This window comes from Alexandromys fortis, unplaced genomic scaffold, assembly GCF_014885135.2.
Source record: "Alexandromys fortis isolate MF-2015 unplaced genomic scaffold, M_Fortis_MF-2015_v1.1 scaffold_144, whole genome shotgun sequence".
NCBI classification, from domain to species: Eukaryota; Metazoa; Chordata; class Mammalia; order Rodentia; family Cricetidae; genus Alexandromys; species Alexandromys fortis.
Window position 1 is genome coordinate 3,236,288 of NW_026068021.1, and position 70,172 is coordinate 3,306,459.

The window sequence follows — 70,172 nt, forward strand, 5'->3', positions numbered from 1 at the left end:
ATGACTTTCATAGTTCCTGGAGGACAAGAAGCCCAGCGTGTCCCCAGTTCAGTGTAGCCTAGCTGAGACGGAAGGCAGACATCATGGGCAGGTCTGTGGTGGGATGTCTGCAGAGCCTCTGCCAGTGGGGGGCTGTCTGGTGGGATTAGGGTCCGTACAGTATCAGGCCAACCAAAAACAGATACACACAGGACCCTGGTGTAGCCCGTGTGCTGGCTCCAGGCTTTGCTTCCCATCAAAACCCCAGAGGTCTGCCACTGGGCGCTTCATGGAGTACAGGACAGCCACGTTCTGGGGTGGAGAGTCTGGGGTCAGCCTCCTGCAGTGGGGCAGCAGGAACTCCCCCCCAGGTAACCCCAACTAAGCCCAGGGTCTTGCCAGTCCTCAGCCTTTCATTCTGAGGAAGAAGAAGAGATGGATATAGGACAGTGTCCCAAACCTACCCACTTCCCTGTGGCTGCTAGTGGGTGCCCGGACTTAGGGTGTGGTGTTGTCATGGTGATGAGTAATACCTGCTTCTGCCTTGCCATAAAAAAAGCCTTTGGGTTTCACTTTCAATTCTGGGCAACTGTGACCTTCACATGAGGTGAGAGTTCTGGGAACCCCACACCTGGGAGTTCCAGGTACTCAATCAATCATCTCTTCTGCCAGGTAGACAGAGCAGGGAGGCCCATGGTGACTCAAGGTTGTGCTTAAGGGTGGGAACCTGAGACCTGGGAGGTTCTGGGGACTCATGCCCCTCTCCTTCTTCCTGAGGGCAGCCAGGAACTCTGACCCAGTTAGCCTGGCCAGGTAGGCTAGGGTCGTGCCAAGTATCTACAAGCGAGGCTATGCCTGGAAGCCTCGTGGGACTGTGGCTCTTTCCTTCCTGGGAGGTGACCTGCTAGGATGACAGGGAGGCTCAGCTAGTCCTGGATGTCCCTCCTCAGCCTGCATAGCTGTAGATTTGAAAGGACAACTTTCCAGCTCTAGGTCCCCTTGGGCTCGCTGGTCCAGTGGCTTACTAGAAGCATGAGAAAGTAGCATATCAAAGGGATGAAGAGGAGCCAGGCATGGTGGTGCACGCCTTTAATCTCAGGAGGCAGAGGCAGGTGGATCTCTGAGTTCGAGGCCAGCCCAGTCTACAAAGAGAGTTCCAGGACAGCCAGGACTCTTACACAGAGAAACCCTGTCTCAAAAAACAAACAACAACAAAAAAGGGGGTAGGGGAGAGAAGAGGAATTTTCCTGGGAAGTTCTTCAACACATTGAGTTCTGCTGAGAACTCAGGAGTCTCACTGACCCTGTGGGCATTTGCACAGGAAGCAGTCTGGTTCCTGTGACTCCAGGGAGGGAGATAAAGACCCAGAGGAGAGAGAGGCCCTCCTGGAGATAGGAAGATGTCACTCAGCAAGGCTTGGCCTCACTCACCCAAAGTCAGGGCTACCCAGAGAGTGGGACGGGCTCAGGGCAGGAACCTCCGCAATGCCCAGGACCCCACCAAACCCTAAGTTGAGGGGCCTTGTGCTGCCCATCAGTGGCTCTGCACTGGGCTCCTGCTGGGGCTACAGGTTCTGGGAGCAGAAATGCTGGGGACTGCGCTGGGTCCCTGGTCCCCTCATCCGTGGTAGCAGTACAGCAGGGGACCACAAGGCTCTTGTAGAGACCTCTGGGTGTGCTGGGTAAGGTGTGTCACTTAGAGGTTGTTAGCCAGGACTGGATCCTGCTCTCCCTTCCCAGGCTGGACCCTCAAGCACATTTCTCAGCCGCGGGGAGGCTGTGGGGAAGAGTGGGATTCCGCGGTGTGCAGAACCACTTCTGGCGCTGTGTGAACAGAGAGGGAATGTGACTTGACAGGCCGCACAGCCAACAGCACAGGTTGGCTCCCTGCATCCATGGGTCCTGCTGCCCTCAGTGCCGAGTACTGTTTGCTGTTCGTGTAGCAGGTCGGGCCCTATTACAAGGGGTTCCTATCAATGGTATGAAGAGGATTAATAATGTATTTATAGCACATCGTTGTGGTAGCCGAGAATGATCTATAAATGTGCGGTAAATGTTTTATAATGTTTTTGTAACCCGTTATAAATGATAAATGGCCGACTCTAGATGCGGGATCAAATATTTATAATGCATTGTGCACAACGCTGGCCTGCAACAGTCCAGGAAAGCCATTAATAATAAAGTGGATGGAAATGTAAAAGTTACGGGCATGCCCGGCAAAGCCATTTATAATGAAATGTAAAATTTGGCTGTTGGAAGCAGCCCATGGCCGAAGCTCCAGCCGTGTCCAGTGTCTCCCATCTCCTGGAGGCCAAAGAGAGGTGAGAGGGAATGTCCAGAAGACCATTCAAGGCTATTAACGTACCCACAGTGGCCAGTACTCTTTGGTGAGGCCTAATCAATTAGCTAGAGGGCCTATAACCGGGATTCACAGCCTTCTCTCACTCCGCTCCCTTGCCTGGAGCTGTAGGGATACCTCCCTCCCCAGCCATGCACACATGATCGGAGAGCAAAGTCATGTTGGGAATCTCTGGGCAGCATCAGGATGTAAAGGCCCTGATAGGTCCTGCAGGGAACAGTCTGCTCTGGGTCTTGCTACGATGTCTCTTTTACACGTGCCCATTTCCTACCATCCCGTTGTCTCCCCTTATCAGCCCTGAGCCAACCGCCACTTTAGGGGCACACCCACCAGGTGAAGGTCTACAGGTACTCTGTGAGGTACCCCACCCAGAGTGAACCCCTATAGGCTACAGGACAGAAGTGGACCATAGGACTGAGCTAGTTTTTAAATTTGTGTGTGTGTGTGTGTGTGTGTGTGTGTGTGTGTGTGTGTACCCTCTGAGACCAGAAGAAGGCACCAGATTCCCTGGAGTTGGAGTTACAGGTGATTGTAAGCCACCACACATGGGTTACATACCTGGGTCCTCTTGAGCCATCTCTCCAGCCCCCATGCTAGCTTTTGAATTGATGTGAATGATAGATACTTCTCTATTCCTTCCTGGTCCCCAGCTCTGCCTCTGCTGCCTTAAGACGATGCAACACAGATGGAAGCAGGAAAACTGAAGCTGACCTGGAAGTTCTGCCCCAGACCAGGGAGGCCACACAGAGAAAGAAATCACTGCACTGGCTGGATCTCCAAACCCCTCCCTGCGCTGGGATGGGGCAGAGCTGGCCTTGGAACCTTGTTTTCTTCAGCCGGAGTGAAATGGAATGTGAGGATGGCTGAAGAGGCCAGGCCAGGGCCACTGCCCTCCCCAGCTCTCTCCCAAATCACCCTCTGGTCCCCACCAGCTGCAATTCTGCCTATTCCTGCCCCAGGGCCTTTGAATGCCTGGCCCTCTGGCCCTTCCTCCTCCTGGCTGCTGCACACCTCCTTCGGGGCTCAGTTCTGACATCCCTTCCCTGGAGAAGTCTTCCAGCCTTCTGGACCCTGGACCTATCGGCATGTCTGCAAGATCCAGCTACAGTCCCAACCGCTTTGCTCCCAAAGGTCTTTGCTCTCTGGCCCTATGGAATCTCCACACCACACACACATACACACACACCTGCTAGGTGCCGCTGGCTAGTAGTAAGGGCTTAACTTGACCTAAGGGAGCCAAGCAACAGTGTGGTTTCACTAAAACCCATGCCCACCTGCTCTCAGTATGGATGCAGTCACCAGACAGCACAGACGGAAAAGCCCCAGCATGCCTGGTGCTGGGGGATACAGCAGGGAACCCACAGACAGCTTTCCTGGTCACAAGGGTCTGCATCACAACAGGTTGGATGGACAACCATGAGAGGAACTTGGGGTTTGGAGTTAAGCAGGGGTGGTGGAGATATTTGAGTAAACAGCCAATAGGAGGTGAGGGGGGAACCTAGCAGACATGGGGGCAAAGGTCCTAAGGCAGGAATGTCGGACTGCATCCCAGGCACAGCTGCGGAGTGGGTGTGGGGATGCTGAAGGGACTGGGACAGAGCCCCGTGCTCTGATGTAAATGAGGTGTGCAGGGCTTAGGAAAAGGGATGGGACCAAAAACAGTTTGTCCAAAGAGACAGGCAGCCTGCCCCACGTAGCAGGCCCCATAGAATCCCAGGTGAGAACTAGGGGAGCTATTGGGATGATATACAACAGGTAGATTAGGGGCCAGTGCTGAAGGTTAGACTCAAAGTGTCCAAGAGCCAGCCTGTCTGTCATCCAAGCAGCTGACCTGAGTCGTGGCCTCAGCTATGTAGGACTGGGATGCGTGGATGGGGCCAGAGAGCCAGGCCTTCAGTTTGAGCAACAATGAACATGAGGCTGCCTGGAGTCATCTAGGATGCTTGGGCCCAGGCCAGAGGCAGATGCCTGGGATTCATCAGCAAGAATGAGAGTTTAGGAGCTGAAGCAATCACTTGGTAGCTAAGAGCACTTGCTGCTCTCACAGAGGACTGAAGTTTAGTCCCCAACACCAAGACAGGTGGCTCACAGTCACCGTCCTTGACCCCGCTCCAGTGGCTCCAATGCCCCTGACATCTATGGGTCCTGTACCACATGCATGAACTTGCACTCGGACAAACATACAATTTAAAAATAAACAGTCAGGGGATGGTGGCACAGATCTTCAATCCCAGCAGCACTCAGGAGCAGAGGTTAGCCTGGTCTACAGAGGAGTTTTAGGACAGCAAGGGGTACACAGAAGCCCTGTCTCAAAAAACTCAAGGAAATAAGTAAATCTAAATAAAAAATACATTTTGTTTGGTTTTTCAAGACAGGATCTAACTATGTAGCTCTGGTGTTCTAGAACTCCCTCTGTAGACCAGGCTGGCCTTGAACTCACAGAGATCTGCCTGACTCTGCCTCCTAAGTGCTGGGAATGAAGTTGTGTGCCACTATGCCTAGATTTAAAAATAAATCTTAAAAAACAACAACAAAGCTGAACGGTGTTGCAGGCAAATTTCTGTGAGTTCAAGGTCAGCCTGGTCTACAGTGCTAGATCCAGGACAGCTAGGGCTGTTACACAGAGAAACCCTGTCTCAAAAAATTGAGAAAACAAAGCAAGCCAAACAAAAGACAAAGTCAGAATATTCAACTAAAGCTGGTGGTGGCTATGTGCCTGTCATCCCAGTACTCAGGAGACTAAGCCAGGAAGGAATTCAAGGCGAACATGGACTAGCATGGGCTACACAGCAAGACCTTGGCTCAAACAGCAAAAAAACAACTAAAGAACCTGTCATGAATTCACCAAGGACAAGAGAGGGAAGGCAATCAATGGTGAGATAGGAGAGACTCAAGAGTGGGACCAGTGTCCTCGGGATCTGGCTGTAGGCTGCAGTGTGAAGTAGGATGTCCTTACCTGAGTGACTGTGGAAGTGGTGGGATGGGGACCTCGGGCAGCAGATTCCTGGGCACATGGAGGTGGGACAGGGACAGTGTGGTTCATTGCTCTTTGTCTTGCTATGGAGGGAGAAGGAGGGGAGGGATAGGAGAAGCCACGGATCTATCTGGGAGGCTGGAGGGAGGAAGCTACTTAGAAGGGCCTGGTTACAGGAGAGTCATCACAGCCCAGGGTGGTCACAGGAGATAGGCAGAGCCCATGGCCTCATGCTGGGACAAGGGGGACAAGGTAGGAGTCCCTGGAGGATTCCTCCAGAGAAGCCCAATTTGAGTGCAATGACATCTACAGTATAATGGGATGAGAACCTGTGTTCAACCTCCCTACACACACACACATCACACATACACACACACACCACACACACACATACACCACATACAAACACACACACCACACATACAACACACACACCACACACACATGATACAGACACACATATTACACACACATACACACACATGATACACACCACACACACACATCACACTCACGATACACACATACCACACACACATACACACACATGATACACACCACACACACACACATCACACTCACGATACACACATACCACACACACACACACGATACACACGATTCTTCTCTGGACAGCTGTAGCACAGTGGACAGTGGCGCAAGCTGTACACTGCGCATCTCCAGGGGCAGCCATGTGACTGGTCCCATGTGCTCCTCTGCACATGGCCCTGTGACTCATCTCTGACGGCCTCCCCAAGGCTTTCCAGGCTCAGCCTACCTCACTCACAGGTGTGTCCTCCTGCTCTCCCAACCCTTAGAAATAGGCCACCCAAGACATAAATCCTGTAAAAACGATATGGGGAGAACAGGGACCAGGAATCCCTGAACATATGAGGGGAGGGCTCACCTCTGACATTGCTGCAGCTGCAGTGGCGACACTTCTGACTCCTTTTTAAGTGTGTCTGTGTGTTTTCCCGACATGTATGTATGTGCACCGTGTGCATTCAGTGTTGTTATGTAGGGATTCCGCCAAGACGGAAGCACCCCATCCTGCAGGGAAGTACAGAGATCCACCTGCCTCGGCTCCCTGAGTCCTAGGATTAAAGGCTGCTCCACCACTGCCCAACTGAGCTATTATTTTTCATACTTTTAAAAAGCCAAATCTCCTGGAACTGGAGTCACGGATGGTTGTGAATCCCCGTGCGCGTGCTGCGGACATAACCTGGGTCCTCTGCAGAAACAGCGAATGCTTTCAGCTTCAGCTGCAGAGTCTCAGAAGCCCTGTTAGCCTTTTCCCTGGAACTGGCCAGTCTTCTGCACTCTGCCTCTCTAGTCTGTATCTCTCTCTGTCCTGAGTCTCTGTCAGCATCTCTCTCTCAGTCTCTCAGCATCTTCTTCTCTTTGTCTCTCTCTGTGCTTCTGTCTTGCTCTGTCTCTAGGTGTTTCTCTCTGTCTCTGTTACTCTCATATTGAAATTAGCAAAATGCCCTATAGGGTCCAGACACCCCCACACACCCAGGGGACCAATCTGAGCAAGAAAAACTCGACTGTGAGCACATGACCCTGCGTTCATTGAGTACCAACTGCGTATATGCTCCCTTATGAGGGAAGAGCTGTGCTTTCCTTTGCGGCGGGAGAAACTGAGGCTGAAGGAGGTTGGGAAAGCAGTGCGTTTGATACTCATCTTCCTGACCTCCCTGGGCAGGTCAATCCCCTAGACAATGGCCATCACACCTTCCTGACCTCCCTGGGCAGGTCAATCCCCTAGACAATGGCCATCACCGATAAAAGTTGTCTTGGTGAGAGCTGGGGCTGGGTGCCGCCAGGGTGGAGGTGACGGGGTGGGGAAAGTTTTCTCAGACGGCCACCGGGGTCAGAATTTGCACTGATGGTGGAGGCTTCCATAGGCAAGCACCAGCTAGAGCGGGAGAATGAGGGCTGAAGGGGAGGCAGGAAGGAGCAGAGAGGGGCACTCAGGTGGTACGACAGTGGCCCTCTGGAGCTGGACAGTGGGCTCCTGGAGAATGCTCTGTGTGGTCAGCTGGGGAACCGAGGCCCAAAGGGAACATGGCAGGGTGTGGCCTGCAGAAGCACAATAAGCAAGACTGGCAGGTTCTGGGAGCTGATAAGGTCCCTGGACTTTATTCAGAGGAGAGCTGGCAGGAGGGGCGTCTGGAGCAATCAGGGGGTCCGCAAGGTGGATGAAGGCACTGACGTCATCTTTGGGGCGAGATGTGGGAAGGTGGCAGTGGTTGGCAGATTGGGGTAGTCTGGCTTCGGGGACTCTGGAAAGGCAGGTTCTGTGAGGTGACATCACTGGTGGCCCCAAGGGACTGTCACAAATGCTGTTCGCAAGCTACTACGGGAACAGGAGCTGGGGGTGGGGAGCATGCTGAGGTTGGCCACATGGTGAACCTCGAGATGAATTGAGCGCTCAGACTCTGGCATGGCCCTCTCTGCTTTTGCTCACCCTTTCTTCCCCCTTCTAGACAGTTGCCTTTATACCAGCTTTTCCGGTTCTTGTAACTGCTGCCCTGAAGGTCGGGAAAACCCTGGTTCCGGGACCAGGCTCCGGCTGAATAGGCGTGATGCTGCACTTTGTCCCCTTGATGAGAACCCTCAGGCAGATCAGCTGCTTTGACTGGGCAAGGGTTGGGGCTGTAATCCCAGGCTTGTGCACTGTGTGGGATGAGGACCTCGCTGCCCTCTCATGGGCCTCATACCTGCTGCCTGTACCCAGGTGCCTCCTCGATGCCAGACCATGGTTTGGGCATGGAAACCCTGTCTTCAGCCCTTGTCAAGGGTGTAAAAAAAAAAAAAAGCCACCTGGTTCCAAATCAGATGCCTCTTTTTGGAAAATCCCTACCTTCCTAAAGGTCCTGCCTAGACAAGCCTTGGGGCCCAGCTTGGAGGTGTCACCTCATTCTTGGTTAGTCTGGTTCATCTGACTACATGCAGATTCCTGAGGGGGGAAAAACAGGTTGTAGTGTAGGTCTTTAATCCCAGCACGCTGGATGCAGAGGCAGGGGGATATTTGTAAGTTTAGAGCCAACCTGGTCTACAGAGCAATTCTAGGACAGCCAGGGCTACAAATAGAAACTTTGTTTTAAAAAAACCAACCAAACAACCAACCAAACAAAAAACCATAGAGGGCGCTCACCTGGCCAACTGAGGCTCTGAGAGAGGTGTTTTCCTTATCATCCCTGTCAGCTATGGAGGCTCAAGGTAGAAAACAGAACCAACAAGAAAACAGGAGGCAAAACTCTCCTGTCTCCACAGAGACCTCTGGAGAGTCCCCCACAGCCTCAACTTCCTCCTCCGTGAATGTGAGGAGTTACCTTTGGCTGGCTGGCACCCCTGAGGGTGAAGGGAAATGAGGAAGCATTTTAATGTTTGCGACAGGGTCTCAGGTAGACCAACTCACCCTGGAACTCCATATATATCAGAGGATGAGCTTGCATTTTTGATCTTCTGGCCTCGACCCGCTGAGTGTGGGATTCCAAGTGTGAGCCACACACACAGTTTCTGCAGGGCTGAGAATGGAACAAGGACAGTGTGTAACAGGCAAACATTCTACCCACCAAGCTACACCCCAGCCTCCAAACCGGACAGCTTTGTCGACCCTGAAACAGGGAACTCCCTTCTCCACCAAGTTTGCATTAATCCCATCCTCTGTTTTCCCATTTGTCAACAGGCTGTTTCCTCCACTTCTGCACCGGGATGCTAGGAGGCACCTGGTAGTACAGGCCTGCCATCCCAGCCAGCTCCAGAGGCTGAGTCAGGAGGACGACAAGTCCAACAGTTAGTTCAAGACCAGCCTGGGAAAGTTGGACTCTATCAATCTTTTTTTTTTTTTTTAATCTTTTTCTTAAAACTGTGGTGGGTTTGGGCTGGAGAGATCAGTCAGTGGTTAAGAGCATTTGTTGCTCTTCCAGAGAACCTGGGGCTTAATTTCCAGCACCCACGGCAGCACAACTAGCTCTAACTCCAGTTCCAGAGGAGCCGGGGCCTCTTCCAGCCTCCTGGGGACCCAGACACACAAGTGGTACAGATGCATGTGCATGCCAAAGTCCATACATGTAAAATAGTATTAAAAGTTAAAAAGGAAAAGAAAGAAAATCCTGGCTGTGGATGCAGCCCAGATGCTGGCATGCTTGCCTGGCATGCAGGAAGCCCCCACACTGCAGAAACCAGGAATGGTGTAAGTCAGACAGGCTTGTGACCCCAGCACTAAAGGTGGTGGAAGCAGGGCAATCTCAAACTCAACTCAAGGTCAGCCTTGATTATACAATAAGCTAGAGACCAGCCTGAGCTACAGAGGTCCCCGTCTCAAGGAAAAAAAAAAAGAAAGAAAGAAAGAAAAGAAAAGAAAAGAAAACTCCGATGCCTTTGCTGAGAGTCCTGGCTGGAGGCCAAGGTTCGAGCACCCGGCCTTTATTCTCCCAGTCCCAGGAAGGAGGGGGCGTGGTTTTCTATGGGCGTGGCTTTCCCGGGGCATGGGTGTGGCCTGAGCAAACTGGGGCGGGGAGGCCAGAACAGAGGCGCCTGTGTGGAGCTCGGGGTTTGAGAGACGGGCCTCTAGGGGGCGTGGCCATTTGGGGGCGGCCCCTAATAGGCGGGGCCTTCAAGGGGGCGGGGCTGGCGGCCTCGCAGGCGGCTTCAGTGTGGGGCGCCGGTCGCGTTCTCTTCTTCCAACCGGGCTGGTTGGTGGTCAGCGGGTCCGGTCCTCGTCCGCGCCTCGGGCCCGAACGGGGCCTGTGGCCAGCTCCTCGAGCCGCCATCCCGGCCCGCCGCCCACATGGCGGCCATCAAGGCCCTACAGGAGTGGTGCCGGCAACAGTGCGAGGGCTACCGGGACGTGAGCATCACCAACATGACCACCTCGTTCCGCGATGGCCTGGCCTTCTGTGCTATCCTGCATCGACACCGGCCTGACCTTATGTGAGTGCTCTTTGACCCCTCAGTCGGGCTCTGAGGTGCCGCTGCAAACGGGAAACTGAGGCCACGCCTGCCCTGGGATCTGGGTCAGAGTTTGCAGACACACCCCTCTCCGATGGGTCACCCGGGGCAGGATAGAGTACTGCAGGCACAGGCCACTCGGTGGTCCCCAATGCTGCTGCAGTCAAGTGGCCTCTGTGCAGGCCACCAAGTGCAGCTGGGCCAGGGGCCAGGACGTGGGCTGTCCAGCCGGCTTAGTCAGTGGTGACTCAGGGCAGCGTCCTCCTTCCCCGGCTCCCTGAGAAAGGGCAATGGGGCAGCTCCTGGGAACCTTCTGAGACCCTGTACTGTCCTGAGGTTTGACCCCAAGATCAGGGTCATTTAAGGCATCTAGTGGAAATACTACCTCTTGCCCTGCTTGTCCAGGCATCTTTAGGCAAACATTCAAAGAGGGAAGTCCAAGTCTTTTAGCATCCTAGGGTTATGGAGGGGGGGGGGGCCGGCCACGAAACGACAATGGAGGAGACTGCATCACTCTCCCTGGAAGTTGCAGGAGCTGGCAGGGGATGGAGTCTAAAGCCCTTACCGAAAAAGAGGCTTTGGCGTAGGACTTTGGGAAGTAAGCTGGCTCGGTTTTGCTGAGAGACCTTGGCCCACGGCTGAATCTGTTCTGTCGGTAATTCACTTAGCAAACGCTTTGGCAGACTGTTAGAGATCTAACTTAGGCCGGTGGCCAGAGTCCTGGAATGGGACAAGATCACCTGTAGCCCATGCTCTTCTGAGAAAAACTTTGTACTGAGATATGGTAGCTGGAGTCGGGGCGGCTGGCCTGGGAGTGTTTCTCAGGGAGGGCTTGAGGCTACGTGAGGCTCTAGGCAGCTTCTGTGGAGCCAGCCTTATTCAGGTTTCTTGCTGTGCAGACAGGGAAATTGAGGCTCAGAAAAAAAAAAAACCAACAAATGAACAAACAAACAAAAACTCTTCTTCAGGTTACACAGCATGGCAAACAGAGCCAGGTCTGGTACCATCCGGCTTCCTTGTGCCAAGTCTTGCTCTGCTCGGGAAGTGGGAATCTTGAGCAAGAAGTAGTATTCTGCCCCATGGTTGTGAAATATGCTGTTCCCCCCACCCCCGCCCTAAGCTGCTTGGGGAGGCCCCGTGGCCTCAATCACCCTCAGGGAGGTGGGTGGTATGAGTTCAGTAGGTCATCAGTGATATGGCAAGCGAAGAAAGCCTTGATGGATATTGGGCCAGGGATGTGGACCTTGGAAGATGGCCTTAGCGCACGGGGATGTGGGTAGCTGGGTCTCTCTGGGTAGTGCAGGGGGAGGCTGGGTGATGATCTGGAGCAGGGAGCCTAGATGAGAACCATGGGACAGAATTTCAGATGGAGGAGATGATGGCGTTGGTTTCGGCTGGCCTAGCAGCCTCAGTTGGTAACTAGACGGGGACAGGACCTTTGCAGATACAGAGTTTCTATCTGCTCTGAGGCAGGGGGTTTATGAGCTCCGGCCTGACACATAGTACCCACCGACCAGGAGGGGTGTATACACAGCGGTGTACTTTGTGCTTGCCTGTGTACTTGTGTGTACACATATGCCAGCACCAGCAAGTGCCAAATATTTGCTCATTTGACTGACAGTTACTAAGTGCCTGCTGTATACTGTGTAAGATTGCCTCAGCCCCCAATGTGCAGGGAACAACTTCCTGGTCTCAGAGACAGAAGCTCAAGGTGATGACAGGGAACCAAGAGACTGACAGGAAGGAGGCTGGAGGAAGAGGCGCCTGCTGAGTTCCACTCTGGGTGGCTTATCTCACACCCTGCTGACTTCCTTGATGCCTGTTCCAGTTGAACTGAGAACTCGAGGTGATGGGGGGGGGGTGTCTCTTAGTTAACGCTGTGTGGAAGCTGGAAGCGGCTTGTCTCCACGTCGCTGGAGTCCCACAGTGCCGCTGGAGCTCGGTAGATGCAGTAGGAGCTTGGGAGGGATCTCTGTGGATTTGGAAGGAGTTTGGAGGTGACAGAACTCTTCAGAGATGGAGACATGAGCTAAGGGACACCCTGGAGTTCCCAGAAGCTGGGAGAGATAAGAAAGACCCTCCTGTGGAATGAGTGTGACCATGAGGCACCTTGACCCTGGATACCTGGCCTTTGGGGATTGGAGGACACATATTCCTTGGTGTGGACATCTGTAATAGCAGCGGTGGGAAAGGAATGCGGCTTTCAGCAGAATTGCAGTGGTTGGCCCAATTCTAAAGCAGTGGTTCTCAACCTGTGGGTCTCGAACCCCCTGCGGGTGGAACACTGCTTTCCCAGGTCATACATATCAGACATCCTTCATATCAGATTACAATTTATAACAGTAGCAACATTACAGTTATGAAGTAACAACGAAAACAGTTGTATGGTTGGGGGTCATGACAACATGAGGAGCTGTATTAAAGGGTGGCAGCATCAGGAAAGTTGAGAACCGTTCTTCTAAAGCATGGCTCAGTGCAGGAGGAAGGACTGCCACCTGCATCTAAGCCTTAAACCCCCCCAGTGTTGTGTCTGGCCCAGAGTTGGGCTTGCCACCAAGTCTGAGGACATGCCTTGGATCTGTGGGACTCACCCACGTGATGGAAGGAGAGAGGTGACTCTCAGAAACTGTCGATTCACCTGCACGTGTGCAGGGCTTCATGCGTGTTCTCCTCCAAATAAATAAATGCTGTTTTTAAAAAAAGCCCCGGCCTGTGTCCTGCCATGCTCTGGTGCAGGTGGTGGGTGGGGTGGGGGTGGGGGTGTCTCACTGCAAAGTTGGGTGACTACCAGGAGGGGAAGAAAAGTGTGATGGACCACAGGTACAGAGGGGCTGTCCTCTCTGAGGAGCCCTGAGGTCAGATCTTGGCAGGGATGGGGGGACACAGGTCCCAGCACCCCAGTACTCTAGTTCACTTTTCCTTCCCCCCAAGACCCTCTGGCAGCAGGAAGGTGGACATCCTGTCTCCTTGTCCCTAGCTTTGCCACCAGGAAGTCCTTCCCTTTGTCTGTTCCTCCTGCCTGCTGAGTGTGCTTCCTGTGGCCCTTGGTGGAGCACAGCTGTGAGGGAGCCAGCCTGGGCATGGAGCCAGCCAGGTGGGGCCAGGCTGCAGGCAGTGAGTTCACGTGTGCTGTGTCCCTGACGTCCCTGACCCTCCCACATTGCGAGGCCCACAGGACTGAGGAAACAGGCTTTCCAGTGAATCCACCTGGGCCAGCTCCCTGCCTCAGACCACGTGTTCCTCCCTGCTCCGCCTCAGAGCTTGGGTTTTCCACAGAATTTAAGAGTGCCTGTTCGCAAGGACATTTCCGCTATGAAACCACAACACAGCGGCCAGGTGAGAGCTGGGAAACCACCTAGCACAGCAGCCCAGCCCACTCTAGTCAGCAGCCCTGCCCCAAGTAGGGAGCCGTGGTGGGGCCTGCTTCCCTTTGGACCTTTCCAGGAGCCGCCAAACGGTTCTAGCTAGGCCATGGGGGCAGAGGCATAGTATTCTGTTGGTCTGAGCCAAAAGGTAAGGGAGGTTGCTTCGGGGAAGCTCCCCTCTGGCAGGAGAGCCCTGTGGGACCCCGAGATTGAACTCAGGTTGTCAGACATGTATAATGGAAGAGCTTTTACCCGATTAACTGTCTTGCTAACCTGTCTCTCTCTCTTTTTGTCTTTTTCTTTTTTTTGAGACGGAGTCTCATTATATAGCCCTGCAGGCTGGGAACTCACTATGTAGATCAGGCTTGCCTTAAACTTACAGAGATCTTTCTGCTTTTGTCTCCCAAGAGCTGGGATTAAGGTGTGTGTTACCAAGTCTGGTGCCTTTTTCTTTTGTTGAAATGGGGGGGGGGTGTTCCTTATTTTGTCCAGGTTGGCCTTGAACTCACTATGTTGCCAAGGATGACCTTGAGCCCCCCCCCCATCCTCCTGCCTCCGTGGGATTACAGATTGTGCCATGATGCACAATTTTTGCAGTGCTGGGGATGATCAGAACCCAGAGCTTCATGCGCACTCTAAGCAAGCCACATCCCCAGCCCCAATGGCGCTGTTCTGTTGTTTATTTGGAGACAAGGTTTTGAACTTGAATTTGGAGACAGGCTGGTCTAGAACTCACTGCATAGCCCAGATTGGCTCAGATTTGGTCCAGTTCTCCTGCTTTTGCCAGTGAGCTCTGGGATTATAGGTATGCACCACCATGGATGCTATAAAGACAGAGTTCTGTGGAAACTTCCTGCTCTTGATCATTGGTGGAATGACCTGAAGGTCCTCAAGGTCCTTGCAGCTCTGGAAGCTAAAGTCAAGGCCACCGCTAGAAGCAGCAGGTGGCCGAGGCAGCCTTTGTATGGGTCCCTTGTGGGAGGGGTGCCTCTGACTCTTGTCTAGACTGCAGACTGTCCTGCTGAAGGTCAGGGGTTTCCCAGGGTGTGCTCTATCCCAAAGCACCCCTGGCCAGAGCTGAGAGTGGACCGGGAGGCAAAGCCAGCTTCCTTCCCTCCCACACAGGCTCGGCCAGCGGGAAGCTGCTTGGGTATAGAGGCCTTCTGTTCTCCAGCCTGAGGCTGGCTGCCCAGACCCTGCCACTGCCTCTGGCTGAAACTGTCCAGGACTATGGGAGGGGGCTGCTGTCCTCCCAGGGGACAACCCAGCCTCATGCTGGCCTTCCAGAGGCCTGTTCCCTGTGCCCGATTCCCAGACTCCTAGGGGGCTGGTCTCCCGCTTGGTCCCCTTGGTTCTACTCTCACCCTCAATCCCTCTCTCTACTTTGGAGCTGCACCCCCCTCTCTTGCTGTCTCTTCTCTCTGCCTTCTTGTCAGTGAGATTAACTCCAGATGTGCTGGATTTGTCTAGCGATAACACTGAGCTGGGAATTCCCCTCCTAGCCTGGTACCTACCCCTGCATAGCTGAGTTTTTTTTTTCAGGAAATACAAGAATGCGAAGTCAGCCACGTGGGAATTTAGAAGGGGGGGGGACTATTCCCAAGAGCCCCCCAGAGGTGTTGGGGGGGCTGGAGGCTGGCTTCCTCCACAGCTAAAGCACACATGGCTGGGAGAGAGGGCCATTGTGTTCCGTGGACGGGTGGTGGCCTGGTTGTTCAGGCCCCAGACTATTCGGCCATCCACACACTGGCGAGTGACTCTTTACCCCTTGATTTGTTCAGTTCCTGATGAAACAAAATACAGCAGGGAGTGGGGAGGTGAGGGCCCAGTTTGCTCCCCAGTGCCCCTGTGATCATGGTGTGATAACCAGGGATAGTGGTGTGCCCTTGTAATCCCAGTGTGGGGAGGCGGAGACAGGAGACTGCCAGAACTTGCTGCTTTGCCAGCCTGTTCTAACGGGCAAGCTCCAGGCCCCAGTGAGAGACCCTGACTCAGAAAATGGGATGGATGGCTTCCTAGGTCGATGTCTGGCCTCCATATGTGTTCACACATTCGTGCACCCGCATGACCCACCCCCTGCACACACAAACACACACGAAATAAAGGAAAGAAGGAAAACAGAAGAAAGGGGAAGAGAATGCCAGGATCTTCCTTAAGATGTCTCAGACAGAGGAATCTAATATACATGGGCCGCACACCTCTGGTCCCAGCTCCAAGAGGCTAAAGAAGGAGGATCCAGGTTGGTTTGGGTGGTGGAGTAAGTTCCAAGCCAGTCTGGACTGTGGGCTCAGGGAGACACTGTCTCAGTGAGTGTGGTAGAGACCAGCAATGTGTGTGTGAGGCCCTAGGGTTGATCCCCGCCCCCCCCCCCCCCCCCCGTACTGGAGAGATAAGTGAAGTTGGAGGGCAGGGCCGTTCTTCAGAGGCTGTGGAGAGAAGCCTTACTTATCTCTGCTGGCGTGTGTACAGCCTGCTGTGGTCCGTCACCGTCCTCACGCCTTCCCTTCTCTGTGTGCGTCTCTGTTTAAGTTTTCCCTCAGCATAGGGACACAGGTATCTCTGGTCAGGCTATCCCAATGACACCATGTTTATTTGATCACATCTGTGATGACCCTGTCTCTAAGTCCGGTTATACTGGGAAATTCTGGGGTACTGTGAGTGCGTGTGCCCCTCCACGTGTGCCCCTGCACAGGCATGCATGCATGTGTGTGTGTGTTATATGTGTGTGCTTCAGTGCATGTATGGGATATTATTATTTCTTGGATGTTTACCACATTATTTTTATTTTTTAAAAAAAGATTTTTAAATGTTATTTTATGTATATGAATATTTTGAATACATATATGTCTGTGTACCACGTGCCTGCCTGGTGCCCGTGGAGGTCAGAAGAATATTTCGGGTCCCCTGGAACTGGAGTTGCAGAACACTGTAAGCCATTATGTAGGTGCTGAGAACTGAATTGGCCCTTTGGAAGAGCAGCAAGTACTTTCAACCACTGAGCCATCGCTGCAGCTCCACCTTGTTATTTGTTTGTTTGTTTATTTATTTATTTATTTATTTATTTATTTATTTATTTAATGTATTTGCGTGACCTGTCTTCAAGGACACCAGAAGATGGGATCAGATCCCGTATAGATGGTTGTGAGCATGTGGTTACTGGGAATTGAACTCAGTACCTCCTGAACAGCCAGTACCCTTAACCGCTGAGCCATTTCTTCAGTACCCCACCACCACCACCACCTTGTTTTTTGAGACAGACTTGCTCACTGGCCTGGAGCTCACCAGATAAGCTAGACTGGCTGACCAGAAGGCCTAGAAAGCTTCCTGTCTCTCTACCTGCCCAGCACCGGAGCTACAAGTTTGCACCACCACGCCTGGCTTTCTGCGTGGGTTCTGGGGATTGAACTCAGGTCCTCTTGGCGGCACACAGGCAGACGTGGCACTAGATGAACTGAGAGTTCTACATTCAGATCCACAGGCAACCGGAAGAGAGACAATGGACCTGGCTTGAGCGTTTGAAACCCCAAAGCCTCCCCTCGGTGACACACTTCCTCCAACACGGCCACACCTACTCCAACAAGGTCATAATTCCTAATCCCTGCCAAGCAGCACCACCCCCTAAGGACCAAGCATCCAAATATATGAGCCTATGGGTTCCATTCCTATTCAAACCACCAGCCTATGGGTTCCATTCCTATTCAAACCACCAACGATTTATTTGGTTTCTTACACTTTCAGTTCACACTGTGTGGTTGAGGGAGGTCAATGCAGGAACCTGGAGGCGGGAACTGGAGCAGAAACCACGGAGGAATGCAGCCAACTGGCTTGCTCCCATGGCTTACTTGGCCTACTTTTTTATAGCACCCAGGATCACCTGCTCAAGGTGTGTGTGGACGTGCACAGCCCACAATGGGATTTGCCCTACCACGTCAGTCATTAATCAAGAAAACATCCCACCGGGGGCTGGAGAGATGGCTCAGAGGTTAAGAATACTGACTGCTTTTCCAAAGGTCCTGAGTTCAATTCCCAGCAACCACATGGTGGTTCACAACCATCTATAATGAGATATGGTGCCCTCTTCTGGCATGCGAGCATACATGGAAGGGATGTTGTATACATAATAAATAAATCTTTAAAAAAAAAAAAAAGAAAAGAAAACGTCTCACCGACTTGCCTCCAGGTAATCTGATGGAAGCTTTGTCTCAGTTGAGTTCCCTCTTCCCAAATGACCCTTGCCTGTGTCAAGTTGACATCCTAACTAACTAGTGCAGCCACCTAGGGAGCTCAGCCTAGGCTATCCGAGACACGGCCTCAGACACTGGCTCTGACTGTAAGCACTCAGTTTGGAATGTGATGCTGGATCCATGCTGCGTCCTGGATGCTTTCTGGATGGTCAGCCCTTACTTGGTGATCTCTGTCAGGACTCCAGGGCATGACTCACACCTGTAATCCTAGCACTTGGGAGGAAGAGGCAGCAGGATCGGGAGTTCAGGGTTATCCTTGGCCACAGAGTGAATCTGAGCCCATCCTGGGCTATGTGAGGGCCTCTCAAGAATGAGTAAAAGAAGGTGGAGAGATGGTTCATCAGTTAAAAAAAACATTGGCTGCTCAGCCAGAGGTTCGGTTCCCAGTACCCACGTGGCAGCTAACAACTGTTTAATTACTCCAGTTCCAGAGGATCCAAGGCCTTCTTCTGGTCTCTGTGGACGCAGCACATACACGGTCCACAGACATATGTGCAGGCAAAACACCCATCCACGTAAGATAAAGATATGGCCGGGCAGTGATGGCTCACGCCTTTAATCCCAGCACCTAGGATCTTTGTGAGTTGGAGGCCAACCTGGTCTACACAGTGAATTCCAGGACAGCCAGGGCTGCTACCCAGAGAAACCGTGTCAGGGAAAGCAAAACAAAAACCAAAACCAATAGATAAATAAATCTTTAAAGCAAACATAAATGAAGCTACAACGAAACTCCAGGGCCAGAGAGATGGCTTAGTGGGTAAAGATGCTTTCTACACAGACCTGGTGGCCTGAGTTTGATCCCCAGCAACCACAGACAAATGAAGGAGCGAACCAATTCCATAAAGCTTCCTTCTGATGTCTAGACATATGAAGCAGACATATCACCCTCCGCGTCATGTGTACACACAATCATAATGACAAAGAATTCGAAGGTAGTTCTGATGGACCGCCTTGTTGGCTAGCTCAGGTGACAGCAACTGAGGGACAGAACTGCTACCTGCTGTACCCCATGCCAGCCGGGGACATGAGCTCAGGGAAGGGAAAAGCAAAGGCATATACATGTCCACCTGGGACCTCAGTGTCCTCAGGCAACCCCTGTCAGTGTGTCGGGCAGAGGAAGGGAACAGCTTGGGTTGAGGTGCAGAAGCTGGGCCTGGTGTCAGCAGGATGTGGTGACTTAGGGACTAGTCAGGGTGCTTCCATTCAGTCATGGAAACCTTTGGGCCCAGGGAAGCAGTTTGTACTTGGTCCTGAGCGTCAGCTAGAAATGAATGTTTAGTCTCAGTCTCTGTCCCATGCCCCTTCTCAGAGTGTGGCTCCACTGTTGGGGCATGGAAGGCTTTGGAGTACCTGGAACTGTGGGCTAGATGACAAAATAGAGCTGCAGGGAGGCGCTGGGCCCCCTGGGTGTTCAGAGGCGAAAGTAGGAGGCTGGCAGCTCGCCTCTTCCGGCTCTGTTTGGAAACAAAACACAGCTTGTTGTCCGGCCTCTGAGCAGTAGCCATTTAGGTCAGTGACCCTGGGCGCTGGAGGAGAACTTGTGCTTTTAAAGGGGTGGGGGATGGGAGGGACCAGTGTGGCTGGAGGACTCTGGCTTGTCGGGTGCTGGACACTCCACATGCCCAGCCTTGGGCAGTCTAGAAACACCTGGCATCTGGCGATAGGCTCAGGTGGATGGTGCTCACATAGGTGCATGGAGGCCACCCAGACTTTGGGGGCCTGGAACCCGCCCTTCCCCGCTCCTGTCATCTGTTGGCTCACCTCTCACTGTGCGGGTGGTCTTGGCATCTGGGATGCGTTATCGGAGCTGCCGAGAGTTTCCTGAAGGGGCTGGGTAGCTGGCAGCTGGCTGGCTGGACTGAAAACTGAAGGGGGAAGTTTTTTAAGGAGGGAAGGGACACACTGCAGCCCCCCTCCCTCCCACACACCGTATGGCAAGACTGACTGGTCTCATTTCACTTGGTCTATAAAATGGGCTTGCAGCCCAGGCTTCTCCTGATGTAGACTGGGCAAGGCTTGACTTCTGCAGACAGACTGGCTTCAGAGCTAGGCTATCCCAGTTGAGGTGGCTATAGGCACCCAGAACCTTCCCGCTTTGTTGTTGAGACAGCCTGTGTACTGGGGACATGGCTGTCACATCTGATCAAGTGGTGTCCTGAACAAGACTCAAATTTGGGACTGGGATGGAGCCCAGTGGTAAGAGGTGTTTTAGCATGGGTAAAGGCCTACTCTGTCCCCAAGATATCAGGGAAGGAAGGAAGGGAGGGAGAGGAGAGGGAGGAAGGAGAAAGGAGAGAAGTGGGGGGAAGGGACTGAGGAGATAGTTCAGTTGGTAAAGCATTTGCTGTGCGTGCGTGAGGCCCTGAGTTCGAGGCCCGGAACCCATGGGAAAAGGCAGGTGTTGTGGCACGCATCTGTAATCTCAGGGCTGGGGCAGTGGTGGTTGGAGACAGGAGGATCTCCGGAGTCCCCAGCCCTCCTAACTGAATCCGTGAGCTCCAGGTTCCCTGAGAGACCCTCAAAAAGTAAGGTGGAGAGTGATTGAGGAAGACACGTGACATCGACCTCTGGCCTCCACATACGCCTGCACACACACATACATACTATACTATACATACACATACATACTATAGCACAGTATACTGACACACTTTCCTAGCGTGTGTGAGGCCCTAACTTCAATTTCCAGCACCTGGAAAAGAAAAAAAAAAGAAAAAGAAAAAAAGTTTTAGGCTTGGGATGGCAAAATGAGTTAATGGGTAAAGGAGTTTGCTGCCAAGTCTGATGACTTGAGGTCAGTTAGGATCCTCATGGTGGAAGAAGGGAACTGACTCTGTCCTACACACACACACACACACACACACACACACACACACACACACACACGGCACACCCATGCCCACGCACAAGCACACTGGCTAAATAAACAAAATGTAATAAATATTTTAAATAGAAAAATAAGACTAGGGAAAAGAAAGAGAATTCTGTCTCTTTCAGAAACTTTGCTGTCCTCACAGGCTGGGAAACTGGGGTCCCAAGGGAAGTGGCCTGCCCGAGGCAGACGCTAAGAAACAGGACACAGTGTTTGGTCAGAGACCCTTCCTCTGTGCCAGGAAGCTTCTGGAACAATTTAGGTCACTCAAGTGGCTGCAGCTGCCTCCTGGGACCCACAGACAGCAAGTGGGTAGATGGGCAGTTGTCGGTCTTTAACCAGTTTGCCCAGGGTGCCAGCAGGCTCTGGCTGACCTCTCTTGGCAACATGGGGCTGGGCAAGGCAACTTGCAGGTGATCCGGGGTGTGTCATGTGGGGTGTGTCAAGGACATGTTGTGGCATGCAGATGGAGTCTGGGGCCCACTGGGTACCTGGGCGGGTGGGTGGCTCCCTTGGCTTCTCCAAGAAAGCTCTACTGTCCAGGCTGCTTGGGTACTTCCTAGGACCCCGTGGTCACTTATGAACGAATTTCTGACGCCCCAGGACTAGGTGAAGCCTCTGGTGAATGAAAGGTGGAGGGGTTGGCCCTGCCTCCTGCTGAGTGACTTGCATGTGCCCCCAAGCCTCTCTGCCTTCAGAATGTTTCAGCCCACAAGACCTGTGAGCATTGGGGGAAGTATGTTTATGAGTGGGTCAGAACAGCGCCTCCTGCAGGAGGCACCATAAAATTGTAAGTGATAACCAGATTGCTATATGGGCAGTCACTTGCTAACCCTGTGGCATTCCATCCCTCTATGTTGGCTTTGTCCTCTGCCTTAGGGCCTCTCATGTTCACCATCTTGTCCTTTCTCCATTGGGGAGGGACCTCCTCTGAGCTGTCTCAGCTGGACCGCCCTGGGCTGGTGTTGACTGTATCTCTCTGGATTTGGGTCCTGTTGCTTCTGATGGGGCCAGGAGTGGCAAGCAAGGGCTCAAGCTCCTCAATGGGGCTGGAGGCGAGGGCTGATCTGGGGGTCCACTGTGGGTCACCAGTACCCAGATGTTAGGGGAGATCCAATCTGTCTATTTCCAGCTGCCCAGACCCAAAATTATCACTCAAAAACTATACTATTTAAATCACTGCTTGGCCAATCATTTAAGCGTATTGCTAGCTAGCTCTTATATCTTTGGTTAACTTATTTCTACTATTTTATATTTTACCACGAGGCTCGTGGCCTATGGGCAAGGTTCTGACTGGCGACTCACATCTTTCTCCTCTGGTGGCTCCATGGCTTTTCCTTGCCTCTGCCTTCTTTCTCCCAGCATTCAGTTTAGTTCTCCCCCACCCCCTGCCTAGCTCTACTCTGCTAAGACACTGGCTGAAACAGATTCTTTATTCATTAACCAACAAAAGCAACACATATACAGAAGGACTTCCCACACCATCCAGATGATAGGAGGTGGTGTGGTGACATCGTTGTGATCAGAGCAGGTCACAAGCCAGACCCGGTACCAGCCTGGCTCAAGACCTGTTTAATTCACAGCCCTGCCCTTAGCCTCAGTTTCCTCATTTGGGCAAGATAGCTGCCGAGGCCCCACTTCTTTCTTAGAGTTGAGTGACTTTGGACATAAATGCTTTGTTTTGTTGAGATAAGGTTTCCCTACCTAGACCTGCCTGTCCTGGTACTTGCCACGTAGACCAGGCAAGCCTTGAACTCACAGAGATCCACCTGCCTCTGCCTTCTGAGTGCGCAGATAAAAGGCGTGCGTCATCACACTTGGTTTGACATAAGTGTTCTTATCTTCCAGAAACTTCAATGCCCTCCGGAAGGAAAACATTTACGAGAACAACAAGCTGGTGAGTTGGCAAGCTGATGCCCTCTGCCCTGTCCTCTAAGCCCTCTGCCTCGAACTCCCAGCTCTTGTTTTGTTCTGTTTTATCGTTTTTCAAGACAGGGTTTCTCTGTGTAATCGTTCTGGCTGTCTTGGAATTCGCTCTGTAGATCAGGCTGGCCTTGAACTCACTGAGATCTGCCTGCCTCTGCCTCTCAAGTGCTGGGGTTAAAGGCATGGGCCATCACCTCCCAACCCAGCTCTTTTCTGAAGGGCCATTGCACCTCAGTGGAGCAAACCTTCCACTAGGCTATCCAGGGGTCCCATTCTGGGAATTTGGCCTCCCCACGACTTCTCAGCCAGTCCCAAACTGGTCAGTCTGTGTTCTGAGAGCAACTTTTGATCTTGGATCCTAGGACCCCATGGACCCCTCTCTTCCTCACTGGAACAGTGAGTCCCCAGGGAGTAGCAGCCAATCTCCTTCCCTGTGGATGACCTTGCCGATCCACCCAGGGCAGAGCAAGGCCCGTGGAAGCTGTGGAAGGGGGGGTTCTGATGGTCCTGAGGGTGGGCAGGACCACCTTCCTGGCTCCTTGATTCCAGACCTGCTCTGTACACCCATTGTGAGACCCTTCCTTCCCTGTGCCATCTTAAGTCTCCCTGCTACAAGATATGCCCCACTATCCCTTGGACTGATACATATGTGTTCTTGCTCTGAGCCAAGCAGGATCTTCATGGGCCCCAATACTGGTCTTTGATGCCGATGCATGGGAAGTGGGGACAGGGGACCTCAAGAGCAAGCTGTCTAGCCAGACAAGCCCAGATGGCTAACTTTGGATTCCAAATGAGAGACTCTGAACCAGTACATAAGGTGAAGAGTCACCCAGGAGGACCTTACATGTGCCCACCTGGCCTCTACATGTGTGGGCACATAGTACACACATACTGCATGACACGTACACGCACACACATTTGAACATGTGTGCACATACCCCCCCCTCTAAGCATATTAAAGAACATAAGGTAGAGAGCAATTTTGGGAGACATCTGACCATGCGCTCTGGCTGCCATAGGCATGCACGCATGCACACAGGGACACACATATGCACACACGCCAAGGAGAGTTCGCTCAGTGTTGGCCGCATTGCAGTACACTGCTCTAATTGCACTGGGCGTGAGATGGGAGGTGAGGCTGGCGTCCATGGATACCTTGTTGGCAGGTCCGTGGATGGTTTCAGGAAGTCATCCTGGGTGGAGTAAAGGTTCTGGGGCTACAGAGTGCTGGACAAGACACGTAGTTGAGGAGCCAGGGTGGGGTGGCGTCCTGAGGCAGATGCAGGGAATGGTGGAGAAAGGATTCTGGGCTTCTCTCCAAGCCAGTGAAAGTGGACCCCTGGGAAGCATGGACCTGGAGGCTCTCCTTCTCCAGACTCTGCAGGAGAAAGGAGTGTCTGCTGAGGTCACACGGGAGGTACACATGGCCTTCAGTGGAAGTGGCCAGATCCTGAGCCTGTTCTGTGGCTCAGAGGAGATCGGAGGATTGGTATGAACGTGGCATGGGACTCTAAGGAACTGCACACGTGCGAGCAGTCTAGGACCCCAGCTTGGCATCCACATGGAAGCCACACAGGCATCTGGAAGAGAAGCCTCAGTGAAGGGATCTACAAGAGAGCCCTGTGAGTCATCAGGGGCCGGATGAGGACACCAGTGACCTCTGCCCTGGGCTAAATGGAGCTGGTGAAGTTTTACATTTTTTAGATTTTTTATGTATTTTGTTTTGCAGTACTGAGACTTAAACCTAGGGCATACATACTCTACCACTGAGCCACACCCCAGCCCTCACTGGGGGATTCTAGGCAAGGGCTCTACCACTGAGCCACACCCCGAGTGCCAGCATGGGCCCTGGACTTGTAATCCTCCTGCCTCAGCCTCCTGAGTAGCTACGACAACAGGATTGTACCACCCAGCCTAGAATCCCCTAGTGAGGGGCTGGGGCACGGCCTAGCAAGTTGGAGGCCCTAGGTTCAATTCATAGCACCTGCCCCGCGCCCCCATTCAACTTAGCCTTCTGGGTCTGGTCTCCTGAGGAACTTGTGTTGGGATGTTGGTACTTTGAACCTTTTTACAAATAGACACACTGAGCCTGGGAGGTCACTCAGGCAGGGGTCTTTGGACTTGTAGCCTAGGCTTCTCTCTCATCTGGGCTGGAGGCTCAGTCATACTTCTTTCTGCTGTGTGCCCTGCTGATTTAAACCTCTCTCCAGGCCTTCCAAGTGGCTGAAGAACAGCTGGGCATCCCAGCCCTTCTGGACGCTGAGGACATGGTGGCCTTGAAGGTTCCAGACCGGCTGAGCATCCTCACCTACGTGTCACAGTATTACAACTACTTCCACGGCCGGTCCCCAAGTGAGTCCCTGTCCAGGAGGGCCCTCCCGTGCCAGCGACATGGCCAAGACTGCCGAGGCTGTCAGAACCACCAGCCCAGGCTGCAGTCTCCCCCTTTGGGCTCCATGCCCACCCTCAGTTCTCACGCCACAGCACTGGGCCCAAGGGTTGGTAGTGATGCAGGAAGGGTACCTTTCTGAGACTGCTCATGTGGGTCCTCGTAGCTGTATCTGTTACCAAGGAGACCAGAGGCCTTTGTGCAAGTATAGAGTGAGGCCCCTGGGCTCCCTTGTTCCCCAGCCTAGTCCTGCTGAGGGACATTTAGCAAGGCTTGTGCCTTCCCTATGCTCCTGTATGACTCCTGTCCTCGTCTTTCTACTCTCTTTGCCCATCTTGACCCCCAAGGTCTTAGACAGCTGCTGGAATCATTCAGCAGACCCTGCTTGACTGTGACCGTGGACGCTGTATGTCCCGGGCAGGGGTAGGCAGGGCAGGGTGCACAGGCCGGGTCTTCGCCCAGATCTGTGAGTGGGGAGCTCTTTGGCTTCCCTCACCACATTCCTCTTAGAAATCTCCGGAATCCCCCTGGGCCGAGGGCCAGCCTGGAATGGTGGTTTGGAAACAGAAAAGTCCCTTTCCATGACCCTACTTGGGGTTGTCGGCTGGGAGACGGGGGTGAGGGCCAGGTCAGGGTTTGCTGGAAAGAATGTGCCCTGGGGCTGTCCTTTCCCAGCTCTGCACCCCGCCAGCTGTCCTAGGAGGCCCAGGCCTTTCACTGTGGGCACAAGGACCTCTCAGAGGGTACAAGTTCTGGGTGGGACCCTCCTGACCTGTTTCCTGTGTCTCATGCCAGTTGGGGGCATGGCTGGTGTGAAGAGACCCTCATCCGACTCGACTGAAGAATGTCCTGGAAAGAAGGTCCTGCCCTCACCTGCCAAGGTGCCCTCACCAGCTCCAGCCCAGAGGTCACCACTGTCTCCAGCTAGGACAAACCCCGTGGTTCGGAGGAATGAGAGTGGCTCAGAGAGGCCATCTCCAAAGGCTGTAAGCATATCTTGGTTGAGTGGGCATTATAGGGCTAAGTATATCCCAAACACAGACCTCTGTGGGATTTTCTCTTAGGGTACAGTACCCCTTCCCATGCTTTGTATCCAGTGTACCTACTGAGGTGGCTCTGCTCAATGTGGCCAAGAGTTGTAATTCCCATAATACAGATGGGTAAACTGAGCCACAGGAGGCCATCCAGGTGGGATGGAGCTGGAGGAAGGGACACTGGGTTGGACCTTGGCCAGCCCTGCAGTGCTAAATCTGAGTGCCCCCTGCTGTCCATTAGTGGTTACTGCAGCTTCCATGAATGCAGAGCAAGGCAGGCCTGGATGCCCGGGGGTTGGCCTGATCTCAGAGCCTGGTGGGGTAGCAGAAGGTACTAGATTTGTCTTTAGCCCCACATTGGGTCCCCAGGATCTCCGAAATCAGTCTCCTGCTCCCGACAGGGCCAGTGCGGAGGTCCCGAGTGTGCAGTCATGCCCATGCTGTGGCTAGCGGCTCCCCAGGGTCTCAGCTCTCCAGTCCATCAAGTGGGATCTGTTGGCCACCTCTGGGCTGAGGTGGGAGTCTGGAGATGTCAGCTGCCCCTCAGCAGCCCCTGACACTTCCCTGCAGGCTCTGGGAACTGCAGGCAGTTCCGTCAGCAGCATCTGTGGGATCTGTGGCAAACACGTTCACCTCGTGCAGCGGCACCTGGCTGATGGGCGGCTCTACCACCGAAGCTGCTTCAGGTATGATTTTCCAAACACCGCATGTCTGGGTCCTGGCATCTGTCTTCCACTGGGGACAGTACCTATATCCTCCTTTAATGTTGGCGTTGTCCTTTAGACACACTGACTCAATCTCCCTTGTTGTCTCAACCCTTTGTGTTGGTTTTTATTTATTTATTTTTACACTGTGATCCTTAGTAACCTCCTTTTTTTTTTTTTTTTTGAACTACAAAGCTACTTTTAATACTTTGGGGTGTACCCCACAGGAATAAAAACACTGGGAAGGGGTAACCCCCTCACTCCCAGGAGTGGCCCAGGGGTAGATAGGCTACCTGAGGGGAAGGAAGCACAAAAGGAACCTGCTGCAGACTCAGGGCAAAGGGAATGCCGTCGGTGCTGGGACCTGTGAGCACTACAGGAAGAAACTCGAGCATGGTGGGACTGGCTCCAGGCACACAGGCGTAGGGCAAGAGGGTTGGACACGAAGACACAAAGCTACTTGGGTTCCTCCTCCTTCTCGTTTGCCTTTTTCTGCTTCTGCTGCATGATCTCCGAGTCCCTCTGCTTGTGGGTGGCAGCAGAAAGCCAATCATCTCGGCGCTTTCCGTTAACTGAGTCGCTCTGCTTCTTCATGTTCTTCTGGTGGGCGAGCTCTTGCTGGTTACTGTGGGTCATGGAGACAGCAGCAGCTCCGACCTACCTCCGTTGCGTCCCCTTGTTCTGGCCGACAGTAACCTCCTTCTTGCCTCCCCGAAGCTTCCAGATTTGGGAGACAAGGAATGAATCTCATGTCCATCTTCTTCAAGCTTGGGGGGACTCCTGAAAGTGGGACACACTCTGTGGTCTTTATGTATGCATCTGCTGACACCTTCTGTGGTGTCCACACCCCTGACCAGTGTGCCAGTGGACACTGCAGCTCACAGTGATGGAAGTCACTCATGAGCAGTTGTCGCATGAACCGTGATGGCATGCGTGGATACAGGAGTGTGGCGGCGGGTGCTTTTGGGAGGATGAAACGGATGAGCAAGGGATGCATGAGGGATTGAGCAAGGGGTCGGAATCGATCTCAGTGGCTTCCTCCCACAGGTGTAAGCAGTGTTCCAACACACTGCACTCAGGGGCCTACCGTGCCACAGGAGAGCCGGGCGTCTTTGTCTGTACCCATCACAGCCAAGAAGTCACCTCTGGGAGCCCCAAGTTGTCAAAACTGGCCTCCAGACAGCCAGGGGCTGTTGCTGCAGACACTAGGCCAACCAATGCCTCACGGAAAGTTCAGGAGGCAAATGGACCAGGAGAGGGGACACCACTGAGGACCAAGGCAGCAGCCTGGGAGCCCTCTGTAGGCAACACAACTGCCAAAGGTTTTGTCCAGACTGAACTTAACCGGCCAGCCACCTCCTGTGTTCAAGTGGGGAGCCCTGCAGGGCCCAGGCTGTCCACGAGCCCAGTGGCCACTACTTCTGTGACTAGCAAAGCCATCACCCATGTGACTAATAGCTCCCCGGCAGGCTGGTCATCACCTGCCAAGAGCAGCAGCACAGCGACCATCGACTCCCGTCCCCTTGTGCACCCAAGTACTCTGAACTCTCACCCGTCTGTGCCCCAAGGCCAGGCAACTTCCAAAGGTGTTAAGACTCCGCTCAACTTGAGCACAGCATCTCCAAACACAGCGGCCACCCCAGCCTGGACCTCAGCCGCCTCTAGGACTCAGCAAGCCCGAGAGAAATTTTTCCAGAATCCTGCTCCAGCCCCATCTAACAACAGTCCTGCCAGCAGGGTCCCCCCTGTGGTGAATGCCCCCAATGGCAGGGTCCCCTTTGTGGTGAATACATCCACCAGCAAGACCACCACTGTAGTAAATGCCCCCATCAACAAGGGCCCCACTGTGGTGAATGTCCCTGCCAGCAAGGTCTCTGCTGCTGTGGATACCCCTGCCCAGGAGAGCAGCCGTGAGCAAGCACTAAGTGTACTTAGGAAGGCCCTACCGGGGCTGACAGGAGCTGGTACACAGACGTCAGGCAGGTAGGTGGGAGAGATGTGGGGTATGGCTGTAACCTGCCCACCAGGACATGGAGAAGTTCTGTCTCTCCATGACTGTGTGGCCTTAGCTACCTTATCTGGGAAGTGGAGGTGGGGGACGGGAGAGAAGCAGGAATGCAGGGTGTGGTGGGCTTACAGGCATTGCTGGTTACAGGTGGCCCACACTAGACTGGTATTCCAGGACCTTTATGCTTGTCTTGTGGACAGGAAGAGGGGTGTTAAAATGGAAGTCACACTGCCTGGTTCCATGCGTTGGATGACTTGTGTGTGTGGAGCTGGGTTCTGAGCATCCCTTTGTGCCTGGTACCTATAGTGTCTTCCACTAGACACTGACCATATGATGCAAGTAGGGGGAGGGGCGGTAGTCATCCCTCACAGGACAGCTTCAGTGGCAGAAGCATATCCTGTGGTAGGCCACACGCCCCACCAGGGCTGCAGAGGAGAGAATCCTTTTACCCCACCATCTACAGGTTCCTGGCAACTCTTGGTTGGTAGCAGCCTTCCTCCATCTCTGATTCCATTATATATGGACTCCACTATCCTCTGTCTTTCCTTTTTTTCTTCTGAAGAGAGATGGAGATGGAATTGAGGGTATCCCACATGTGAGGCAGGTGCTCTACCACTGAGCCACGCCCCAGCCCCTCACTGGGGGATTCTAGGCAGGTGCTCTACCACTGAGCCACGCCCCAGCCCCTCCCTGGGGGATTCTAGGCAGGTGCTCTACCACTGAGCCACACACCCCAGGTCCTTTTTATGTATGTATTATGTATGATGTATGTATGTATGATGGGGAAGAGTGCATATGTCACAATGTCTGTGTGGGGGTCAGAAACCAAATTTCTGGAGTCCGTTTTTCCCTCCACCTTTATGTGGGTACTGGGAGCTGAATTTGGGCTGCCAGGCTTCCATGGCAAGCACTTTCATCCATTGAGCCATCTTACCAGCCCAGTCCTTGTGTTTCTGAGACAAGGTCTCATGTATCCCAGCTGACCTTCAACTCCAAGTCCCCTTGCCTTAGCGTCTCCAGTGCTGAGATTACAGGTGTGCATCCCCACACTTACGCCGTCTGTCTCTTAGAAGGTTAGTGGTTTTGAATGGGGGCCACTGTCCTCTAGTGTGACTGAATTATAATGTGGTCACGTTTACTGCACCTCCCCGCCCCCTTTTTAAAGACAAGAGTTCTCTGTGTAGCCCTGGCTGTCCTGAAACTCCTTCTGTAGACCAGGCTGGATTCAAACTCACAGATTTGCCTGTCTCTTCCTCCTGAGTGCTGGGATTAAAGCTGTGTGCCACCACCACTCAGCACCTTCCCCCACTTTAAAAATAAGATCACACATCAAGTTCCCTAGTAGTTCTGAGTTTTAATGTACCCATTCAACCCATTACAGCTGTTTAGTGAGTCAAGAGGTTCTACCCTGGGTTGGTCCTTGATTTCAGGGTGGGATATTCTTGGCTCATAACTGCCGGAACCTACCCCCATTTGGTACCCAGAGGCTCCTGGGCTGGTGCTGGGGTCAGGAGGGTTATACACTGCAGCCTCTGGGCCGTGATAAGCACCTCTGTCTTGGCCCTGCAGAATAGGCTTGGCAGAGCTTGGAGTGGTGCCACGTGTTGCCTGGGCTCTGTGTACCTGCATGTGAGCTGCCTAAGGGAACGTAGGTAACCCAAAGCCACACAGCTCAGGTGGAGGCTGGTGCCTGGCTGGACCGTCCATCCTATGAGTAACTTAATACTTATCTGGGCAAGTGCAGGCCAGCCTGTGGCTCCAGCCAGGCCCTCCTTGGTCCTTCAGCTTTGCACCCATGCATGGTATATCTGGGGGACATTTTAATCCCAGTGGACACCAGATTTAATAGCATAAAAGAGCTACCAGTGCATGTAAGTGCCATAAGTAGATGCCACGGGCCATCTGGCCTGGGGTAGATTGTCCTCAGTTCATTGGGGTCACTCAGGAGGGGTGTGACTCATGGATTCGCCTACACCTGATACCCATTTTCTTCTCCACAGGTCCTCCCAAGCCACTTCCTCCATCCCAATGTCTCTTCCCAAGAATGAAGTACCCCCAAAAGTTCCCTCACCCAAGCTATCACATTCAACCACTCCCCGGCCCCCCGCTTTGAAGATGGAGCCTACCGTCCCCCTGAGTGTGGGCAATACCTCATGGGCATCTGTATCACTCCAGACTGGCAACAAGAGCCTAGGTATATCTCCAGGGGTTGGTAAGACCAGTGCCGGCTCCAGGCCACAAGCAGAAGCGGCAATACCGAAGGGTAAGAGTTCCTGCTAAGGGATGGGGAGGGGTGGAGAGGTGCAGGGCTCTGGGGTGGCCACTCCCCAAGTATTGCTATATTCCCAGGCTGCCTTTCTCTTTGAAGGCTGTTCTAGGTGTCTGCTGTTCTGTGGCTTAGCTCTCAGAACCCCATAGTCCTCTATGGACCTTCATCTGCTGCGTCTCTGTGGCTGTGGCCAGTGTTCCCAGGGTCTTACCATGATCATCGTCCTGTGTTGCCTTTTGTCCTTGGCTGTGCCTGTGGGGTGCAGAAGGAGGCCCTGTCCACCTTCACAATGGCTCTGCCTAGGACTGGGGTCCTGCTGTCCCCCAGGAACACTTCCCAGACCCTCTGGGTCTACATAGCTCTGCCCTTTCTGTGGGTGCTTGGGGAAGTAGGGTTCAGGATGTACCACAGAGTTGTCTTTTCTGTAGCTTTCCCTTTGACTGAGCTCCCCATTGAATCCACTGCTAGGCGTGAGCCAAGAGAGACTCTGAAGAGGGAGCCGTGCCCATTCATTGCTCATCATGTCACCCCCATAGAGAAGGGGAACAGGGTTTCCCTTCCTTGTCAACACCCATTTGACAGATTGGAAATTGAGGCCTAGAAAGGGGCAGTGATTCCCTCAGGGTACACAGCACAGCAGCAAGGCTGGAAGCCCTGCCTCCGTCCTGCATGCTGGGCTGGCTCTGGGCTGTCAAAAGGAACAGATGACAATGGCCAACTTGTCTCAGCCTGTCTCATCTGCTTGATCTGTTTCCTACACTTAGGTCCGGGTTCCACCTCTCAGGAAGGCCAGGAGGAGGGGCCAGAAGGATGGAGAGCCCGCCTGAAGCCTGTGGATAAGAAAAGCTCTGCCGGGAGGTGAGCGGAGGTGGCTGCTCACTAGCGGGGGGGGGGGGGGGGGGGGGGGGGGGGGGGGGGGGGGGGGGGGGGGGGGGGGGAGGGGGGAGGGCACACGGGGCACACCCCTGCCTGTGGGTCTGCAGTATGAGCTGAGCCTGCACACAGTAGGTGCCTAATGAAGTATGTGCGCGAGCATGGCGGTGCACATCCAGGAACTGGTGTGAGCAGAAGGCACACACACACCTGGACTTTTCAGTATCCACAGAAAAAGTTGGCTCACACCAGCTTGAGTGTCCCGGAACTCTTCACCTGCCAGGTGATGGGGACAGAGTGACAGAGACGCCTCATCCCAGTGGGATGACTTAAGGGAAGTGGTGAACTCAGAGCAGCAGGTGTGCCATGCCAGGCAACTCCCATGAGCCTGGCTTGGGGCGGGTGTCCGTCCATTTGGTCTCTGCAAGCCAGAGGCACCCTCCCCGTCCCACATGGAGCATGTGGAGGCCCACAGCCCTGTGTCCTGGGCAGGCCCTGGAATTAGAGGCCAGGATGATACAGGCCTGGCCAGGTGGCTTCCTTTCAGACCATGTGGACCTTGGACATAGGCATATGGCTCTTGAGACACTCCTGGGTGTCCCCGTCTGGGCTGGGACTCACCTTATCTTCCACCTAGGACTTTGGAGCCAAAGGAAGTACCTGTCCAGGCAGAGCCGAGGGCAGGGGATACTCCCAGCAAAGTCTCCAGCAGCTCTAGCCCCAGCGCTCACATCTTCTTGACTCCTGTTCAGAACAAGAGGACACCGTGCCCGGCTGGTTCCGGGCCCAGCCCTGCAGGTAATGCCTGTGGGAACTCAGGTGTGTCCTTGTGTGTCGGGGGTACATGCTCTTGCTCTGTCTGTGGTCAGGCAGAGGCCCTGCTCAGCCAGAGGGGCTACTTATGTATGTGCATGTGTGTTCCTGGATGGGTTTAATGTACACTTATGTATTCAGGCACAACATATGTATATACATGTGGTCTTATATGAACATGTATATGGGGGATGAGCTTACATGCATGTTCAGAAACAGAATTTATGTATGCACACATATTTGGACATGGGGTATCAACATGTACATGCATGCTTAGATATAAGAGATATGTGTGACTATGTGTGTTCACACATGGGGTAAGTGTGAATACATGTTCATGCATGGTTTGCATGTGTACTAGGCATGTTTAGGTACAGTCCGTGTGCTCATGTGTGTTCAGGCATGGAACTGTACGTGTGCAAAGCATGGCCTATACATGTGTACATGTGTGTGTACGTGCATGGGATGTATGTGTGTGAGGCGTGTTCAGGCATAGTCTGAATATATATGTATGTTTTGTTAGGCACATGCATGTTTAGGTGTGCCTGTGAATCTATATGGTGTTGGACCAAGTTTGCTCTTAGCACAGTTGAGCCCTTTGTGGGCCACTTCCCAGGTCACATTCTGTGATGTCAATAGCCTTGTGGGTCTCTCGGATGCTGCTTCCCTGAGTGGATGTGGCCGGTTTGGGCAGGACAGGGGCCCTACCTTGGGAGGTGCATGGACTGCAACCCTGGCTGCTCTGGGACAGAGTAGGAGCTTAGAGCCCTGGTTCCCCTCAGTGTCAGGGCTCTGGCCAGTGGGTCTCACACATCTTTGCCCCCCACCTTTGTTCCAGCAGCCCCTTCTCCTTCTCTGTCACACCGTAAGAAACTAGCTGTCCCTTCCAGCCTTGATGTTTCTGCTGATTGGCTCCAGCCAGAGCTCAAGAAACAGGAAGCTCAGGCCAGGAACAGGAAGGAGGAGAAAATGTCCACCTGGGGGACAAGAGGTCAGTCCCAGTGATGCCATCCGGTTTGGAAGATAGTAAAGGGGGCAATGCCTGCTGGGCCTCATGGCCTAGAATAGATGGGTCTGGTCATGCCCATGCCAGTCCAGGTTCTGTTGGGCTTGGTGCCCTGAGACTGAGGGCCTCAGTCATCTGTCTGTTTTCTAGAGCGGTCTGCAGTCCTGGACAGTACACATGGTGAGACTGTGACCTCCCCAGTCAGGGTAAGTACACAGGGCACTAGGGGGTGACTCAGCTTTGGTCCTATGCTTGTGCTCATGCTCCATTTTCCCTCCAGCTGCACCCCGACTATATCCCCCAGGAGGAGCTGCACAGGCAGCTGCAGGAGATTGAGAATCAGCTCGACGCCCTGGAGCTCAGGGGTGTAGAGCTGGAGAAGCGGCTGCGGGCAGCCGAGGGAGGTGAGCAGCTTGGGATATGCCTCTACCAGTGAACAATGCTGCAAAACTGACCACGCACCCACTGGTGGCTGATGGCCACACTCTATACGCTTTCCATGCCCCTAAACGATTGTCCACACCTCTGCTGGCTTTCCACACTCCCAGTGGCTGACCACATCTCCGAGGGCTGACCACATGCTATAGCTGGCCATGCCCATGAGCTGGCCCTACCCCAACTGGCAGGCCATGTTCCTATAGGCTGGTTATACCTACACTGGATGGCCATGGCCACGCTGGTTGGCCACACTGGTTGGCCACCCCTTACTGGTTGCAGATTGACCATGCCCCTTACTGGTACAGGCTGGCTCCACCCATGCTAGTTGCGGACTGGCCCTCCTGAGTACCTCTGGCTAGCTTCCCCCGTCCCAGGTCTGCGCTTCTGCACCAGAGGGGGGGGGGTATCAGGCACGCTGTGGCCTCTCTGCCCCAACTGTGTTTCTTCACAGATGCTGCGGAGGACAGCCTCATGGTGGACTGGTTCCGACTTATTCACGAGAAGCAGCTGCTGCTGAGGCTTGAATCAGAACTCATGTACAAGTGAGACCCCTGAGCCTTGCAGCGCCCTGCCCGGGACCAGCCTACGGATGTGGTAGGAGCAGCCTGGTCTGGCTGGGCCTCAGACATGTGTGTCCTGCAGGTCTAAGGACCAACACCTGGAGGAGCGGCAACTGGACCTCCAGGACGAGCTGCGGAAGCTGATGGACAAGCCAGGTACGTGTCTGTGTCCGGGAAGCCTGGCCTGAGAGCCATAGACCCGCCTGTGTGCCAACTTCCCCATTTGCCCTGCCTTGATCTATGAGAGTCTAAAGGTGACTACGGTTGTGGTGAAGCCACGAGGCTTCTGGCTTTTGTTCCTATGCTGCTTCTGACTGTGTGACCTTGGACTAATGTCCTAGCTGTTCTTCTTGTTTGACAAAGTCAGGACCCCACAGTGTGCTCTCTGCTCTGCCCCCAACAGCTAGTGTGAAGTTCAAGGGGATGACACAGGAGGGGCACTTTGAGCAATGGGGACAGCCTTCACACCACATCCTGGCTGGAGGACCCCTGCCACAGCCTTGGATAACAAAGTCATAGAGACCAGAGGCCCCATACTCAGGCTCTGGATCAGGTTCCTCCATCCAGCCACAACACATAGGCAGTGTACCTATCCTGTCCCTGATCCTGTCCCTGAGCACAGTGGGGCCCCTACTGACAGCAGGCTGTCCCCACAGAGGGTCTGAAGTCCCTCCAGGACCGCCAGCGGGAACAGGAGCTGCTGAGTCAATATGTGAACACTGTGAATGACCGCAGTGACATCGTTGACTTCCTGGATGAGGACCGGCTCCGGTGAGGGACAGGGACCCAGGGAGGACAGACTGGGGTCAGAGCTGCTCCTGGCTGGCAGGCTACTCATACTCAGTGGGACCCAGGTTGCATGGCACAAGGACTCAGGTTGGGGGAGGCTAGTCCTCGCATGGGGCTCTTTCTCACTCAGGACCCTAGTCTTCCAGGACTAGCTCTGGCCAGGACAGCTAACGAAGGAAATAGACTGTCCTTCATGATGTCCAGTGTGGCAGCCATGAGTGGCTAACAGACCATGACCTTTGGCTTGTGAAGCTGAACCGTTGAGCCTAAAATGACTTTTGAAAAATGATTTATTTACTACTCTTATACATGTGCCCGTGTTCCTACAAGAATTTATGTGCACCGCATGTGTACAAGGTCAGAAGAGGGCATCAGATCCCCTGGAACTACAGTTACAGGTGGTTGTGAGCTGACATGTGGGTTCTGGGGCTGAACCTGGGTTCTCTGAAAGAGTAGTAAGCACTCTTAACTGTTGAGCCATCTCTCCACCCCCAGCCCCTCACTAGGGATTCTAGGCAGGGGCTCTACCACTGAGTCACACCCCAGCCCCTCACTGGGGGATTCTAGGCAGGGGCTCTACCACTGAGCCACACCCCAGCACCTCTCTGGGGACTCTAGTGTTGTGCTATAGCCCCAGCACTGATGTTACTTTATTTTGAGAAGTGGTCTTACTAAGTTGCCCAGGCTGGCCTTGAACTCACTCTTTGGACCAGGTAGACTTTGAATTCCATCCTCCTGCCTCAGACTTAGCTGGGATGTTATCCAAGAAGTAGTTGGGATGAAAGGCCTACACCACCAAGCCTGGCTTAACACTTTATTTTAACCAGATATGTGTAGCTGTGTGTTTCCTGGCGGCTGCAAAGCTTCTCCATGATCCTGGATGTGACAGGAACTGGAGGCAGCTAGTGACGTCAGATCTAGTCACAAGCAGAGGGACATGAATGTCAGCATGCTTGTGCTCGGCTCTCTGGTATCCAGTGAGGCCCAATGCCCAGGGTACACAGGGTCATCCCAAAGCTGAACTTAAGCCAGACTCCATGTAACCCCAACATGGGCTTAGCTAGTGTCAGAACAGGCCATCTGCTGTCCCCAGGTCACTGCTGAGTGGCTGGGCTGGGGAGGGCAGACACTGGGGAGGGCTGGGGATGGAGGGAGGAGTGGAGTGTCTCATGGTGTGTTAGGGGTGGAGATAGCCAGGATGGGTGGGGCTGACTCCGGCATTAGTGTGGAGAGAGAGAGAGAGACAGAGACAGAGAGAGACAGAGGGAGACAGAGGGAGAGAGAGAGAGACCGAGGCAGACAAAGAAAGAGACAGAGAGACAGACAGAGAGCGGGAGAGAGAGACAGAGACAGAGAGAAAGAGTGCACACATGTTCTCTGTAGCTCCCCAGGGCCCATGTCCCTCACAGTCACCCTGTCCCCATTCCAGGGAACAAGAAGAGGACCAAATGTTGGAGAACATGATCCAGAACCTGGGTAATGATGGGTGCCCAGCAGGGGGCAGGGAGGATGGCCTTTCTGGACTGGGTGGGGCAGAGCTTCCTGTGGGAGTGGCAGCTCTGTGGAGTGGTCAGGGAAGGGAACACAGGAACCTCAGTGAGAGCTTCATGGCTCTGTCCTCCCCTCAGGCCTTCAGAGGAAGAAGTCCAAGTTCCGCTTGTCCAAGATCTGGTCCTCAAAGAGCAAAGGCGGGCAGACCTGAGCTGCCCATAACTGGCACCAGGGCCCTGGCCCTTCTCAGGAAAAGACTGGTGCTGGGACCCCAGAAGGATGCTTGGGGGTGCCGGGGCCCATGCCTCCCACTCTGAGTCCCTGTATCCTCAATAAAGACATCGACCCTCCCACATCTGCCGTGTGTGTCCCTGTGCCAGGTCGGTGCCAGGTGCTTGGGTGGACACTCATCCTCTGTTCCTTTTCTTCTCTGTTGCTGTGGTGATGTATCTGGTCGAGGCAACTGAAGGGAGAAGAGCTTGTTTGAGCCCTCAGTCCCAGGTTACCATCTGTCACTGCAGTGAAGTCATGGAGGGCAGGCCTCGGACCAGCTGATCACATGACAGCCACAGTCACCATCAGAGAGAAATGAGTATGTGCACACTTAGTGATCAGCATTCTTTTTCTGAGACAGGGATTCTCCATGCAACCTCCCTGGTTGTCCTGGAACTCACTCTGTAGACCAGGCTGGACTCGAACTCACAGAGATCCGCCTGCCTCTGCCTCCTGAGTACTGGGATTAAAGGCGTGCACCACCACCACCCAGCTCAGTTGGCTTTTCTACTTTTAGATAATTCAGGTCCCAACCCCAGAGAGTGCTGCTGCCCTCTTTCAGGCTGGGCTTTTCTACTTCAATTGAGGCAATCAAGACAATCCCCCACAGATGTGCCTCCAGACCAACCTGATCTAGGTGGGCCTTCACTGAGACTCTAGACTATGCCCAGTTGACAGGTGAAGGTAACCGTCACCCCCTCTGGATATGTTCGTTACTCTCTGTCTGTGCAGATGGACAGGAGGACAGAATGGAACACTATAATAATTGTGCCCCCATGGCCTGGGATCTGTGCCCTGGACACAGGTGGCCCTGGGGCAGAAGATGCCTAGGGTTGATGATAGGGCCCCTGAGTAGCTGCGAGGGTGTGTCTTCTCAGAGCTGGGGTGTACTCTACAGGCTTGAGAAAGACCAGTGGGGTAAGAGAGGCTTGGGGGAGTCAGGCCACGGATGGGTATGGCTGGTTCAATAGCAATGTGGCTAAGTGTGGCAGTGTGCTACCTAGTTGTATGCCAACTTGGCACAAACTAAAGTCATCTGAGAGGAGGGAACCTCAATTGGGAAAATGCTTCCATAAGATGGGGCTGCAGGCAAGCCTGTGGAACATTGTATTAATTAGTGATTGATGTGGTTTGGCCCAGCCTATTGTGGGCAGTGCCATTCGTGGGCAGGGGATCCTGGGTTCTGTAGGAAAGCAGTCTGAGAAATCCGTGGAGAGCAGGCTGGTTAGCATCCTCCTCCATGGCCTCTGCATCAGCTCCTGCCTCCAGATTCCTGCCTTGCTTGAGTTCCTGTCCTGACTTCCTTTAGTGATGGACTCTGGATGTGGATGCATAAGTCAAATAAACCCTTTCCTCCCCAAGTCGCTCTGGTCATGGTGTTTCCTCACAGTGATGATAACCCTACCTAGGACAGAAATTGGTCCTGGGAGTCGGGTATTGCTGTGGCAGACCTGACCATGTGTTCTGGGGAGAACTATGGAAGGACTTGGAATACTGAGCTAGAAAAGTGATCGAGTGTTGAGATCTCAGTGAGCTGTTTTGTGGGAGCTTGGAAGATAAGAGTATTGACAGCCGTGCCGATGGTGGAGGCCTGGCTTGTGAAGTTTCAGATGGAAGTCTGTGAGTCCCTAAGGACTCTACCAGAGTTGTTTGTCATTCTGAGTTAAGAACCCGTGGTTCTGGTTAGCGGGGGGCTGAAGATTCAGAGTGATTAACAAGAGAGCGGAACCACCGAAGTAAAACTTTTGCTTTTCGGGGATAACGGATGCTGGTTGGCTGGGGCTGAAGAATCAGCTGGGATTAAGAAGAGGCCAGCAGCATTGAGGTGAAATCTGGGAAGTGTTTCCTGAGAGCACACAGAAGCTGAGTTCCGGAGGCCACCAAGGTTGTACCTCATGCTGGCGGCTAAACTCGGACGTGTGTAAGAGTCACCCAGCTGATGCTGGTTTTGAAGACATGAAAGGGGTCATGGAGAGCAGCTGAGGTCTGGCACCAGGAGAGGCCAGAAGAGGCCATTGGTGAAGGAGCCGCCGGAGTGGCAGTGGAGAGCCCAGGATTGAGGGGTGATGGAGAAGGTTGAGACTTGGCACAGCGAGAGCCTAATAGAGGCTGTTGGTGAAAGTGCCGCCTGGTTGCAGCAGGTGACCCAGCTTTCGGATGCCAGTACCAGGGGATGGCCACCAAGAGCAGCAGCAGAGGGTGGAGTGGAACCGGCCTGAGCCTAGCAGTCAAACTGTGCGTGCTGGGCAGGGTGGAGCTGGAGAAGTGACCCAAGCCTTTTGGAGGTGCCCAGAAGATCCTGAGTGGATCCCAGATATTGGGCATTGAGTTTTTACACTGTTGGTGTTTGGTTTTACTTTGATCTGATTGTGGCTGTTGCCCGGTTCTTCCCTTTTGAAATAAGAAATAGCTAATTTTATTTTGTAGGAGCCCACAGTTGAAAGGCATTCTATTTTAATAGAGACTTTGGACTTTAAGAAAAAACCCTGTTTTTTTTTTTTTTTTTAAAGAGACTGAATTTTTAAAGCGTTTGAATTTGTAAGTTGGAAGGACTTTTTTTTTTGTCTATAAAACGGTCTTTATTGTGATGGTTACTTAATGTGTGATCTTGGGGGTGAGTAAGAGAGAAAAGGCTGTGGCTTTACAGCAGTGTGTTTGTGGCTCAAGTTGGCCAGTTGTGCTAGGAGGTAGTTTTATGGCCCGAGCTTGACCCAAGCTTAAGTTATGAGGGGAAGAAACCTCAATCAAGGAAATGCCTCCATACCATGCATGGTGATGCACACCTTTAATCCCAGCACTCAAGAGGCGGAGGCAGGCACATCTCTGAATTTGAGGCCAGTCTGTTCTACTGAGCAAGTTCCAGAACAGCCAGGGCTGCACAGAAACCATGTCCTGAACCCCCCTCCCCCAATAAAGAAAGAAAGAAAGAAAGAAAGAAAGAAAGAAAGAAAGAAAGAAAGAAAGAAAATGCCCCCATAAGACTGGACTGTAAGCAAGCCTGTAGGGTATTTTCTTAGTGATTGATTGGGGGAGGGCAACCCATTGTGGGTGGTACCATCCCTGGGCAGGTGGTCCTGGCAGGCTGAGCAAGACATGGGGAGCAAGCCAGTAAGCAGCACTCTTCCATGGCCTCTACATCAGCCCCTGTCTCCAGCTTCCTGTCCCGAGTTCCTTCAGTGATGGGCTACAATATGGAAGTGTAAGTCAAATAAACCCTGTCCTCTCTGGAGTGCTTCGGTCATGGTGTTTCATCGCAGTAACAAAAACCCTAAGCAGCGTGTCCTTGTTCATTGAGCCTTGGGCTCCACCGTCAGCTTGGAGCTCCAGGAACTTTTGTGCATTGAGGGCACAAGGCTTGGCGGGGCCTGGGCAGACCTACCTGGCCCTTGAGTTAGCCACTCCCCACCTCTCCCACCCCACCCCCTCTTAAATCATCCAGGGACCCACTGCAGTTCAGCCTCTTGATCTCCAGGGGAGGCAGACTGTCACACAGTAGGATTGACTGGGGGTGCCAGGAGCAGCTCAACTTTACAGATGGGGTGATCACTGAGGTTCAGAGAGGCTCTGCAGTTCCTGGAAGTCACACAGCAGGTCAGTCTCATATTGGAGACTGGAACCCAGAGGTGGACGGCTCTCTCAGCTCCTGGGCTGTGTCCCATGGGATGGTTCTCTAGCAGGTTATGTATGTGGAAGAGGGGCCAGATCACTGGTCCCCCACCTCTTATCTGGCTGCTCTCCATAGACCTTAGATGTCTTGGGACTGCCAGCAGTGCTTGGTAACCTATAGGATGAGGCAGAATCTGACCCAGGCCCGTATGGCATCCCTGCTATTTCCCAGGGGCCCAGTGCCTGCTGCTCCACAGGGCACGATGGCAGAGGGGGCCAGGAAGTCACCCTTGGAGCACAGGAGTTGACTGTTAAGCCCCTTCAAGAGGCAGAGCATGAAGGGCCTCTGGAACATTGTGGTGGCCTGTGGGGACAGATGGGGCTGTCTTCACCCACCACTCCCGGCTTGGAATCAAATCAACTGCAGATTCCACTTGCCACAGGCCACCAGGATAGCTCACAAGGATGAGAGGGGTCCTATGTACACTCTTTTGGAGTCAGAGCCCTGAGGGCACCAAGGTATCATAGTCAGATGCTCTTTGTTGCTTATGTATACAGCTAGTGCTTAATATATGTGCCATTTCTGTTTCCAGGCTTAACCCAGAACAGTAATATTCCTGTGTCAGTATGGAGTTGGCTATGGGAGTTCTTAGGGGAGGGCATGTGTCCTCTATGGTCATGTTCACATTGGTCTTTAGCCCTGAGGATTAGAGGATGCTGAAAGATATCCTGGGCTTTGGGGAGCAGGTGGGACTAGGGCCTGGCTCTGGGCTCCCATGACTGAGGCAGGGAGAAGTGGGGGAGCTGAAGCTGAGAGTAGGGAGTAAGACACTGTACTGTCTGGGTTTGTGTGTCAACTTGACACAAGCTGGAGTCATCAGAGAGCGAGGAGCCTCAGCTGAGAAAATGCCTCCCTGAGACCCAGCTGTAAGGCATTTTCTTGATTAGTGATCAATGGGGGAGGGCCCAGCCCATGGTGGGTGGTGCCATCCCTGGGCTGGTGGTCCTAGGTTCTATAAGAAAACAAGCTGAGTGAGCCAGGTGGAGTAAGCCAGTAAACAGCAGCACCCCTCCATGGCCTCTGCATCAGCTCCTGCCTCCCAGATCCTGCCCTCTTTGAGTTCGCTGTCCTGTGATGAACAGCGATGTGGAAGTGTGAGCCAAGTAAACCCTTTCTTCCCCAGCTTGCTTTTTTTTTTTTTTTTTGGTGTGTTGGTGTTTTGATGCAGCAATAGAAACCCTAACGTGTTGTAGGGAGCGGGGCCCCTTGTTTGTCCCGGCCGCCCCGCTAGCTTACACCCAAAATACACCCAGAATAATCACACAGAAGCTGTATTAATTAAAACACTGCCTGGCCCATTATCTCTAGCCTCTTATTGGCTAACTCTCACATATGAGTTTAACCCATCTCCATTAATGTGTATCGTCACTTGACTGTGGCTTACCGGCATGAGTCTAACCAGTGTCCGTCTCAGGCAGGAGAACCATGGTGTCTGACACACTGCCCTTCTTCCCAGCATCCTGTTCTGTTTACTTGCCTGAGTTCTGCCCTATCAAAAGGCCAAGGCGGTTTCTTTATTCAACCAATGAAAGCAATACATAGAAGAACCTCCTACACCACTAACCAAGACACATACTATGTCTGGGCACATGGGCATGACGTTTTCTTACAGGGCTTCACCTCCCTGAAGTACCTCCCACTTCCTCTCCTACTGCCAGGCTCCTGTGCCTGGGGTCTTTGCACAATGCTCTCTGGCTCACAACTGGCTCCCTACTCCCAGGCCTCTGGGTAACTCTGCCCTTCTGTTCTCATGGAAGGTCTTGAACCAGATTCAGGTGTTGCTTTGTTTCCTGATGTCTAAGGTGGATGACCTTGAGGTCAGGGGGTGTTGAGGAGTATTATTTTAAGGGGTGTTGCTTTTGTTTATGCTGCATTTGTTTAACTCTGTGAAGCTGTGATTCTTTGCCTGTCTAAAACACCTGATGGTTCTAGTAAGTTGCTGAACGGCCAATAGCGAGGTAGCAGAAAGGATAGGCGGGGCTGGCAGGCAGAGAGAATAAATAGAAATGAGGACAAAAAAGCAGACGGAGCAGCAAGAGAAATGAGGAGCAGGAGAGAACAAGGAGAGGAGGAAGTCGGGGACCAGCTACCCAGCCAGCCACGGAGTAAGAAGGAAAGTAAGACGTACAGAAATAAGAAAGATAAAAGCCCAGAGACAAAAGATAGACAGGATAATTTAAGATAAGAAGAGCTGGATAGCAGCAAGTCAAGCTAAGGCTGGACATTTATAACGTAAGAATAAGCCTCTGTGTGTGATTTATTTGGGAGCTGGATGGTGGGTCTCCCAAAAGAGTAAAAAGAGCAAAAACATTCACAACAAGGGGGGTTCATTTCTCTTCCACTGAGGACCCCATGGGTCAGTATAGTGCCTCCTGCACAGTGGGGGGGGGTCCTCTGATATTTTCTGAATAAATGAATAAATGAAGAAGACCTGTGTCTTGGACCTTCAACTGCTTTTTGAGCCTCAGCGGGCATCAATGCAGCCAGTGTCCATTGGCACAGAGACAGACACTGGTTGAGCTCTGCCCTGCACCATCTTGCTGTGGGGCCCTGGAATTGCACTTTAGAGCCAAACTGCCAAGGATGAAGGGTAAGAGAAAGTGACTCAGAGTCCCTTGAGGACTCCCCGAAAGCATCTGAGCTGGGGACCATTTCTAGAGTCCAGGCCTAAAGGACTGGGCTTGCTTAACTGTGTCCCTAGTGACTCAGTGCTGTCTTCATAGTTTCTCAGCCACAGCCGGGTGTGGACACCCCAGCATGGGAAATACACAGGGCTCACTGGGGTGTGCTTAGGAGTTCCAAGCTCTGAGACGCTCAGTGTGAAGTGGGAGGTGGACATGAATTCCATGGTCACTCTCATCTTCCTGGAGGCTTCACCCTTCCAGGACTGGGGAGGCAAGGGATGGGACTCCAGCCATGATACTTGCCAACCACATCCTTCTGGGCTCTGCGTCTTGCAGTTGCTCCTCCCATAGTGCCTGCTTTGGCTCCTGCCTGTCCCACACATTTGGAGCCCAGCCCACCTGGCCTGCCTTGGGATGTCCCTTTCCAGTTACCCACACTGTATCTCACCAGAGATCTCCGAGCAGGGGCCTGTGGCATGTGCCAGGAGTCTGTTGCTGGTCTGCTGAGCTGGCCTTTCCTCGGGCTGGGCTGCACTGAGGAAGCACAGCCCCCCCCCCCCCCCGCTTCATTCCCAGACTGGAGTTCAGGGGTTCTGCGTTAACTAATCTCTCAGGTGATTGGAGCCCTGATGGAGATGGATAGCCCGAATGCGGCCCATTAAACTTCCAATAAAGAAAATCCCCTCACCTTAGTTTGAAGCCGCTGGCACTTTATAAAACACACTGGATGTAATCCAATTGAAGGTGCAGCCCGGAGGACACCTTTATCTTATCTCAAATTGAAATTACATCATATTCTCTTCTTAAATTAAAAAGCAAGAATCTTTATGTTCACTTTCACATGGTCGTGTAAAACTTAATCAATGGTTTTCAAACATTAGACACCCAATATGGACTATTTCTAGTCTTGTTATTGATGGGGAAGAAATTTCCAGAAAGGAGTGGTGGGTTTGTAGATGGAGATGTCAAGTGCTGGGCTTGTGCCAGGTAAGATGGATGTGTTCATGTGCCATGGCAAGTTAGGGGCTGGGGGACAGTGGGACTTTGGGATGGGTGCGTTGATGTTTTAAGATTTTCCTGTGAGTAGGGACTTGCGGTACAGGCTTTTCGTTCCAGCTACTATGGAGGCCGAGGAAACACCACCAAGAGTGTAAAGCAGTGGTTCTCATCCTATGGGTTGCGACCCCATTGGGGGGCAAATGATCCTTTCACAGGGGTCGCCTAAGTCCTAAGATGTTTACATTATGATTCATAACAGTAGCAAATTACAGTTATGAAGCAGCACCAAAGATTTTATGGTAGGGGTCACCACACCATGAGAAACTGCATTAAAGGGTCACAGAAATAGGAAGGTTGAGAACCACTGGTTTAAAGCCTACCTGGGCAAGTAAGTGAAATCTTGTCTCAGAATAAAACAAAGGGTTGGTAAGATGGCCTGGTGAGCAAAGGTGCTGCCAGAAGACCTGAGCTTGATTCCCAAAGTCACATGACTGAAGCAGCAACTCCTACAGGCTGGTTTCTTCTGACTTCCAGACATGTGCCATGGCTCATGGACACACACAAACTCTCACACTAACATTAAAAAAATGTAAAAAACAAGTTGGGAGTATACGTAGTTCAGTGGTAGAGCACCCGTCTAGAATCCCCCAGTGAGGGGCTGGGGTGTGGCTCAGTGGTGGAGCCCCTGCCTAGAATCCCCCAGTGAGGGGATGGGGTGTGGTTCAGTGGTAGAGAACCTGTCTATCATGGGTGATGCCATGCATTCCAAATATAGCATCATAAAGTAAAACTTGATTTAACTTCTAGTTTCCCCAAGCCCAGTCCTGGCAGCTGAGGACACTTGGTTGTCTTTTGACATGTGACAGATGACAAGGGTCATGCAGGTTAACCACTGCTGATGGGGAAACAGAAATCTCAATGCTCAGCAGCATGCTACAATGGCCACTGGCCACAGGTGGCTGTTGAGACCTGAATCGTGGCCAGAGGAATAAAGGTGTGCAGGAGCTTTAAATATGAGGAACTGCCTCCTTTTCTCGATGTTGGGGATTGCACCCAAAGCCTCTGATACACTGGGCAGCTGTTCTAACACTAGCCCCTCACTGGGGGATTCTATGCAGGGGCTCTACCACTGAGTCACACCCCAGCCCCTCACTGGGGGACTCTAGGCAGGTGCTCTACCACTGAGCTACACCCCAGCCCCTCACTGGGGGACTCTAGGCAGGTGCTCTACCACTGAGCCACACCCAACCGTATTTGTGGGATTTTTGAAAGCATGCAGCATCTGTGCATAGTGGTTCACACCTTCAATTCCAGCACTAGGAAGCAAAGGCAGGTAGAGTACTATTTGTTCAAGAACAGCTTGGTCTATAAATTGAATTTCAGGACAGCAAAGACTACACAATGAGACCTTCTGTCTGTCTGTCTGTCTGTCTGTCTGTCTCTCTCTCTCTCTCCTTTCCTTCTTTTTTTTTTTTTTTTTTTTTTGAGACAGGGTTTCCCTGTATAACAGCCCTAGCTGTCCCGAAACTAGCCTTGTAGACCAGGCTGGCCTTGAATTCAGAGAGATTCATCTGCCTGCCTCTGCTTCTCAATTGCTGGGATTAAAGGCGTGTGCCATCACTATCATGCGTGGCTTTGTTTTTAAGATAGGGCTTCACTACGGAACACAGGCTGGCTCCAAAGCCATGATTCTCCTGCCTCAGTCTCCCTGGTGCTAAGATAATAAATCTGTGCCATGCTCAACTGCAAAGGGTTTATCTATAACTGCTGGCTAGTACAAATTCAATTGGGAACAAGAAGAGACCCCTAAGGTCCAGTCATCAAGGATTGAACTGCGTGCAGTCTGGGGACTCCGGGGCACTATGAGGGAATCTTGGGGGCTCCTGAGAAGGAGTAGGATGTCAAGTGCACTGGTGAGCGAGGCCCCCCGCTGCTGCAAAGATCCTGGGACACACAGTGGCCAGCTTGTCAATACTGATGGGGTAGGGGTCATAGGAGCAGCTAAAGGAGCGCCCCAGCTCAGTCTAGATAGTGTCTGAGTTACCATGTCAACTCACACCAGTCCTGGCTGCATTGTGGAGGGAACAGGACCCTCAGCAGGAAAGGAAACCTGATGGCGTCAATCAAATGACCCCAATACCCGCCTACATAGCCTGCTCTCTTCTCATTGGTCAGAGTTTAGTCACATGGCTCTGCCTTACTCTACTTGGTGAGGGTGATCCCCTCATGGCCCTTACTGCAGGGCCGGATAGCTTGGTTCTAGAAGAAGACAGAGTATAGATATGGGGGGATAGACATGTGCCCCATGGCTGAAAAAAATGAAAGTATTCTTTGGGTGTTTAAAATAGCAAAAACCCATTTTTCAAAATGGAGAGTTTTAGAAGCCCGAAGTCTGAGATGTAGGAGTCAAGGCGCGGTGCTCTGGGAAGGCTGGGAGAGATTTTACTTCACTCAGTGTGGGGTGGCTGTCAGAATTCTTGGCTGTGGACTTACCTCCCTAGTTTTCTTTCCATTTCTCCTTCGGGGCATCCTTCCCTGCACTTGTGTGCCCAAGTTGCCCTCTCGTGTGAATGCCAGCCACAGGCCTGGGGTCTGTGACACCTAGGACAGCCTCTGCCAGCCAGCCTTGCTGTTAGGAGTGGAATGGGAAGTGTCCCCCTGAGGCTCCTGGTTTAGCACCTGGTGTCCAGCAGGCGGCACTATTTCGAAGGCCCTGGAGCTTTTAGGAGTTGGAGCCTCACTACAGAAAATATATAGTGCATCCCAGCACTCGGGAGGCAGAGGCAGGAGGATCTCTGTGAGTTCGAGACAAGCCTTGTCTACAAGAGCTAGTTCCAGGACAGGCTCCAAAGCCACAGAGAAACCCTGTCTCGAAAAACAAACAAACAAAATAGATCACTGGGGGCTGGTTTTGGAAATTATACCCACCTCTTCTTCCTGCTCCAATATTCCTTCCACTGTGGTAGATAGGAACCTCTGAAACCATGAGCCCAAATGCATCCTTCCCCTTCTGTATGGTGTTTTGGTCACAGGGACACAGCAGCATAAAGTTACATTTGCAGAAGACTATTTCCAAGGAAGAGCTTTGGGGCACTCCCTGTCCCTCGGATGGGATTGCAGCAACCCCCCGCCTAAACCTACATTGGTTTTCACCAAGGCTGGGGAAACTGTAGGGAATATTCCCTCACTGGTCTGCATTAGCTGCCTCCTGTGGCTTTGGAAAAGGCAGAGGGAGCAGGAGAGGGAAGAGAAGGGAAACGAGAGCTGGTCCATGGCAGCCACTCTGAGCACTAGAGGAATTACGATCTAGCAGATGAGTACACTGTTTGAACCAACACCTGTGCTGGCAAAGGCTCGGTGAGTTGGTGCAAACACTGATGCCAATGGAGGTTGGCACTCAGAGGCTTAAAAGGAAGGAGCCTGGAGGATCTAGTTCTTTCTGAAAACCTCCTGTTACCTTAGCTGGAGACCACCCGGGATGTGGAATGCTTTGGTGGGATGTGGGACTCAAGGAGCCTCAGCAGCCAGATTGGTACGCTGAGGACTAAGAGAGCCGCTAAGCAGAGACTGGCGGGGCAGAAACAGGGACCGCTCTTAGTGGATACCCTCCTCGTGTCCCTGCGCCATGGATGAGATAATCTGGGGCTTTCTGCCCAACGGACTTCTGGCTTGGAGAGGAAATGAACCCAGAACTCTTTGAGGTACCTGACAGGAGATTTCTAATGGCCTGCCTAGGCTTCAGCTGGATCCAACCACCTTGTGCCATCCTTGGTCGTCAGACTGAGATCCCCAGAGATGGAGCCCTGACTCTGGCCGCAAAATCCCATGGCCCCTTGGGGCTTTTTCTGGGTTCCCCACTGCACTGTCCAGGAGTCGTTCAGGTCCACACTACCATGAATCAGGGAGGCTGCAGTTTGGGGGGCACGTTGGCCATCCTCATCCTCATCCTCATGCTTTCTGGGACAGAGTGGCTAGCCTCAACCTCTCCTCTCCTCTCCCATCCCCTCCCCTCCCCTCTCCTCCCCTCCTCTCCTCTCCTCCCCTCCCTTCCCCTCCCTTCCCCTGTCCTCCTCTTCCTCCTCCTCCTCCTCCTTCTTCCTCTCTCTCTCTCATTCTGGCTTCTGGAAGGATTAGGAGGGCTCAGGAAGTTCTACCTCTTATCTGACCAGTACAAGAGACTGAGGTGTCGCTGCTAGGGGTCACTCCATCCCTTTTAGACTTGAATGCTGGCCTGTGGTGAAGCAGAGGTGGGGGATAAGGGGTGGGGGTGTTTCCTACCTCTCAACTTTCTCTAATAACCTTTATGTACCCCCCCCCAGTGGGTGAGCTATCAGACAGGGAACCTGTACTGTGAAGGGAAGGGGGCAGTACCAGCTTTGCCCTGAGGCCTCCCCGGACTTGGCAAGGCTCCAGGTAACAGCCAGGTAGCTGGCTGTGCGCTCCCTCCCCTGGAAGTGTGTGTGTGTGGGGTCCCAGGGGAGGCCCTCCGCATCACATGACCCCATCAGCTGATGGAACAGGATGACTCAGCCGGCAGCTGTCGGCCCCCTAGAAATAATGACAGAAACAATTAGCAACTCAAGCAGTAGCCTTTCCTTAATTATCTCCTCCGAGTTTAATTAACTAGCTAAATTATCAGCAGTAATGTAGGCATTAATTATGTCAAATTACAGCGTAAAACTCACAAAGTGTGGAAAACGTCAACTCAGCTAGCCTCACCTGCCAAGCGCAGTGGTGGGTGCCCTGTACCTGTGTGCTGCAACTGGGGGCTGCCGAGCAGGGGCCCTGCCAGTGTCCTGGGGGCCTGGGCGAGGGGTTCAAGCCCTGGGAACAGGGCAGCCAGGTCCTTGAGAGCTCATGGGGCTGAGACAAAGTCTTGGCTCGGGCAAGAGGGAGGGAGAGTACCCTGCTCCTTGGCCAGATGGCCAGGATATTGAATTATTAAATTATGAATATTAACACAAACCAGACACAAAAGAGGTAATAATTTTGGTGCCTTAAAGAAATAATTAACGTAATTTTGATAAATTACATGATAAAGGGATCTCAGAATGGAAGGAGATTTATCTTAATTAATATCTTGGACTGGTTTTGGAAGGTAAATGGCTCCTGTGGGGACAGGGCAGGTGAGGCCAGGTGGCGATCTGGCCCAGCCTGGGACACGTTTCCTGCTGTCTCAGAGTTGCTGGAGGGAAGAGACGGGACCTCAGTTGGGCAAGATTCATGGGAACATCTCAGCTCTGTGCCTTAGTTTCCCTTTTTTGAATCTGGCCAGCTTTTCCAATGCCTTTAGCTCTGACTCTCTTAGCTATTTAAGATCATAAGATTATAGTATATTCTGGCTTCTAGCAGACTCAGTAAGTTCTACCTCTCGTCTAACCACTACAAACAGTCCAAGCATTCCTGTCAGGGGCGGTCTGGCTTTGGTCAGCTTCTCCCTGTGAATGTTCCGGTTGTGCCCTGGATTATCTGGTTGTGGCAGCAGGGTTGCCGGTAAATAATTTATTACTTCATCCCTGAAGGACCTAGGCTAGGACTTCTCCCTTCCAGGCCTCAGTTTCCCTCAAGTGCAGTGAGCTTGGGTTGCTCAACTTTAAAGACTGCTGGCTGCCCCTTCCCCCACCTCTCCATAGGTGCCAGCCAGTCCTCTGGGGACATTCTCAATCATAGGCACCTCCAAAATTGGTGGGCCAGACTCCTGCAGTGGGGTTCCCTGAGTTTCCCAGTCCTGGTTAAAGTCCCCTGTCTTGGTGTTCTACTGCTGTGAAGAGACACCATGACCACGGCGACTCTTATAAAGGAAAGCATTTCATTGGGGCTGGCTTACAGTTCAGAGGTCTAGTCCATTATTGTCATGGTGGGAACTAAGGTGGCAACGCGGGCAGATATAGAGCTGGAGAGGTAGCTGAGAGTTTTACATCCAGATCTACAGGCAGCAGGAAGAGAGTGACACCGGGCCTGGCTTGAGCATCAGAAACCTCAAAACCCACCCCCAGTGACATACTTCCTCCAAGAATGCCACACCTCCTAATAGTGCGACTCCCTGGTGACAAAACATTCAAACATATGAGTCTATGGGGGCCATTCCTATTTCAAACCACCACACCCTCTATTCTAGAAGCCTGGCTTCCTGTGACCTGGGACCATGAGTGTCTAACTGGGGAACTTGCTACCTGGAGGCCCAAAGGCTCTCCTCTCCTTCCCTTGACCCAGCAGCACCGGTTCCTATCGGCCAGCAGCCTCCTGCCCCTGGGCCTTTGCTGGTTGTGTTGCTTGGAGCTGTCATTCAGTTCCCCTGCCACACTGGCTGTCAGTTTCCCAGTGGCCCTGTCTGGCTCCACCCTGGAGTCCTGTCCCTTCTCCTCTTGTTTGCCTCCCCTCGGTTCTCCTTGACATCTGGCTATTTGTAGTCACCAGCCTTCCCCAGAACATGAGTCCCAGGAACACAGAGGGGCCATCCCCTCTCCCTGCTACTGTGTTTTGGTGCCTGGTACTCAGTAGGTCTCAGCCAACTCATGGATTAACATGGTAGATGTTTTCCTTGGTCCTAGACTGGTGGATATGCCACAGCACCTGGTCCCTGGGCTCAGCAAGCCATGTCTCAGCAGCCACACATGTGTATGTCCTGCCGTCATGCACTCTGTGGCAAAGGGCCTGTTACTTACGTGTATTCCAGTGCATTTTCTGTGGCAGACACAGGACACCCATGGGGCATGTCACACATTTGCCACACCACATATACCTGTGTGTCACAAGCTACATGTTCTTGTGTGTGTGCTTTATGAGCAAAAACATATTAATGTGTGTGTGTGTGTGTGCTCTTTCAAGAGATGCTGAGAGCTAGCTATGTTGTTCCTGAGGCTCTGGGCAAGTCCCATTCTTCTTGCTGGGCCATAATATCCCTGCCTCAGGGTCTCTGTCCTGGACAAGCAGGAGTGGCAATGTCCCTGGTCCCCACCACAAACCTGGGCTTGGGATAATATGTCAGCACCATGAGAGGAGGAAGCTGACGCTTGGGCTATGTGGGGCCTCTAGGGTCACACGGAGCAGGAGGAGGAGGGATGAAGGCTTCTGTGGCTAGCATGTGGCCTGTTGGAGTTGACAGGACAGCTTTGCACGGCAAATACAGGAAGATGCCCAGAGAACCAAGGCTACTTGACAAGATCCAGGCCAGTGAGAGCCCCCGTCTCGAAACACAAGGTGGACAGCTCCCGAGGAATGACACCTAGGACTGGTCTCGGGACCACTCACTCATGCATACATGCAGTTCTCTGGGTTTAAAAGTTTCAACCTGCTCAGAAGCAAGCAGGCCAGGGTCACAGGGCCCCATGTTTCTCTTCAGTCTGGTACCTTTCAACCTCCATTCTTCATGTTCATAATCCATCCTGCTCTGACATCATGAGAAGCCTGGCCAATCTGTAAAGCCACTTCCTATGGCTCCACCCCCTGTGACATCACCAGAAACAGGCCAATCCTGGGGCCTGGTATCTATAGCTCCACCCTCTGTGCTATTCCCACCCCCCAGAGCCTGGCCATGAAGTCATCAGGCCCCCTGCTGGAACGTCTAAGGAGGCCCCTGTTTGATTAAAAGAAAAAAAAAGTTCTCCACAGCCTGAATGTAATGTTGCACCATCCACAGAGTCTCTGGCTCCTCAGAGTGGGGAAGACTGAAGAGAATTGGGTGAGACACGTGGCTCCCTAAGGTGCTGGAGGACAGTGGTGGAGAGCTGCCAGGGGGCAGCAAGAGATGGAGGGCGTGCCTCTGGATGGACTTTGGGAGAAGGAGGGCCCCAACACCCTTCTTTGTGAGGTCCGTGCTTGGAGGCCTGAAGTTAAAGGTCCATAAAGCTGCAGACCGTTGTCCTGGTCCAAGAGGTGCCTTTTTGGACCTCTGGGACCCTCCAAAAGCCCAACAATAGTCTCTTCCTACCTTCTGCCTTAATCTTTCCACCTACGTGATGGGGCTCAGTAAGAGCGGAACCCTTTTTCACTAGCAAACAAGGATCATGAGTGCAGCCACACAACACCCTTCAATGATTCTATGTCATTATCTTCTCACCCAGATGTCGATCATCAATCCATGAACTCATCCCTCCATCCATGTACCCATCCATCCATGTACCCATCCATCCATGTACCCATCCATCCATGTACCCATCCATCCATCTATCCACCCATTCACCTACCCATCCATGAATCCATCCCTCCATCCATGTACCCATCCATCCATGTACCCATCCATCCCATCCGTGAACCCATCCATCCATCCACCCATTCACTTACCCATCCATGCATCCATTCACCCATTCACCCACTCACCATCCATCCATCCATCCACCCACCTGCCCATTTACTTACCCATCTATCCACCTATCCTTCCTTCCTTCCTTCCTTCCTTCCTTCCTTCCTTCCTTCCTTCTATCCATCCACACACCCATTCACCCATCCATCTGTCCGCCCATCCATCCATCCATCCACTCATCCATCTTGTCTACATCTATCATGTATTACCTATCCATCCACCTATCCAACCACCATCCATTCATCCATCATCCATCCATTATCCATTCATCCACTCACTTGCTCATCTTCCCACGATCCATCCACTCACCCACCCACTACCTACACATCTACCAACCAGTCGATCCATCAGTATTCATCCCTCCACTAATATCATTCACGGGTTCTCCATCCTCCATGCCTCCTCTCTCCCCCACCTCCCTATACCCTCATCAGCAGCTGTGTATGGGTCAACTGGCATCTGAACACACAAGTGCAGGTGTGTGACTGAGCTCAACCAGGAAACACACTTTCAGCTAGCAGGTAAGGTGGCAAGTGTGAGCCCACACATCCCCTGTGTGTGTATGGACAGCACCAGGCAAATGCTCACAGCCTGAAGGGACATCATGCGCAGTGGGAACAGAGCTGACCACACTCATCCGGAGCTGGAGAGGAGCGGGCCCCATCCCCTGATCCTGCTGTGACCTTCCGTGGTGCTGGGGTGTGACTGGTGTTGATGAGCTGTGGCCCATCTGCCGCAATGTGTGCAGCTTGCTGAGATCTTTGGGGTGCACAGGGCTCTCCCAGATTCATTTCAGCCTCAGCTGTTGGCTAACAAGTGCACCGAGGAGTCCAGCCAAACTGCTCCCCTCAGGGGTAGCACAGTCAAGTGTTAAGCTTCTGTGGGGTGTGTGCTCCACCCCTCAGAGTATGACCAGGCCCTGGACTTGAGGATGAGGTGTGGCTGAGCCATGTCTAAAATCCCTGCCTCTGTTTTCCTGTCTTTAAAATGGGTCTGTGAAGGCTGCTTATGAGGATGGAGTGGTACACCAGGATGAACACCGTGCCCGCACTGTGGGCCTCTGAGGCTTCGCTGGGAACAGGCCCAGAGGTTACCCCTTCCACTGCCCTGCCCCCAGGCCTAGATTTTTCCAATAAAAACCAAGGCTCAGAGAGGTTAAGCCACTTGCCAAAGCTCACAGAGTCTGTTGGTGGCACTGCCTGGGTGTGAAGGGAGCCGTGTGTAACAGGGTCCTGAGATGATACGGTGCACAATGAACGGGAGAGTCATGACAGCAGAGACCGGGGTGGAGCAGAGGTGTGGGGGGATGCCTTCCAAGGTCATGCTGCTCAGACACAGCGTCAAGCCAGGTCCCCACACGACCCCCCCCCCACCAGGTGCAACCAGAGTTCAGTCTTGCCACAGTTCTTGGCATTGCTCTCAACACCAGCAGGCTCTGCCTGGATCCAGCTGGGTTGGCACCCGGACCAGCACCATCTGTCCCTTACCTCCATCTGAGAAGCCCCCCTCCCGTGAGGCCAGTGGGGTGTAGGAGGGCCGTGGGCAGCAGTAGATGGAAACACTAGACTTCCTGCCAGTGACAGCCATAGACTCGGGGGGACCCCAGGAGGGACAGGGCCACCTCAAGCTCAGCCCTGCCCCAGCTTGGTACTATAGAGACTTCTGCTAACACATCCAAGGTGTGGGGAGGATTTGAGAAAACAGACATTGTGGCCTCTGTCCCATACATGGTGCAGGCAGGGAAACTGTGGCACGCATGTCTCGAACTATTGGAATGCTACTCGGCGAGGCTGAAACCATAACGTCACGGACCATCAACTGCATTTGCTCCTTTAGCCTCCTAATGCTGAGGTTCTTACCACCCTCTCCTAAGTGCCCAGACTTGGAAGGTTCTTTGTACAGCTCAGGATCTTGGGTGTTGAGACCTGTTTGTACTACTTCCTGGATACTGATACAGGGTATGAGGCTGGCATGGGTATAGCACTACAAATAATTTTCCTTAACTGGTGGGCGGCTGGTAAGATTCTGCAGCTGGGTAAACGGTGAACCCGTTTGGTTGCTTTCAACTGAGGTCATCTTAAGCTACCTTTTTCTCGCCTCAGTTTCTTCGTCAGCAAAATGGAGTCAAGGAATGAATGGCTCAGTGACACGCTTAGCCTTAGGGTGGTCCCATGATGGGCCCCTAAATCCAGTCAGCACAGCACCGCCGAGAGTGGCCGGCAGGTGGCGCTGCGGCGTTTCTAAGAGCGCTGGCCTCTGCGGGGTGGTGGCCCTGCCGACGACGTCCCAGAGGCTGTGTAAGAGGCAAGCTTCCCTAAGCCACCAGCCCGCAGATGCCTGCACGACGGTCCAGGGGCACCTGACTGAGCCACCCTGAGGACGTCCTGCAGGCTGTTGTGGCCCAGGCCTGGCATGTCTCCTCTGGGGCCGAGCTGGTGCCCTGGGCTCCAGGAGGCCTTAGGAGAGAGGCCTGGCAGGAGGGCACTGGCTGGCTTGTCTACAGATGAGGCCCATAGGGCAGTAACATCGCTGGCTCAAGCGGTGACTTCAGGAAGTACCCGATGCCATTATGTCCAGTAACTAAGTCGGAGGGGTGGGCGCTTGCCTATGTATGTGTATACTGGACAGTTGCTGGCCTCAGACAGAAGGACTCTGGATCTTGGTCCTTCTTCGTCCCTCTGGGGATACTCAGACAGAAGGACTCTGGATCTTGGTCCTTCTTCGTCCCTCTGGGGATAAGTGATTTCTTAAGGGTGAAGGGTGGGGCCTGGAGGGCCAGGGAAGAGCCCAGAACTGCACTGTTGCACCTAGGGAGGCGAGCATCCCTCGGCCTCATTGTTTCTACCTGTCCACTAGGGTGGCAGATTACCTTGGCTTTCCCCCGAGGACAAACGGCAGGCTCTGTCGCTGTGTTATTTCCTGACTGGACTGAGCCTAGCCATGTCCTCCTTAGTCACAGGCAGGCTCCACACAACCCCACCAAAGGGAGGACCCTCCCACAACAGAGGACAGCCCCGCCTACCGCAAGGATAGCCCGCCCACTGAGCAGGATAGCCCGGCCCAGTACTCTGAGAAAGCCTGGATGTGTAAGGCCCACAAGCACTGGCCCAGACTTGCAGAAAGTGCCCCCAGAGCATACCCCAAGTGCACGGAGGGGACGCGGGCCGAGAAAAGAGCCGCGTGTGCGCACAGCAGCCGGGTGTGTGCAGGGGACTGTTGGAGCGCCCGGCTCCGCAGCGAAGCTCCTTAATTAGATTCTGGGAACCAGACACACAAACAAAAGATATTAATATCAAGCGGCGCCGCATCAATCGCAGTTTACACAGATCAGAGAGTGGTTTGGGCGCAAAGAGGTTGTAGCGTGACAGGGTTGTTACTTTACAAGTTGGGGGTGGAGAACGCGTGGCAGGCCTGAGACTGCAGCTACTCCGAGAAGGTTTCCATGGCTGGAGATGAGACTGAGGAGGAGGAGGATCGTGCAAGACTATGACAGGGCCTGGCTGCCACAGAGGCCTGTGCAGCTCAGGAAAGGGTTATACATCTAATCAATTCACAGTAACTGCGGTAAAGTCCTAACCCTAATAACCAGTGAATGTGATCTTATTTTCAATGTATTTTATTTTATTTTATTTATTTTTGAGATAGGACCGCATGCACCCCAGGCTGGCCTCAAACTGACTATGAAGTCAAGGATGACCTTGAACTCCTGATCTTCCTGCCTTCCCCTCTTGAATGCTGGGGTTGCAGTGTGCGTCACCATGCCCGGTTTATACCACGCTGAGCATGGAGCCCAGGGCTCCAGGTATGTGAGGCAAGAGCTCTATTATCTGAGACTTGATCTGTGTAGTCCAGGCTGGCATGGAGCTCCTGATCCCTATGCTTCCCAAGTGCTGGGACGACAGGCCCGTGGCACCATATCTGGCTTCAATGTTTAGAAAGAAAGCAATATAGCTACATAGTACACACAAAGAACTTTAAGACAGTATAAAAGAGATTAATTCAGGATGTGATGGCACACATCTTTAATCCCAGCACTCCTAACAGAGGTAGAGGCAGGAGGATCTCTGTGAGTACAAAACTGGCTTGGTTTACATAGAAAGTTCCAGGCCAGCCAAGGCTCCATAGTGAGACCCTGTCTCAAAAATGAGGGCAGGGGTTAAACTGAAACATATATTTCCTTCTCGTCAGTCTGGGGGGCTGTGGGTGCTAAGCGGGGAGGGGCATGTGGTGGCACAAGGCCTGGGGGTCCCCCCTCAAGAGTCTCCCCACAGTGACTGCAGAGCGCCTGGCTCTGCACAAGCCTGCAGCAGAAGGACTCTTGCTATGCCCCGCCTCAGGGGACTCCCCATAGGTCCACTACAAGCTACCACCCCAGACTGGAAGTCTTTAGGCATTTGCTGTCCTCTAGTGTTGGCAGGCTTCAAACACGAACTTGAGGGCATGGGTGGGGAAAGTGCCCCCCCCCCCGGCGTGCGCCCAACAAAGTTGCCAGGACATTCCTCCAAGTCCAGACAGGGAAACTGAGGCCAGGAGAGGCTCTGGAGCTTGTCCAAGTTCCCATAGAAAGTGACACTTTCTGATGCCATGTAAGGTGTGCGCTGCTCACGTATAACCCCGATGTCTCAACCTTCACCCCCACAACCAGTCTCTTGACTCCTTCTCTTGTCCTCTGATTCTTGCAGCCTCTGACTCAGGCCCTGCCATAGGCGGGCTGCCTCCTCTTCCTGTCCCATTTCCCGTGTGATCTCAGACATGCGGTCTCCCTTTTGGATCCTAGGTTTCTACTCGGCTCATGTTGGGGTGAGGGTGGGTGTCAGTCTTGGTACCGTCTGAGAGGCCTGGGTGCCCACAGGGCCAGTTGCTGGTACTTGCTGAGTTCTATTCACATCAGCTGTTTCATGTCTGACACTAAAAGATGGCCTGGCTAGATCCTGGAGCCAAGGGCTCCCTTGGAGTGTCTTTGATGTGCGAAGGAACCCACACAGTGTCTTGCCCATGGTCCCTAGCGGGCACGGGGCAGTTTGTAATCCTTAAGGCTGAGAGACACTATGAGGTTATCTGAGGGAGGGGCTATAACAGATGAGAAAACTGAGCTCAGAGAGGTTATGCCGCCCACTGGAATGTCACACAGCATGACAGTGACATTGTTCTCAAAGCTTCTTGATCTCTTCCTTGGGTGGAGTGAACCGGGCCACCCCACGCCTCTGTCTTCCTCTCAGTGCCAGGGTGTTCTCAGAAGCGCTGACAGAGTTGTTAGGTGAGGTTGGCCCCCATGTTGGGGAGGAGAAGATATGCCTGTTTAAAGGAAACTGCCTCCGATGTATTCAATTACATGTAATTTATATAATAGCCGCCGGAGTTTCCAGCCAAAATAGTAATAATAATAATAATCGTATGATTTTCCTTCCAAAGCCCCAGAGACAAATTAAAGTACTGCAAAGTGAGTTTGTAATTGACGTGGGCCGTGAGAGTCTGGGGATATCCAGGTGTGTGCCCGACTGGGCAACGGCTCCCTGTAGTGTGGCTGGCCCTCCATTTTCTAGGTCTTGTGACCCTGCCCATGGCCTTCACTCAGCCTGCCCATAAATGATGGACCTGGGCTCTTCCCATGAGCCAAGGACCCGGGTGTCAGGGCTGGAGACAAGAAGTGACAGACAGAGGCTGCGAGCCCACTCCCAGCTTCAGCATCCAGGGCATGTCCCCAGGGCCCAGCTCCCTGGAGCCCTTTCCTGAGCAAAACACTCTTTCCATTCTTAGAGACTAAAACTGTGTGCCCGATCCAGGGCACCCCAGCCTGGCATTCAAAGAGCATGAGAAAGGCCCGTACTAGGCTGGACAGACGGAGTCATGCTAGCCTGGAGTCTGAGCCTCATTCTTTGCCTCTGTGAAATGGAGCCATTCAGACCCAGAGACAAGCTGGCCTTGCTAACCCATGGTTGATGCTGTGTGAGGCTCTGTCCAAGTGATCTGAATGGCCTTAAGTGGCATCAGGACCGATGGCTTTCCCATTTGGCAGGTGTGACTCTGGAGGTCCCATGGAGTTCACAGCTAGCTAGCCCTTGCATGTATGGTAGGGTAGAGTGGGCCCTGAGTCTCAAGCCCTTCCACGCGGGATCCTGGTACCTCACCGCACCCTCCAGTGTTCACGAGAGTAAAGGGTGCTTGGCCTGAATTGCAGTGGGGAGACTCAGAGCATTACAGCCTGTGACAGTCTCTTGGTCATCCCTGGGCCTCCCACCTTGTGATGCCCCTGTCCCTCATCTCCACCTACCTAAGCTGGGCATGGCAAGGCTACTCCCCACAGTCTCTCATTGGATTCTCCTGCATTGCTTGAGTCTCACAGGTTCCCCATCATTGGTACAGTGTCATAGGGCTCTCCCAGCATGCAGGATCCCTGCCTTGCATAGCTGGTCACTTTGAGGCCCCAGAGTGGGAGCAGATCGCCCACCAGAAGCAGCTTTGGCTGGTGGGATCTTGGTGGCGGGTGTGTGTGGGGGGGGTTGTGTTGCTTCTAGCTTGGAATTAGAAACACTGTGTTCACGGATTCTTAAGTTCAAGAAGGTGTGGGAACCCTCAAGTGAACAGAAATTGCAGAAGGAAAGACAAGGAAAGGTGCAGGGGAGAGTGGGGAGGCCTCCAAGGACAGAGATTGATGCTGGACAGCCTGTGCCTCCCTAGTCCAGGCTCCATCTCAGAAGCTGGGGCACTGGGGGTTGTGCTGGAGGGGAGGGTCAAGCCAGCCCCCTCTTCCCTTTTCTCCAGCTTACACCCGAAAGGGACAGACTCATCTTTGACTTAGGAGGACTAGACAGATGCAGGGTCCTGAGGGTGCTCCATCCTTGGAACTTCCTGGTTCTCACTGCCTACTGAACTCATGTCCCCAGGGGTAGCTGCTGAGACTTCCTGCCACCCTTAGTCCTGATGGTGGGGTACCTTTGGCTGGCTCCTAACAGACTGGGTTCCCAACTCCAGATGAACCTAGGAAATGGAAGCACCTGGGGAGGATTGCTGGCGACTGGGCTGCCTGGTCACTTATGGTCTGTCCCCATATCCTTTGTGGACACTGGTTCTCTTCATTGCTGCGGGATACCTGTCCCTACCCCACCCCCAGCTTCTTGGGGGTCCTGTGACTGATGTTTGTGCCCTTCTTCCTCCCCTCCCTCCTCCTTCCTACCCCTCCTTCCCCCCTCCCCTCCTCTTCCTCGTCCCCTCCTCCTCTTCTCCCTCCAACTCTCTCCTATGCCCCTACCTCCCCCACTCCCCATTCCTCATCTCTCTTCTCTCCCTTCACCTCCTTCCTCCCCCCTCCCCTCCCCCTCTGTCTCAGGCTCTGCAATTACAGCTAATCAGATACCTGAGCCGCTCACGAAGCTATTAGCAGCTCTCCCTGTCCAGTGGGAAATCAACCGGGCCGGACAATTAGCTTTTTAGTTCCAAGTCGGATTCTGATGCGTAAACAACTCAAGCGCTCCCCGCCCCCACCTCTCGGCAGTACTTTCCCTCCTCCTCCTCCTCCTTCTCTGGCTCCTCCACCTGGACAACCCCACCCAGATGCCAGCCAGCAACTCCCACATCCTCCTTTCATCCTGCCGGGCCTGGCCCAGAGCAGACGGGACCATGCCTGGACCGAGGCCATCCTCTGCAGGCCTTGCTCTCTGCTAGGCGTGTGAGTGAAAAGGCAGGAGGAGGCGACAGTGACCGCAGTATTTTCAGGGGATCTGCATTGCCAGCTTCCTACCCCGCCCCAGGCCAAGCCTTCCCCACCCTCTCATCTTACTGAGTATGAACACGTGTGCGTGTGTGCGTGTGCGTGTGTGTGTGCCTGCGCGCGCCTGCCTGCGCACGCGCCTGTTTGTAATTAAGCAGCTAATTGTGCCGGTTCTTGATTAGCTTGGGGGTGGTAATGTTCTAGCGAGATGAGGTGTTGTGTACAGTTCAGAACCATTTAGAGAAATTGGAGCTAATTTTGCTGTCTGCGCTTATTACTGCATTAATTTAATTTGGGTTGCTTTTAGCTCATTAACACATCTAATTAATTCGTTGACATCACTATTAAGATGTCTCTTTGAAATTGGCGTCTCTAGATAATGGGGATGGAGAGGCTGACGCGCTGAGCTGCTCGGGAAGGCAGGGAAGGGAGGGGAGGGGGCCGGGGCCACTAATGAATTTTCCATCAGGATCTCCCAGTGTGGCAGAGGGGGTGCAAGGCAGGCGGAGGGAGCAGAGACAAAGAAAGGGGGAAGTGGAGAGCTTGCGGCTGGCCGGCTCTTAAATATTGAATCGCTTATATAAACAAACAGACGGGTCTGTAGGAGCCAGTGCCAGGCTGCACCCTACCCTGGCCTACTCCCCTGTGCTCTGGGTTTACAATGAGCCAAAGTCAAGGTCAACTTCGAGGGTGGCAGAGGATGGAGGGTGAGGTCCAAAACTACCTGAGGGACTCTGGGAAGGTTTGTTGAACATCTAGGGAAACCGAGGCTGGGTGTGGAAGAAAGAGGTGGTGACTCATGACTCCTAGCGCAGGCATTGGCACAGGTCCCTGAACCTAGGGCTAGCTTGAGCAGGAGGATTAAGTTTTGGGCCAACCTGGGCTACATCATGAAACTCAGGCCCAGAGATTAGCAGGTTCTCAGGAGCTTTCAGGGGAGACTTCCTGTTGCTGCCCCTTCTTCATCAGAGCCCTGAGGTGACAGACACACAAGAGACCAGTTCAGTCAGCATGGTAAGCTGGCTACTCTCCTCTGGGAATTGAGGCCCGGTAGCCTTCATGGAGGAGGTGGACTACTGAGCTGGACCTCGAGGGGTGGAGAGTGAGCCAGGATCTGTCAGCCTGACCTCGGCAACTGCTTCCACCGTGGCCAAGAAGGGTTGGATTGGCTAGGAACCAGAATGGTGCAGCTTGCTGTGGTCTAACCTCAAGGTGGCAGGTGGGAAGACGGGATCTGGGTCTCCCAAGGTCATTGGAATGAAGGTCAGACCTGCTGTATGAAGACATGTCCTGGGCCTCACAGGCTAGTACAGAAGCAGATGCTGATTCTGTTTTATGGATTATCTGAGACCAGGTCTCACTAGGCAGCCCAGGTTAATCTCTAATCATGACAATCCTCCTGCCTCAGTCTTCCAAGTGCTGTTTTATAGGAGTGGTGAAGAGGTGGCTCAGCAGTCAGGAGTGCATGATGCTCTTCCAGAGGACACAAGCTCGGGCCACCATCACGGCAGCTGCTCTTCTTTATTCAGTACTGGAACTGGAACCCACCAATGGATGAGCCATATCTCTGCCCCTCACTGGGGATCCTAGGCAGGGGCTCTACCACTGAGCCACACCCCAGCCCCTCACTGGGGGATTCTAGGCAGGGGCTCTACCACTGAGCCACACCCCAGCCCCTCACTGGGGGATCCTAGGCAGGTGCTCTACTATTGAGCCATGCCACTANAGGATAGGTTTTGACTAAATAACACTACTATAATTGAGATATCAGGAACAGATACTGTGTGGAAAACCAGTATTAGCCACAATGGGTTTATTATTTATTTTAGTTTTTTTTTTTCAAGACAGGGTTTCTCTGTAGCTTTGGTGCCTGGCCTGGAACTAGCTCTTGTAGACCAGGCTGGCCTCGAACTCACAGAGCTCCGCCTGCCTCTGCCTCCCGAGTGCTGGGAGTAAAGGCGTACACCACCACTGCCTGGCTCCCTTTAAAGTCTTGAAGGGTTGGGGCCATGTTTATTGTTTAACAAGCACTTTGAAAATGAATGCTGAGGTCCTGGCTTCCAGGTTTGGAGGTCAGAGGCTAGCTTCGGGTCCAGGAATCTGCTGCTGCTGTGGCCAGGCTCTGGATGCACTTTTCAGGTTGGCCAGCATGGACTCAGGTAAAGACAGGTTCTTCTAGTCACAGCTCTGAGTTGCTGGGTCCCTTGGGGTCACTCCCACCCCCACTCTCAGAAGAATCCCACCTGGCACCCAGCATGGAGGCCAGGTGGGAGGGAAAGATGAGTGGGTCCAGGTAGGGGGCGTTGGGCTTGCCCATTTGGTACCTGGCAGGCCTGTGGGCAGTGCTTTCCTTTCTGTACCTCCATGTGGGTCCCTTCTTTCCCAGTCCACTAGTGTCCTCAGCTGGGCGGAATCTTGGACCTACTTATTGGATTCTTGAAGTGTTACCTGGTAATAGATTAAGAAATTAAGATTATTTCCATTTTTAATTGCTTATTTATTTTACGGCTTATTTATTATTTTCGAAATAGGGCCCCTCTACATAGCCCTAGCTGTCTTGGAACTCACTCTGTAGACCAGGCTGGCCTCGAACTCACAGAGATCTGCCAGCCTCTGCCTCCAGAGTGCTGGGATTAAAGAGCTGAGCCACCATGGCTGGATAATTCCAGTTTTTAATTGTGTGTGTCGGTGTGTGGGTGTGTCTAACACAGGTGCTGAGAACCAAACTCACGCCCTCTGGAAGAGCACTATGATTCTTAACCATTGAACTCGCTCTCCAGCCCCTCAAAATGGCATCTTTAGAATTTTATCCAACACGTCAGTCAGCAACAACCTGGCAGGGAGGCTCTGCCCCAGGTTCCTGCCTGCAGTAGCAGACAGATCTCAAGGACTCCCAGGATCCAGCTTCCCAGAGCTTACATCATACAGGATGCCCTCCTCCCAGGTATGAGCAGAATGCCTGCCTCACCCCTAAACCACAGGACGTGGGACCACTGTGTCGTGTGACTGCCGGGTCCGTTGGTGTTTTAAGAGACTCGCTGCCAGTAGACATGTACTGACTGGCATCAAGAGGTGGCTTCCTTGTTTTAGGAGAGCCCAAGAAGCTGAGGAGCTGTCCAACAAAAGGTTCTCAGCCCTCTGGTACAGCTGAAAGGACAGGCACCTAGTCCCAGCTCCAGCAGCTTGGAGGCAGCTCCTTCCCTTGTTGAGCGCTGTTGTGACTGGCCCCTAAAGTGTTCCTTCCTCCAAGCAGAGAACCTGGTGAGCCTTGTCTGGTCCCTGACCCACAGAGCCTGTGTCTGGGAGAGTGGGGCTATGGCATGCTGCGCAGGACTAGAAACCAGTTGCTCTTGTCTTTAAGAGCTCGTCACTGTTCTATGCTCCGTAAATTGGGCTCTTTGGTGGCCACACCTGCCACTGATCACCTCAACTGAAATATCATCTCTGGGAAGGCACCAGGATTGTCCCACCCGATCAGCCACAAGTGACCAGGGTTCTTGGCTGGTTGGAGGAGGAGGACTGAACAATCTTGACACCTCCAGGACCCAGCCAGGTCTTGGGACATCTCTGGGATGGGCACTAGGTCTGTAGAACCTTCTGTCTAGGTTTCAGCTGGCCAGCTGGCATGGAACTGTTCTGAGTCCTTGCGCCCATCTGCCTAGCTTGGGGACATGTATCCCCAGTACACAGCCTTGAGAATTCCCAGACCCCAATACTTCCCAAGCCTCTAAATCCATCAGCCCAAGAAGCTCATGATTAGCCACCACTGATAACCCACTTGAAGCCACTGAGCAATGGGATCACTCATGGCTCAGCCACAAAGTATGTGTGTATGATGTGTGTGTGTGTGTGTGTGTGTGTGTGTGTGTGCGCGCGCGCGCATGCGTGTGCTTGCCTACGAAGGCCAGAGGCCACCTCTGGTGTCATCCCTCAGTACTCAGTAGCCTTTTTTCTTTCTTTCTTCCTTCCTTCCTTCCTTCCTTCCTTCCTTCCTTCCTTCCTTCCATTCCTTTCTTTCCTTTTAAGGCAAGGTCTATCACTAGCCTGGAACTCAGATTCAGCCAGGCTGGCTGGCCAGTGAGTCCCAGGCATCCTCCTGTCTCTGCCTCCCCAGCATTGGAAATCACACACTCATACCACCATACCTGGCTTGTTTCTGCAGGTTCTGGGAATTGAACCCTGACCCTCATGCTGACAGGCCAAGCACTTCACGGATTGAACCATCTATTTATCTCCCCCTCTCTGGATCAAAAATGTTTAAAATCTCACACCAGTGCTCAAAACTTGTGGATTTTAGAGCATTTTGGACTTCCAGATCAGGTTGCTGAATGTAGATAAAGTCTGTACAAATGTTCTCGAATCCAAAAACAAAAAACAAAAAACACCCCCCCAAAAAAACCAAACCCTCCCCCAAAGTACAAAAATCAAATCAAAACAAAACAACAACAGAAAAAAAAAACCCTCTGAAATCCGAAACACCGTCAGTCTCCAGTGCTTTGGATAAAGGATCTTCCACCTGTGTCAGACTTGAGAAAAATCTGGGCTCAGAGATGTTGGGTGACTTTACTGGAGACACACAGCAGAGACAGAAGTTGAACTCTGGTCTGCCTAACCCCATAGTCCGGGTCTTTTCTCCTGTCCCTCCTCTGCTCGCTCCACAGTGTGGGCCCCTTGGGAGCTCTGGACCGCTGACTACCGGGGTCCCATTCTCCACTAATAAGCTCGGGTGGAGGGAAATTTCAATCCGATAACACAAATCTGCAATAACAGTTATAATTAATTTATACAGAAGGCATTATGTAATTACCCTCGGTGCATTCCAGTTCCATGGACGAGGTTCACCAGCTCTCCAGTTAAGCTACGGGGCCTCGTGAAGACAGACGGGAAAGCGGTATTTCAATATTTCTTATAATTTTATATTGTCTCTAATGTCTCTCATGCTAATTTCATTATGCAACACAGTCGGCACAGTGATGTAATTATTGAAAAGTAATTTTGCAATAAATGGATTTAAATGTGTTGGCGTCGGTTGTAAATTCAATCTCATGGCGAGGGTGCCGGGTGCAGACGGGAGGCAAGAGGGGATCAGGGGCCCCCGGGCTGGAAATTGAGAAGTCCTGTGTGGTTCCAAGTGGGAGTCACCTTACACCTGCCAACAGCGCTGGGGACTCTGAGGACCCCATTGCCACTCATTCCTGTCCCACCCACAGTCATATCCTACCTAATCTGGTGCCACCCTCCGTGCCCAGGGACATGGGGACCCTTCTACAGCCAGTGAGACCAGGACAGGCCCTCCAGTCCTTGTCTAAGACTTTGAAATAAAATCCAGACCCTTGTGGTGGTGGTCCCTCTCTCCTGTGATTTCTCGGCTCACCTGCTTGCTCTCTGATCCACCTGCCAGTGGGCTCCTCGCCCGGTTGCACGTTGTACCCCAGGGCCTTTGCACATGTTGATGTGGTTGCTGACAGTCCCTCCAGGTTGGCTTTCCCAGATCCCTTACACCCTGGGAGCCTCTTTGATCACACTCACCGGGGCCTCAGCCTTGGGGCAGTACATCCGGATGGCCATGACTGCTCTTGAATTCTTCCTGGGGCCTCTGTCTCTCCTGCAGGACTTTCGGCTCCAGGATGCCTTCCTGAGCACGTGCTGGCTCGAGCTGAGCAGCAGGGCAATGCCTTGGGTTGTAGGGCTAAGGAGGCCTAAGCAGCTGGTAGACTTGAGTTCCTGTTCCCAAGAGCCCTCCTTGACTGCTGAGGTTGCGGCTACAGAGGCTCTGTAGCTGGTTGAGGGTGGGAATACAGGAGTAGGGGATACGGCAGAGCTGGGAGGTCCAAGCTCAAGCCCAGCTTCCTACTCCGCACCTGACGCCCTTGCTTTGCAAGTGGGGAAACCCACCTGATATGTAGAGGACGTGTGGACACAGTTGGCCTGTCGTAAAGGATCCCTTGGCCCATAGCTGCCCAGGGAAAGAAAGGGTGGTTCTTGTCTCCTAGGCTCAGGCCTCCATGACCGGCAACGAGCGAGCGATATTACCTGGCTCCTGGTACGGTTCGCAGCTATTCCCGTGGAAGGGACTTTCTGTCTCCACCTAACGCTGCAGCGCGTGTGAGACAGGGTCCTCACCCACACCGGGCCCGCACAAGTGGGACCCTTTCTCCCCTCCACTCCACAGATGCCTATGTATCCTGCCCCAGCCAGCCCCCCCTCCCCATCACTTCTGGAACTCTGGTTGGCCCCTGGCTGCTGGCTCCAGAGCCCCCGTGTCACAGCCGAACCCGTTCTGCCATTTGTTCCTGGGCGATGTGCAAATTGGCAACTCATCGATTATTAATGAAGTGTTAATTGCTCTCTGCAGCCGGTTCCCACGTGATGCTGTCTCGCAGTTTGGATGGGTTTTCCAGCATGGGCTTCCACAGCTGTTGATACCAAGTCCCTGGACTGGGGACAGGACTATGGGACACTCAACAGCTTTCGGGGTCCCATTGTGTCCCCATAGGTGGGCTGAACAACACAGCTAGAAGCCTATGCGGAAACCACTTTCCCCGGAGAGAAACAGAAGGTGGTGGTGGCCCACGTAGGACTGGCCCCATCTCAGATGTGATGACAGGCCCCCTACAGGTGGAGATTGCCCTTTGGCCTGGGAAAAAGAGTTCTTCCACGGTATCAAAGCTGGGTTCCCTGCCTAGACATCTGGCTATGAGGTTGTGATGGCCAGGGTCCAGCCTGCCCTGGGGACAAGGGCAGAAGGTGACTCTAGGGGCCAGCAGCGCTGATGCAGTGGAAACACCGTTGCCCGGGGTGAGGCTCAAGACCTCCGTTGCCCAGGTACGCCAGGCAGTTGCCTGGCAACTGGGGCTCAGGGGTATCCCCACAAGCAGATCTGACTTCTCAGGGGATGAGTTCCCAGAGGACAGGGATGGGGAAGGAGCAGGAAGCCCTAGCTCCAATGCTGTCAAGGTCAAGACCACGAAAGATCCCAGAGCCTGAGACCTGCAAGGGTTGTCCTTGAAGTCCACAGTTCTGGGGTTTTCGGATACAGACTGAGAGTTCAGTGAGGAAAGGGAAAGGGGGTGGGGGAGAAAGAGAGATAAAGGAGAGGACAGAGACTATTTTCACAGGCCAGCATTAGCACCTCACTGGGGGCATGATTATAGGACTTGTGGGGGAGGGCTAAGCTTTTTCATGGCTGCATAGTATTCTACTCAAAGGTGTTTCATCACTGTCTGGTGATATCTGACTTATTCCCAATTCTGAGCACTCTGGCTGACAGAGGAAGAAGGTTCTAGTATAGGTCTCTATGGGTCATACATCAAGAGGATGCCCTGCACCGTGAACATGCTCCTGCCCAGACAGCTGCACACCCATGTTCCATGCACAACTGGGTGCAGAGAGTTGTCCTCTGTGGCCCAAAGCTCCAGGCTGAGTGACTCCTAGGGTGACTGATGGTGACCATTCCTTCCGCCCTCATCCCCCTGCTCACCAGGCTTCTCTGGATTCTATCCATGGGTGTACACATCAGGATGACTCCCTTCTCTCCCCATCCCTCTGGTTCCTTCTCGTTCCCTTTTAGAGAGATGATCTCAGTTTGTAGCACAAGCTATTCTTCAACTGTGACCCTCCTGCCGCAGCCTCCCCAGCCCTGGGATGACAGGCCTGCATCCCCATCACTGGCTGCCTCTCAGCAATGCTCTCTGCCCTGGTACCCTGCCTGATGCATCTGTTCTCTTCTGTGTCTTTTTCTCCAGCTTCCAGCATATCACCTTTGTAATCCGAAAGACAAATCTCCCGTTAGCTGGGGGATCTGGGAGGGCAGAAGAGAAAGGGGGAAGACCAGGGGTCCCACATTGGGGGGAGGGGAAGTAGCTACGGCAGGTGGAGCAGTATCAAGGCCTTGTGGAGTTTGGTGGTCTTTTCATGATTCCGTCCCCTGGGGACACATTGCCAGTCCCAGCTCCTATGTCGCTACCTAGGAGTGGGGCTGGGCTGTACTGGGGTCTCCAGGGGTGTCATTCTAGAGAGGCATGCCTGGGGACAGCTGAGCTGGGAGGTGGGACGGGGGACACAAAGCAGAAGAGAGACACAGAGATGCGGTCCCTAGCTGGAGTGCTCCCATTCATGGAGCTGCCACCAAGCCCCTCCCTCTCCCTCCCCTTCTGTCCCTTGCCTCTGGGTCTCTCTCTGCCACACACTCATCCCATTTTCAAGTGGAGACTCCTCAGAAGTGGGCAGGGGACTCGTGGGGGTAGAGAGTGTCTTAAGTACGCCGCAGACCCAAAACACAATAAATATTTAATTTTATTTTATTAAATACCAAATCGGTGATGGCTGACACTTTATTAAAGTGTCAGGGCCGGTGTTCCTACACTCTAATTACTTATTCTAACGAGGCAGGAGGCCTGTGCAGCAGGTTCGGGTGTGCGGGAGGCGTACTGCGTTAAGTAACACCTATTAAACTCGCATTTGCACCTAGAGGCATCTCATTAATGCCCAGGCCAGCAGCATCACCGCCTCCACTCAGGCTGACCCCAAGCTGCGAGGGAAGGGCCGCCCTGGATCGGTGCCCAGTGTAGCCTCTCTGACCAGGACAGCCTGTAAAATTAACAGCAACTTTCTAACTAATTGAATCCCTGACAAATGGGGCTCCTCCCCTAGCAGTAATTCCAGGGAGCAGGGCTTGGACCTCACATCCAGGGCTGTTCCTCTAAGTCCTTGAGCTGTCCAGACTGGGAAAGCCTAGGCATTCGCTGTGCAGTGGCGACTGCCCCAAGGTACTTCATGCTCCTTGGGGGACTCGGTATTGGACAATGTCTTGTCTCATTCCTGTGACTGTCCCGGGGAAAACCCAGGTGCACCAATAGTCACCCTCTTTGGGAGAGCTTGGAACTGACTGGTTCCTATCATGGTTGATCTTTTCTGGCCGAGTGGATCTGAATAAGATTCTGTTGTATCATTCTTTTTGTTCTATTTATTTATTTATTTATTTATTTATTTATTTATTTATTTAAGATTTCTGTCTCTTCCCCGTCACCGTCTTCCATTTCCCTCCCCCTCCCCCAATCAAGTCCCCCTCCCTCATCAGCCCAAAGAGCAATCAGGGTTCCCTGCCCTGTGGGAAGTCCAAGGACCACCCACCTCCATCCAGGTCTAGTAAGGTGAGCATCCAAACAGCCTAGGCTCCCACAAAGCCAGTACGTGCAGTAGGATCAAAACCCAGTGCCATTGTTCTTGAGTTCTCAGTAGTCCTCATTGTCCGCTATGTTCAGCGAGTCCGGTTTTATCCCAAGCTTTTTCAGACCCAGGCCAGCTGGCCTTGGCGAGTTCCTGATAGAACATCCCCATTGTCTCAGTGTGTGGGTGCACCCCTCGCGGTCCTGAGTTCCTTGCTAGTGCTCTCTCTCCTGCTCCTGATTCGGACCTTGAGATTTCTGTCCGGTGCTCCAATATGGGTCTCTGCTGTATCATTCTTTGAGTCTCTTGTGTGAGTACAAATGTGACAGAGATGGGGGAGAAGACAGGATGGCTCAGTAGCAATTGGTCGTCCCTAGACC

At 53.0% G+C, this 70,172-nt stretch overlaps 2 protein-coding genes across 5 annotated transcripts; one reads left to right on the forward strand and one right to left on the reverse strand.

Annotated features, from left to right (window-relative positions):
• Positions 1 to 9,954: 9,954 nt before the first annotated feature.
• Positions 9,955 to 38,685, forward strand: Micall2 (MICAL like 2). 4 transcript variants are annotated; one of them, XM_050163131.1, is made up of 17 exons: positions 9,955 to 10,252; positions 22,600 to 22,648; positions 24,888 to 25,029; positions 25,862 to 26,052; positions 26,671 to 26,786; positions 27,852 to 28,787; positions 30,813 to 31,075; positions 31,846 to 31,939; positions 32,592 to 32,752; positions 33,606 to 33,758; positions 33,924 to 33,979; positions 34,054 to 34,177; positions 34,663 to 34,753; positions 34,854 to 34,927; positions 35,428 to 35,542; positions 36,990 to 37,036; positions 37,189 to 38,685. In XM_050163131.1, the coding sequence occupies exons 1-17, from the start codon at positions 10,110 to 10,112 to the stop codon at positions 37,260 to 37,262; spliced, it is 2,829 nt and encodes a 942-aa protein (XP_050019088.1). In that variant the 5' UTR covers positions 9,955 to 10,109; the 3' UTR covers positions 37,263 to 38,685. The 4 variants fall into 4 exon arrangements, with proteins under 4 accessions (XP_050019088.1, XP_050019090.1, XP_050019092.1 ...); XM_050163133.1 differs by having other exon boundaries at positions 33,609 to 33,758; XM_050163134.1 differs by lacking the exon at positions 9,955 to 10,252 and adding an exon at positions 13,506 to 13,606.
• LOC126514328 (small EDRK-rich factor 2-like) lies at positions 27,133 to 27,816 on the reverse strand. The gene has a single exon (XM_050163173.1). The coding sequence runs from the start codon at positions 27,438 to 27,440 to the stop codon at positions 27,261 to 27,263; it is 180 nt and encodes a 59-aa protein (XP_050019130.1). The 5' UTR covers positions 27,441 to 27,816; the 3' UTR covers positions 27,133 to 27,260.
• Positions 38,686 to 70,172: the final 31,487 nt, after the last annotated feature.

Coding starts and splice junctions, on each gene's coding strand:
- Micall2 (XM_050163131.1), top strand. CDS start 10,110: ATGGCGGCCATCAAGGCCCTACAGGAGTGGTGCCGGCAACAGTGCGAG. Junction 10,253..22,599: donor CGACACCGGCCTGACCTTAT/GTGAGTGCTCTT, acceptor CTTATCTTCCAG/AAACTTCAATGCCCTCCGGA. Junction 34,928..35,427: donor GAAGCTGATGGACAAGCCAG/GTACGTGTCTGT, acceptor CTGTCCCCACAG/AGGGTCTGAAGTCCCTCCAG.
- LOC126514328 (XM_050163173.1), bottom strand. CDS start 27,440: ATGACCCACAGTAACCAGCAAGAGCTCGCCCACCAGAAGAACATGAAG.